We start from the raw sequence: 72,089 nt of genomic DNA on the forward strand, positions 1-72,089 counted from the left end.
GGGCGAACAAGATAAGATACTAGGTGGCTAAGCAGCAAACACTGGGTCTTTGTAGCAGCCACCATAGGGCCCGCCTACAGCCAGACCCAGTCACTGCCTGTCACATGCTCCTGTGGGAGTATAACTTCGTGATGGCCCCCTTACTCATTCTGCAAAGTGATAGTCACTAAGAAACATCTGCTCTGCCCCTTCTTCTTTCCAAACCTGCATAGTTTTCATAACCCTGGATATACTATCTGCTCACTGCAGAATATCAAGTGCTCTCTGAAAAATGTAATTACAAAAGATTGAAAACAGTTAAATAATATTTTCAGATATTTTAAATAAATAATTTAAAAATAAATTTTAGTATTTTCATAAATAAATTTTAATTAATAAGGAAATGTTGGTAATGTTAAAAAGTAAACAGGAAAATCAGGATCCAATGTGTATATGTTGGCTGTAGCCTTGATGTTTATTGAATCATAAAAGTTAAGTTTTAGTGGTCTGTGGTTATTTTTCTAGAAAGGGGGTGCTCCATGAGGTGTCACATCTGCATGTCTATTGCTGTTGTCCTTGTTCCCCTCTTGTCTGGGTAGCCATATTGTTAATGTGTCCTCAGTGTAGAGTCCATGTCATTTCTAGAAACAGTTTTATAGCAAACTTCCTGGACCTTTGGCTCTTTCTTCTGGGATTTTCCCTGAGCCTCCGGTGAAGGAGTTGCACTGTATATATAAGTTAGGGCTGGATCCCCATGAGCTCTTGATCTTTGATTAAAACCAATGTGGTTTTCTGTAATGTTTTCCATTTGCTTCAAAGAGAAGCCTCTTTGATATGGGATGAGAGCTACATGTATCTGTGACTATGATGAGAGGGAGAATTAGTCTCTTCCAGGAATGGACCCTCTACTTAGTTACCAAATACAAAGTGATAAGCCTTGAAATCACAGACACATAACCAAGGAAAGTGGGCTCATTGGATGGCATGCACAATAATAATCAAAAGGAAGAGGCCATCAAGAGAAAGACTGGAGGGAAGAAGAGCACAGAGGAAGGGTTAGAAAGACAAAGAGGAAGGGGGGAGTGATCAAATTATATATTCCTTAAAATAAAAACTTACTGCAAAAATAAAAAAAATCCAGTTTTAACACATGAACTATGTTTTGAGCATCACCATGAGGCAACATTATTTTCTAAAACAAAACGAATGAATGCACATTAGGTTAGGAAAACAGGATTTAAAGGACTTAAACAATGCTGTCTTAGTCCGAGCAACTCAGTGGTAGAGACCAGAATCTGTGAGACCAGAATGTGTGAGATGCCTTTATTTGCCTGTTAAATTATCCTAACAATTTTAGTCTTTTTCATTTATGTACATGGGTTTTTTTGTCTGTAAGTGTGTCTGTGTATCACATGTGTGCCTGTTGTCCTTGGAGGATGAAAGAAGGCATCAGACCCCCTAGAACTTGAATTACCAATAGTTACGAGCTGCTTTGTGTATCCTGGGGACTGAGCCTAGGTCCCTTGGAGGAGCAGACATTGCTCTGCACCACAAAACCATTGCTTCTGCCTCTCTGGTAGTTTTAATTATACCATTATAGTTACTATATAATTTTATAAACAAACAATATTAATCTCTTGTACCAAAGGCAACAAGTATGGGTATTTTGTTGCATTTTGAGTTTCCTTTCTTTATAAATTTAGATAAAATTTTTGTATATTGTTTTAAATTATTTTCCTTGACAAGTCTTGACTACTCTACCACATTATTAAAAACTTCTTAAAATATTAATTTTGTTTACTTAATGTTTTACCATTTGAGTTTTCCAGAATTTATATAATAGATTATTTCTGGGATTATTTTTTCAGTAGAAGAAAATGCTTCCTTGGGTGTTCTCAGAAAGTCTGATTTGTTTGCACAGCTGTTTCAATTAGATCACACTTCACACTCCCAGAATATTGAGATTTGTGATCTACGCTGCTACATGCCTTCCTCGAGAGGTGCACCAATCTTTGTGAACCCATCTCTTGTGCCAAGAACACATATGAGATTGTCTCCCAGAGGACAGGGTACGATGAGGACAGAGCTGATTTCAGTGATGACACATGACTGAGGATTAACCTGCACTAGGGTCATGAGTCAGTCCTATCTAGTGGAGTGGTGTTGATGCTAGTATTTCTTGATAGCTTGGTCGAGGGTCCAACATCTGTGCTTTGAGCTTTCCCTGACCTTGGCAGAACCCATGTTTGGCAGCAATGTTAACCGGCCTTTGTTATTTCCAATTTATTTGAAAACTATCCCAAGCATTCCCAAGTTCGTCTTAAGTGTGGCTTGTCACTTAAAACAATTTTAATCATCTCCTGAGGCTATTCATCCTTATTTCAAGTCTTTATGAAGTAAAACGTATTTGTCTACTTACTGAAATTTTGCACTTTACAGTAGAACTTTTATTCCCTTCATTTACTTTTCCACTGAGATTTTTCTTTGGGGGTGGTAAGTGGGTGCAATAAATTTTATTCATTGTGGTCAAGAAAGTAGGGCTTTTTAACTCCCTCCCCTTTGGGAGGGTTGGGATGGAAATTGTAAAGGAAGGTACTCAGGGTGGGGGACAGAATTGGGATGCAGACTGAGTTAGGACAAGGAACTAGCAGCACCCGAGGACCTCTCTCTTTCTCTTGTGTTCTTGCCAGAGTGGGTAGTCCTGGGTTTCTTTCTCCTTGAAGGCTGTGAAGCTCATGAAGCCCTTCATCCTGTTGCTGTAGCTATATTCACTGTCAAAACATGAAATGAGCTTTACAAAGTTACTATAGAGAGCAATTCCACCCCAGCTATGAAGATGGAAGAGTGAGTGTCACTATGAAAGCCTCAGAAGGCAATCTGGTCCTCAGTGTAGACCAGACCATGTTAGTAGATCCTATACTACCTGTTTCATCATCTTCTTGATGCCATTGTACTTAGCAGCTTTCCTCTGCAGCATGTCAAATCCACAATGGCCACATTGTGGGTAGGAACTTAGTAGGTCATGCCAGTATCCTAGCTTTCTATTCAGATCTTGGATGACCAGGCCTATAACCTTGTGACAGCCCCAGTGGATGCAGTGATCATGTTCTAGATAGCTATATGTTGCCATAACACCACACTTTTCCAGAGGGCCCATCCACAGTCTTCTGGATAGCAATGCTGGCATAGACTGCGGTCATGGGTCTTTCCACAATGCTGAAGTTGTCTGCCAGAAGGACAAAGCTATTGGTGGTATAGGAAGCATTGATGACAAGGTTGAGTGAGTTGTCATTTCTCACGGTAAGCAATCCTTAGAAAAATAGGAACATTAGCAGGAGGGACAGAAATAACCTTTGCAAAGTTCCACTCTTCAAGTGGGCCTCAGCCTTCTCCATAGCAGGTAAGACACTAATAGCCTCTGCAGTACTCTGAGCTCCAGCATCAACTCGATTGATCTTGGCTGGATTTCCCTCCTGAAAGATGGAAATGGCCTTCCCATTGATGACCCACTTCCCCTTTTCAACCATGATTGTGCTGTGGAAGTAACAGTGTTGTAAAGTCATGCTGGAACATGTATACCATATACTGGTCAGTGAAGGAGTCATTGATGGCAGCAATCTCCACCTTGCAGAGTAGCAGGCAGCCCTGGTAAGCAGACACCCAATAAGTCCTGTTCTTTCCAACCTTCACCATCATGTCTCAGGGATGACGCTGACTCTGCTCAAAAAGATGTGGCCGTATCTGGAACAGGGAGGAATTGAGAAATGATATTATTCTTATTAATTTGTAAGTGCTAATCACATATAATAGACATATACTTTTGCTTTTTGTAAATACTATAATATTTCTGCCTCGTGCATTGGCCTATTAATGATAAAATCAATGGTTTGCAGTAAATGGAAATTTGAAATTTTGCAAAGCATTTATATTAAAAGTACACTACATTTTTCTGCTTTTCTAACCAAAAAATGATATCTCTGAGGCTTGGTTTATATTTAATTTCCTCAAATTTTACTTGATATATGTATGACTATATATGTATATACATATATATATATACATATCTCCCCCAAATAATCTAGGTATTTATTAAAATATATTTACTTGTTCATTTGTTTTTGTGTGTATGTTTTTGTTTTGTGTATATATGTGTGTGTAAGAGAGAATGCATGTGTTTATGTGTGTGAATGTGTGTGTGTCTTTGCATATGTGTGTGCCCACAAGTGCTTGAGGAGGCCAGAAGGGGACATCAGTTCATTTATAACTGAAATTAGAGACCATTATAAGCTACCATTTGACCCTTGTGAGTTGGGAAGCAAAGCTTGGTCTTCTGAGAGAGTAGAAAGCACTGTAAACTGAGGAGTTCTCTTTCCAGTCCTTAACTCCATAATTCTAGCCCTCTTCCCTCCATTCATTGCTTTTGAAGAGAGATCACAACTTGGAAAAGCTTGCTGACAAAGAAGTCTTCAGAAGAACGACTTCTTCTAGTCCACATGTGTTAAAGAAATGCGATGTCCACCTTGCTTTTGTCATGCAGAGAGGTAGTAACACACCACCAAGTATCTTTAGATGAACACTTTTCAGGCTGCCCGGAGTTCTCATTAATTCTAGATCATGAGTGGTAGTAGTACCTATGCCCCTTATGGTGCTGAATATTATTTTTCTGGTATAGGATGTGATTTGTTTTAATTCTGACAATCACTCATGATACCCTTATCAAAGGAGGGAGATGGAATTGATACCTTGCTTCCCCTCTGCCCTGGAATAGAAGCCACACTTTCATGATAAATTGCACAGAGAAAAAGGCAGCAGGAGTTGCTTGTACCAAAATGAGAGTGGCTTTTGGCTTTGCTTCAGTGAATTTGTTCTGAACTCTCAGAGAATAGTGTTAATGAGAGCTTATCTATCTCTAGACTTGTGCCATCCACTCTATTTTTCTTAGAATATTTTAAATCCCACAGAGCGTCAATTTCAGCCATTCCACACTGCACTTTCATGATAATTCCTCCCTAGGGTGGAAATAATCAGAGGGTGAAATTCCGAGGTTTGTTATATTTTTTAGCCACGATCTGGTGTCATTTCATTATTTTGAACAGGCTTGGGAGGGGGTAAAAAAAAGTCTCTGTGGGTAGGAGATGAAGGATGGAAACAGTTCTTCTCTTCACTGGGCCTCAGAGCTAGCCTCATACTAAATACTCAGTATCTTTGTGATTCCACAACTCTGCCCCTCCCACTTTTCTGGATTCCCTTTCTTTTTAGTGTAGAGGTCTGACACAGGTATTGTAGAACATGGCAGGCATCAGCAGACCACATGTGTGTGCGATCTCCAGGTACGGAGCTCAGAAAAAGAAGGACTTCCTTCATTTGAAATCTTTTTAGAATGCATATAAGGCACCGTGGCCAGGAATGTTGTAAAGCTCATCATTGGTTCTTCAAGAGTGTTCATGAAACACCGAATCAATTTCCTCCAAAAGTCTTGTAGAAACTACACTTTTATTATATTGTTATATGAGACTTTGGTTCTAGCTAATAGCATACTTACATATTTATCAAACCAAAGCAACCAGGCCTGTTCTTGTAAATATTCATGCAAAGTTCCCTCCTTTCTACTATTTCCCTTGCTAATCCACCTAATACAATTATAGAAGTAAATAGGGCTTCTTGCATGGTTTCTGGTCAGCAGCAGAGATGATTTCTACCCATCCTATTTCTGTTCTATTCCATCACAGACACCAGGTCTTAGGGCCTTGCTGATGTCTCAAAGGTCCTTCACTTAGTTCCAAGTTCTCCTGTGGCCGGTCGCAGTGAAGCCTACTCCTTGGGGGATTGTTCTTTGTTGAGGTCATTTAGCACCATCACACAATATTTAGGACTGTCACTATGCATAACAGCCAAGTGTGAAGATGCTGCAGTATAAGTGGAATTCTCCAAGCTCTCAGGCTTAAAGCATCCTGTATTTTGCCAATGCTGCTGTACTCCCTCAAGGAGCCCTGGGGGATACAAGGAGGGTGTCCATGGATCTCAATTTAAACAATTACTCTGGGCATTTCTGATAGCATCCTTTCACATCTACACACATTTATTATGACATTATGGCCTGAGATTGTAAGAATAGCTAAGGAGGGATAGATCTAATGCACATCTATTCACCTCAACGTCCTTTGTAATGGGATCCGGTGTGTTATTTGAGAGACAAGAAGGATTTATTGGAGATATTCGCTTTCTAAATGGCATCTTCAATGGATAAAGATGTCCTCTTTAACACTTCACTTTTGCTTAACAGAGGCATATACCTTCAGGAGTGTGCTTCCCATGCATCAGGCTGCATTTATGAGCAACAATGGGAATTTATAGAGAACTCACTCCATACCAGCCTCTCTTCCAATCACATCTGAGATAGAATTTACTTATATTTATTCATGAATACTTAAGTGGGCTAAGACTTGCTTTAAAAATGCAACATTAGTTTCTTCATGCTTTGCAGAACCCTTCTTGATTGATATGACTATTACCAACATGATTTTTCTTGGAAGGAATTTGAGGTATAAAAAACTGAAGAACCCTGTCAAGAGTCATACAACTAGATACTAACAAAGTTGAAATTCAACACGTTGGTCCCAGAGTAAAATTCTTTGTCTCTATATAATGGCACAATACAATATTTTCAGTCACTGTGAGTCTCTCTCTCTCTCTCTCTCTCTCTCTCTCTCTCTCTCTCTCTCTCTCTCTGTGTGTGTGTGTATGTGTCTGTGTTATAAATCTCCATTTTATAGACAACAATAGGAGAGCCCAGCTTGTTTAGTTATTTGTTTGAAACCAACTTGCTTCTCAATGGAAAAAATAAGTTCAAATCTATTTATTAGGAATCTAGAGAATATCTGAATACCTGATACTTCAGAAGGCAAATTTGCCACACCATGGATAAGAGGTAAAAATCAAGAACCCCCCCCCACATCTACTGTCCAAGTCTATCTTTATAACTTGGTGAATATAACATTTATTGGAATTTACTTAAACATTTTGAAAACTTGCTTTAAATATTATATTTTGAAGTGGTTTGAATGAAAATGGCCCCCTTAGACTCATAGAAAGAGGCACTATAGGAGCTGTATCCTTGTTCGAGTAGGTGTGGCCTTGTTGGAGGAAGTATGTCATTTTGAGGTTCAAAATGCTCAAGCCAGGCCCAGTGTCTTATTTTCTTTCTGCTGCCTGCCAATCCAGATGCAGAATTCTAGGGCACGTTCCTAGCACCATGCCATACAATGTTTCCTGCCATGATGATAATGGACTAAACATTTGAACCTGTAAGCTGACCCCAGTAAAACATTTTCCTTTATGAGAGTTGCAATGGTCATGGTTGTCTCCTCACAGCAATAGAAGATGAGCAAATGTACCTTTTGTATAGATAATAAATTAACATTAAGGATAGCTAACACTATGTTCCAATCATTCCTGTCACTAGTATTGGTATATGTTTATAAGTTTCACCCTACCCCCCACACACACATGAAATTACTAATGTGTAGAAGATTGTGTACAGATGGATAGCTATGGTTGGCATCCTAGTAAGCAGTTTTCTAGTCAACTTTCTCCTTACATTGCAAGGTCATATCTCATGCACAATCATATACATTTAGATAAGTAGAATCCAATTCCATAAACTAGGTGTAACCTGCTTTTATCTATGCATTCCTTCACTCAAAATATCCACTGAGTGTAGCCTTCTTTAATCTGTTCATTTCTTCACTCAAAATATCCACTGAAAGATTAACATTTCCAAAATGGTAAGACTGAAAGAATATATAGTGTGCACGCTTCCTTACATTGATTAGCAGAAAATTCAATCTTTCATGGGCAACTCATTATGTTAGGATAGATGAACTTGATATCAACCCCTAGGACTCAGTGACTTATTTAGTCAAGGTCATTTCTTGCTTACATGGTTGGAGGTAGGACCAGGGCCCACTTATTTACCTGCTGGCTCTGTTCTCAGGAGACCCTGGTCTCTATAGCAGGCAAAGAGTTCTGAAGCATTACATTGAGGTTTTCTCTTTCCTCACTAGATAAAACAAACACTTGGTTCCTGTTAGCTATGGTTTAGACCTGAGTCATACTTCACATATTCAGGTGCTGAAAGCTTTGTTTCTAAGGCAGCAGTAATCTTGTGGGTGACTGGATCATGAGGGCTCTAACCTCCCTTGGAAATCAAATTGTTGATGGATGCCTAAGTTAATCAGCTTTTATCTCCTGGGGTGGAAAATTGCCAACCTAGGACCTAGATGGAGAACTTGGAGGCAGCTTTTGAAGGACACATTTTGTATTTGCTCCCTCCTCTCTTGTTCAGTTTCATTGGCACTGTGATCTGAGAACTTTTGTGCCATCATAAGCTCCCTGCCATGACGTTCTGCCTCACTACAGGCAAAGATATAACAAAACCATGTAATGAGGGTTGAAAACTCTAAATGAATCAGTTCTCCTTTCAAAATGGTTCTCTTCACTATTTTGGCACAGCAAGAGAAAACTGACACACCGATTCTTTGAGAGATGGTTTCACCTAACTTCAAGAAATGTGGGGCATATCACTTTCTGTAGTCCAACTGGGAAATACAAGCAGAGTCAGAGTATGGAAGAGCTTCATTAATGAGTCTCAGATAAGAGCTTACCTGTACGAATTCATCATTGACTATAAAACTGGTCTGCTCTTGGTGGCTATCCAGATAGTTGATACTGTTTTCTGCTATAAGAAACATAGGGGTGAGCATTTTCGGCCATATGCATCAATAATTTATTGTTTTAAATTCTAGCCAGCTATACATCAAAAATACATTGGAAACATAGGCACTGCGGTGTTTACTCAATATCCCTAAGATCTTTCACATGACATAGGGGCTTCGGGTGCAGAAAGAACATATCTCGGATACTTTGGAAGTTCTATTGAGAATATGCTGCTAAGAGCATTTGATACGGAAGATGAGAAGCTATTGCTCTCGGGAAACATCAGATAGCTTGCACACGGTTGAGCTTAGCTGTGGTCCTTAGCTCATAGATAGCATCATGAACATGAAACATTTCTGCTCTGCAAGTACTAAGCTCTAGATCTCCCCCAAAGCATCACTTGTTTAAGATGCTACAGAGAGCTGAATTATCACTGGTGACCAGAAGATTACATTTTTTTTCTTTAGAAAATTGCTTTGGAAGAGGGTTTCTGGTCCACATGGCCCTCGTCTCCAGCTGAGGTTTCAGGCTTAGCATGATTTTCCAGAATTGTTGCTGGGTAGCCTGTATCCTGACAGAATCTTCAATGATACAGTCTCCACTGCTGAATTGTTTTTCAGGAATCATATCCCAGTGAAACAGCAACAGCCCAAGGGTGCCATGCCCTCACAGTGTGGACCAAGAACTTCCAAATGCTCTCTAATTTCAACAAACAGACAAAGTCAATGGTGGCTTGTATTTATGATTCTTTAGTTCAAGATATTTAGCTGAATTTTTATGTTATTACTTGCTATTTACTGAAAAGAATTTCCTGATTCTTATGAATTTTACATTCACATTGTTGTTATGTGTTGTTATGCATCCTCTTTTGACTAACAAAGTTTCCTAAAGATTCTAATTTATTTTAATAGCCAAGTAGTACTCCATTATGTAGATGTGCCATATTTTCTGTATCCATTCCTCCATTGGAGGGCATCTGGGCTCTTACCAGCTTCTGGCTATTATACATAAGGCTGCTATGAAGATAGTGGAGCATTTGACCTTGTTGGAGCATCTTTTGGGTATATGTCCAGGAGTGGTATAGCTGGGTCCTCAGGTAGTACTCTATCCGATTTTCTGAGGAACCTCCAGACTGATTTCCAGAGTGGTTGTACCAGCTTGCAATCCCACCAACAATGGAAGAGTGTTCCTCTTTCTCCATATCCTCACCAGCATCTGTTGTCACCTGTTTTGATCTTACCCATTCTGATGGGTGTGAAGTAGAACCTTAGGGTTGTTTTGATTTGCACTTCCCTGGTGAGTAAGGAAGTTGAATATTTCTTTAGGTACTTCTCAGTCATTTGATATTCCTCAACTGAGAATTCTTTGTTTAGCTCTATCCTCATTTTTTTCCATTCTCCTTTATTTTATTATATTTTCCCCATCTTTAATAACTTGGGTATTTCTTATTTACATTTTGATTGTTATTCCCTTTCCCGGTCTCCGTTCCAACATCCCCCGAACCCCTTCCCCTCCCTTTCTATATAGGCGATCCCCTCCCCATCCTCCCCCCATTACCGCCCTCCCACCAACAATCAGATTCACTGGGGGTTTAGTCTTGGCAGGACCAAGGTCTTCCCCTTCCACTGGTGCTCTTACTAGGCTATTCATTGCTACTTATGCGGTTGGAGCCCAGAGTCAGTCCATGTATAGTCTTTGGGTAGTGGCTTAGTCCCTGGAAGCTCTGGGTGCTTGGCATTGTTGTTCATATGGGGTCTCGAGCCCCTTCAAGCTCTTCCAGTTCTTTCTCTGATTCCTTCAATGGGGGTCCCGTTCTCAGATCAGTGGTTTGCTGCTGGCATTCGCCTATGTATTTGCCTTATTCTGGTTGTGTCTCTGAGGAGAGATCCACATCCAGTCCCTGTTAGCCTGCATTTCTTTGCTTCATCCATCTTATCTAGTTTGGTGGCTGTATATGTATGGGTCACATGTGGGGCAGGCTCTGAATGGGTGTTCCTTCAGCCTCTGTTCTAAATTTTGCCTCCTTATTCCCTGCCAAGGGTATTCTTGTTCCTCTTTTAAAGAAGGAGTAAAGCATCCGCATTTTGGTCATCCTTGAGTTTCATGTGTTCTGTGCATCTAGGGTAATCCGAGCATTTGGGCTAATATCCACTTATCAGTGAGTGCATACCATGTGTGTTTTTCTGTGATTGCGTTAGCTCACGCAGGACGATATTTTCCAGTTCCATCCATTTGACTATGAATTTTATAAAGTCATTGTTTTTGATAGCTGAGTAATATTCCATTGTGTAGATGTACCACATTTTCTGTATCCATTCCTCTGTTGAAGGGCATCTGGGTTCTTTCCAGCTTCTGGCTATTATAATTAAGGCTGCTATGAATATAGTGGAGCATGTACCTTTGTTATATGTTTGAACATCTTTTTGGTATATGCCCTAGAGAGATATAGTTGGGTCCTCAGGTAGTTCAATGTCCAATTTTCTGAGGAACCTCCAGACTGATTTCCATAATGGTTGTACCAGTCTGCAATCCCACCAACAATGGAGGAGTGTTCCTCTTTCTCCACATCCTCGCCAGCATTTGCTGTCACCTGAGTTTTTGATCTTAGCCATTCTGACTGGTGTGAGGTGGAATTTCAGGGTTGTTTTGATTTGCATTTCCCTTATGACTAAAGATGTTGAACATTTTTTTTAGGTGCTTCTCAGTCATTCGGCATTCCTCAGCTGTGAATTCTTTGTTTAGTTCTGAACCCCATTTTTAATAGGGTTATTTGTCTCCCTGCGGTCTAACTTCTTGAGTTCTTTGTATATATTGGATATAAGGCCTCTATCTGTTGTAGGATTGATAAAGATCTTTTCCCAATCAGTTGGTTGCCATTTTGTCCTAACAACAGTGTCCTTTGCCTTACAGAAGCTTTGCAGCTTCATGAGATCCCATTTGATGATTCTTGATCTTAGAGCATAAGCCATTGGTGTTTTGTTCAGGAAATTTTGTCTAGAGCCCATGTGTTTGAGATTCTTCCCCACTTTTTCTTCTATTAGTTTGAGTGTGTCTGGTTTGGTGTGGAGGTCCTTGATCCACTTGGACTTAAGCTTTGTACAGGGTGATAAGCATGGATCGATCTGCATTCTTCTACATGCTGACCTCCAGTTGAACCAGCACCATTTGCTGAAAATGCTATCTTTTTCCATTGGATGGTTTTGACTCCTTTGTCAACAATCAAGTGACCATAGGTGTGTGGGTTCATTTCTGGGTCTTCAATTCTATTGCATTGGTCTATCTGTCTGTCTCTGTACCAATACCATGCAGTTTTTATCACTATTGCTCTGTAATACTGCTTGAGTTCAGGGATAGTGAGTCCCCCTGAAGTCCTTTTATTGTTGAGGACAGTTTAGCTATCCTGGGTTTTTTGTTATTCCAGGTGAATTTGCAAATTGCTGTATCTAACTCTATGAAGAATTGGATTGGTACTTTGATGAGGATTGCATTGAATCTGTAGATTGATTTTGGTAAAATGGCCATTTTTACTATATTATTTTGTCAATCCATGAGCATGGGAGATCTTTCCATCTTCTGAGATATTCTTCAATTTCATCCTTCAGAGGCTTGAAGTTCTTAACATACGGATCTTTCACTTGCTTGGTTAAAGTCACACGGAGATATTTTATATTATTTGGGAGTATTAAGAAGGATATCATTTCCATAATTTCTTTCTCAGCTTGTTTCTCTTTTGTGTAGGGAAAGGCTGCTGATTTATTTGACTTAAGTTTATACCCAGCCACTTAGCTGATGGTGTTTATCAGGTTTAGTATTTCTCTGGTGAATCTTTTGGGATCACTTAAGTATATTATCATATCATCTGCAAATAGTGATATTTTGACTTCTTCCTTTCCAATCTGTATCCCTTTAATCTCCTTTTGTTGTCTGATTGCTCTGGGTAGGACTTGGAGAACTATATTAAATAAGTAGGGAGAGAGTGGGCAGCCTTGTCTAGTCCCTGATTTTAGTGGGATTGCTTCAGGTTTCTCACCATTTAGTTTAATATTAGCTACTGGTTTGGTCGTATATGACTTTTACTATGTTTAGGTATGGGCCTTGAATTCCTATTCTTTCCAGGACTTTTATCATGAAGGGGTGTTGAATTTTGTCAAATACTTTCTCAGCATCTAATGAAATGAACATGTGGTTTTTATCTTTCAGCTTGTTTATATAGTGGATTATGTTGATGGATTTCCATATATTAAACCATCCCTGCATCCCTGGAATAAAGCCTACTTGATCATGATGGATGATTGCTTTGATGTGCTCTTGGAATCGGTTTGCAAGAATTTTATTGAGTATCTTGGCATCGATATTCATAAGGGAAATTGGTCTGAAGTTCTCTTTCTTTGTTGGGTCTTTGTGTGGTTTAGGTACAAGAGTAATTGTGGCTTCATAGAAGGAATTCGGTAGGGCTCCATCTGTTTCAATTTTGTGGAATAGTTTGGATAGTATTGGTATGAGGTCTTCTATGAAGGTCTGATAGAATTCTGCACTGAACCCATCTGGACCTGGGCTATTTTTGGTTGGGACACTTTTAATGACTGCTTTCATTTCTTTAGGAGTTATGGGGTTGTTGAAATTGTTTATCTGTTCCTGATTTAACTTTGGTACCTGTAGGATGATGTCACAGGTGAGGCAGGTACAGGATAGAAGGAGGCCTGTCATTGGAGGAGAAGGAAGGATGGGCGGGAGAGAAGTTTGAAGGAAGAGGAGGAGACTAGGAGAGAGAGGAGGAGACAGGGCAGAGGAGAGGGGCTGAGAAGCCGTGGAAGGACAAGATGACAGGTGATGTTAAGATTCTGCTCTGTGTATTTACAGGTTGTTATCAATGTTCCTAAGGGATGGATGGTACCAGGCTTTGTATGTTTAAGTGGGCAATTATATCTTACTAATTGGATCTAAGATTATTGTGTTGTGTGTTCCTCTATGTGAGGGTTTGAGAGTAAGAAAGTGTGCAGCTGGGCTGTGTTTCTGCCAGGATATCTAGCAGATATCTTGGGGCACCACAGTACAGAGCTAGTGGGGTAAAAGACATCGTTACTCATTATTATTTTTATATTTTTACAACAACAGGTACCTGGTATCTGTCTAGGAAATTGTCCATTGACTCCAGATTTTCAAGTTTTGTTGAATATAGGCTTTTATAGTAAGATCTGATGAATTTTTGAATTTCCTCTTTCTCTGTTGTTATGTCTCCCTTTTCATTTCTGATTTTGTTAATTTGGACACACTCTCTGTGTCCTCTGATTAGTCTGGCTACGGGTTTATCTATCTTGTTGATTTTCTCAAAGAACCAGCTTTTGGTTCTGTTTATTCTTTGTATAGTCCTTTTTGTTTCTACTTGGGTGATTTCAGCTCTGAGTTTGATTAATTCCTGCCTTCTACTCCTCCTGGTTGTGTTTGCTTCCTTTTGTTCTAGAGCTTTTAGGTGTTCTGTCAAGCCGCTGATATATGCTCTTTCCTGTTTCTTTCTGCAGGCACTCAGAGCTATGAGATATCCTCTTAACACAGCTTTCATTGTTTCCGTAAGTTTGGGTATGTTGTACCTTCATTTTCATTAAATTCTAAGAAGTCTTTAATTTCTTTCTTTATTTCTTCCTTGACCAGATTCTCATTGAGTAGAGCATTGTTCAACTTCAACTTCCATGTATATGTGGGCATTCTTTCCTATTGTTATTGATGACCAGCTTAGCCCGTGATGGTCTGATAGGATGCATGGGATTATTTCTATATTTCTATATCTGTTGAGGCCTGTTTTATGACCGATTGTATGGTCAATTTTGGAGAAAGTACCATGAGGTGGTGAGAAGAAGGTATATCCTTTTGTTTTAGGATAGAATGTTCTATAAATATCTGTTAAATCCATTTGGTTCATGACTTCTCTTAGTCTGTCTACGTCTCTGTTTAATTTCTGTTTCCATGATCTGTCCATTGATGAGAGTGGAATGTTGAAATTTCCTACTATTATTGTGTGAGGTGCATTGTGTGCTTTGAACTTTAGTAAGGTTTCCTTTATGTATGTAGGTGCCCCTTTATTTGCAGCATGGATATTCAGGATTGAGAGTTCATCTTGGTGGATTTTCCTTTGATGAATATGAAGTGTCCGTATGTTTTTTGGGGACTTTTAGTTGAAAAATCAATTTTATTTGATGTTAGAATGGCTATTCCAGCTTGCTTCTTCAGACCATTTGCTTGGAAAGTTGTTTTCCAGCCTTTTACTCTAAGGTAGTATCTGTCTTATCTCTGAGGTGTTTTTCCTGTAAGCAGCAAAATGCTGGGTCTTCATTGTGTATCCAGTTTGTTGATCTGTGTCTTTTTATTTGGGAATTGAGTCCATTGATGTTCAGAGCTATTAAGATATGGTGATTGTTACTTCCTGTTATCTTTGTATTTGGAGGTGAGATTATGTTTTATGTGCTTCTCTTCTCTTTGTTTTGTTGCAAAAAGGTTTGTTTCTTGCTTTTTCTAGGGTGTAGTTTGCCTCCTTGTATTGGTCTTTATCATTTTTTAATCCTTTGTAGGGTTGGATTTGTAGAAAGTTATTGTGTAAATTTGGGTTTGTCTTGGAATATCTTTTTTCTCCATCTATGCTAATTGAGAGTTTTGCTGGATACAGTAACCTGGGTTAGCGTTTATGTTCTCTTAGGGTCTGTATGACATCTGTCCAGGATCTTTTGGCTTTCATAGTTTCTGGTGAGAAATCTCGTGTAATTCTGATAGGTCTCCCTTTATATGTTATGTGACCTTTTTCCCTTACTGCTTTTAATATTCTTTCTTTCTTTTGTGCATTTGGTGTTTTGACTATTATGTGACGGGAGGATTTTCTTTTCTGGTCTAATCTATTTGGAGTTCTATAGGCTTTTTGTATGTTTATGGTCATCTCTTTCTTTAGGTTAGGAAAGATTTCTTCTATGATTATGTTCAAGATACTTACTGGTCTTTTGAGTTGGGAGTCTTCACTCTCTTCTATACCTATTATCCTTAGGTTTGATCTTCTCATTGTGTCCTGGATTTCCTGTATGTTTTGGACCAGTAGCTTTTTCCATTTTACATTATCTTTGACAGTTGTGTCGATGATTTCTATGGAATCTTCTGCTCCTGAGATTCTCTCTTCTATCGCTTGTATTCTATTGGTGATGCTTGTATCTATGGCTCCTTATCTTTTCCGTTGGTTTTCTATATCCAGGGTTGTCTCCTTTTGTGCTTTCTTTATTGTTTCTATTTCCATTTTTAATTCCTTCACCTGTTTGATTGTGTTTTCCTCTAATTCTTTCAAAGATTTTTGTGTTTCCTCTCTAAGGGCTTGTACTTGTTTACTTGTGTTTTCCTGCATTTCTGTAAGGAAGTTCTTTATGTCTTTCTTAAAGTCCTCCATCATCATGATCAAATGTGATTTTAAATTTAGATCTTGCTTTCTGGTGTGTTTGGTTATTCAGTGTTTGCTTTGGTGGGAGAATTGGGCTCGATGTTGCCATGTAGTCTTGGTTTCTATTGGTTGGGTTCCTGAGCTTGCCTCTCACCATCATGTTGTCTCTGGTGTTAGCTTGATTTGCTATTTTTTACAGTGGCTTAACATTCCTATAGGCCTGTGTCAAGAGTGCTGTAGACCTGTTTTCCTGTTTTCTTTCATCCAGTTATGGGAACAGAGTGTTCTGCTCTCAGGGGTGTAGTCGTTCCTGTCTACTGGCTTACAGCTGTCCCTGTGGGCGGGAACCAGAAGGACCTGCCCCTACTTCTCCTAGGTCCCTGCATGCAGGGGGCCCCAGATGGTACTAGGTTTTTTCCTCTAGAGTCAGAAATGTGGGTAGAGAGTAGTCTCTGGTTTCCCAGGCATGTATGCCCCTCTGAAAGTCTAGGTTTCCCTCCCACAGGATTTGGGTGCAGGGTGCTCTTTGATTGGGTCCTCTCAGATCTGGGCCACTCTGGACCACAGGGCTCCTGCAGCTTGACTGCTCTTAATTTCCCATGCCCAGAGGCACTGTACAGTTTCCTCTTGGGCCAAGGATGTGGACAAAGGTGGGCAGAAGTGGCAGTTTCTCCTACCCTGCAATCTCAGGATTGCCCACACTTCTGGGTGATCATCTCTCTCTCCTACGTGGTTTGATAGCAGGGAGCTGTGGGACAGGATCAGTGAGGTTCAGATGCCAGCTAGAAAATGGAAGTGTCCGGTCACAGAGGAATTTTGTGTTTGTGTGTTCTGAGTCCACCAGTCAGGTCACTTGGGGCAGAAAAGTTGGTTTTATCTCTGGTCTCAGGCCTGAAGTCGTTCCTGAGTGCTGTCTTTCAGCTCTCCATAAGGGCAGCAATCAAAAGAGCCTGCCCCTACTTCTCCTAGATCTCTGTGCCCAGTGGGCTCAGATGGCACTAGGTGTTTTCTTCTAGAGTCAGAAATATGGGCAGAGAGTAGTTTCCTCTGATTTCCCAGGTGTGTCTGCACCTCTGAAGGTCCAGCTCTCCCTCCCATGGGATTTGGGTGCAGGGAGCTGTCTGACTGGATCCACTCAGATCCCGGCACAATAATACCTTTATTTGATATAGTTTTGCCTAATTTAAACATCAAAGGCTGCTCACTAGTTACAGTATCCTAGATTTGGGCAAAAGATTATATAATTGTATGAAAGTAACTGTATTACTAAACGAGAGATTGCCTAAGATATTCATTAGGGGGATGATTGATAGAGCAAAATTTTAGGACTCTTTCACTTGAAATAAAAGTATGTTCAAATGTGAAGAGCTTGATAAAATGGGATCATTTGAACAAAAATAGTGTTATGGTTTTCTGGTAATGCTTGTTCATTGTTTTACCTTCGTTATTCATTCCTTTCACCAACTGTCCTCTTTTGGACTAGGTCTGTGTTAAATCAGACTCTTGCAATAAATGAAAGAAATTTCCTGTGGAATGGATAGGTTCATGCAATATTGTTTCTGAGAAATGGAGAGAAATATTGTCAATAGAAAAGGCTATCATTTCCGTTTGAACCCAAGAAATGAAAAATGGCAACAAAAGTGGTCTTTTAGTAAAAGAATTGAAGAAAAATACAGGATGGCTGTGAAGATACAATCTTAACTTGATGAGAATTAAGACGGGAAGGGAAGATAAATACTGTGACATTGTTTTAGACACAGGGATAGAAAGGAATGTTTACAAATAACATTTGTTGGTTACTGGGTTGTGCTCCAACAATTTCTAAGACAGCCAACATGTAACAAAAAAAATAGTCTAATAGTCAAGAAAAAAGGTGTCCAAAGTGAAGATGGTGAGAGATGCCAAACAGAAGCCACATCTGCATCCTTTTCTAGTTTAGCATGTTGCTTCCTGATATATTAATGACAGATTGGTTTTCCTGAGATGAAACTGACAAAAGTCAAACACAGTATGCTATATAATGCCTTATGGGAAAGACAACTTTCTAATGCAGGTTCTCACCAGCTCCTAACATTTGCTTGATTGATGAGAAGTTCTTGAAATGAAACATAACTGATGTAACATTCCTGATTTGGAACATGGGATTGTTTTCAATTATGTAGCGACTGTGGGCTGGAATTTTAGAAGTTTGTACACACAGATCAGTCTTTAACAGTGAGGCTTGATTATTGCCAGAGATCAGTGAGCAGGGAACATCATGGGACATAAATCACTCTGTGGTCATATGCTAGTTCTTGGGACAGCATTATTAACCCTTTTGTGTTATTACTCTCCTGTTATTTTTCCTTATTTTAAATATTGAACATTTATTTAAAATATTATTTTAAAAATGTTTTTAATTTCATTTTTGAGATTATAATATAGCATTTCTCTCATGGCCTCTTTTTTTCATGAATTCATATATATATATATATATATATATATATATTGCAAAAATATAGCCTGCTTTCATATTAATGTGTATTTCTTACATATAATACGATATTTATATATAAATATAATATAAACTATTCAGTCTCTTTGTTACTTGTATGTATGCTTTTAGAGATTACTATTTGGCACTGGACAAAAGATTGGTATGCTTTTCCTTTGGAAGATACCTGTTCTGCCTACAGTTTTCTTCAGTTGCCTATAACACTTTGTGTAGGGATGAGACCTCTTGGGTTTTCTCCCATTCAATTTGGCATGTTCACTGATGTAGTCCTTTTTAAACTAATACATGAATTCTTTTATTCATTTCATATATATTTTCAATTCTCAGGAAAAGCAAGGAAATTTTGGATTAGGATATCCATGGGGCCATATGGAATAGTTTGTACATAATGATGGGCTGACATCCATTGAGGAACAAGAATGAAACAAATAGAAACCTAATATAAGAAGTAATGTAGAAAGTTGGTCGTTTAAATCCTACACAGATAGCAAAACCTATTGAAGTCTAATTGAGATTGGAAAAATCTGGACATACTTTCCAATGAAATGTAAAAGAAGGAAAGAAGGATATATAAGAAAATGCACAATGGTCTCAAGTTGGGATGAGAACAAGTAGAGCAAGAAGAAATGGGGTGTGTTATATACTTCCTTGCCAGGGAGGAGGGTTTCTTGCTGGAAGGGAGTAGGAGAGTTGGAAGGGTTTCTCTGGTGCCTTCTGGCTATTTTTAGATGTGTTCTGAGATAAGCTTACAGCCCCATGGAGCTTCTAAATGTTTCTGGTGCCCTAAGGCCCAATGTGGATGTCTCATTCTGAGTGAAATATATCCCTGATATTTTTCCTTATGGCAGTTAATACTCCAGAATTTCCTCAGATATGTATTGTTAAAGCTGCTCTGAAGTACAGGAAATCTGTTTCATAAAATAAATGTAAGGCATATTTTTTCTTTTAACATTTATTGCATATTGACTTGAGGGAGAACAGTAATATGTATATTTGTGTATTCCATACAGAGTGTATATAAAGAATATTACAAAGTTACAGAAGAAACCAACTAATGCACAAATGCATGGCATCCAATTAACTTTAGGGTTTGCATTGACCAAATTGAGAATCATATTGATATATGTTGCCTGTCAGATTGTTTCTGGACCATTATATATTTTGTCGTAGAATGCAAATACATATTTGTGAGAGTTAGTATTTATTGAATATCAAATATTTATATCGTACAAATTTGTTCTTATGCATCTGTAGTAACTAGATGGTCCTTTTTGCACAAAAATCAGAATAAAGCTATTTTCAAACTGTTTTAAATTACAACAGCCCTGAATCAGAATACTCAAGGTAAGGATAGCAATTGGTATTTTCAATTTCTTTTAAGAAGAGGAGCTAAAATTTTCTGATGCTAGTTAACTGTTTTTTATGCAATTCTATTCAAAAATAGCACACTATTTTATCCTTCCTCTTAAATATACTTATGAGTAGAACAAAAGTTTCTTACTATTTGTCAATTAGAGTAAGTTATAGATATAGGTTTGATGCTACTCCTGATATAAAACACCTTACCAGACAGTTTCAGTTTTCCTTTAAAAATATTTTATTTTTATTCATGTGCTTTTGGTTATGCATGTGTGTGTGCATGTCACACATGTGTGTGTACACATACTGAAAGACCCCCCCCCCATGACTCTTAACTCAGAGCTGCAACAGGCTTGAACGAGCCCAGGCACACCCAGATACCTAGGGCCGAGTCACCGTTAAAACTAACAGACCATTAAAGGAAAGGAATGCAGAACAGACCAGGAGTACCTGATCTGACTCACAGGTCACCTGGCAGGAAGAGATAAGCCCCCAGCCCCCGACATTCAGAATGCCCCAGCCTGCACGTACTCTCTTACCACGTTGCAACCTCATTTGAATATGATTCAAACCTACCAATGTGTGTAGCTATACCTTATTACCTCATCATGTGAAATAGCCAATCATATGTGAACATGTCTATGTGCCTCGTTTGAATCCACCAATCCCCGTAACTATGCATCTGCTTCTGTATGCCCGCTTCTGCTTCCCCAAACCCTATAAATGCCCCATGCTGGAGCTGCTGGGCGCGCAAGTCCTCCGAAGAGACTGTGTACCTGCAGGTACCTGTGTTTTCCAATAAACTCTCTTGCTGATTGCATCCAGTGGTCTCGGCTCAGTCATTGGGCTCTTGGGTCTCCTCCGGAGGGAAAGGTCCTCTCCGGAGGTCTTTCAATGCACATGTGTGCATGCATATGCCTTGAGGGGATAATAGAGAGTCCATAGTCAACTGTGAGTCATTTACGGTGAATGCTGGGAAGCAAATTCTTGTTCTCTAGAAAAACAGATTGCTCGCTTGACTGCTGGGAAATGTTTTTCTGGTCCCTGATACTTTTCTAAATATTAAGAAACTTAAGAAATTGAAGTTACCTGAATTAGATTGAATGATATCCAGACATATATCCACAGAATGTATGAAAATGGCCTTTTTCTGAAGAATGAGTATCTGAAGATGTAGTTTAGCTAAGAAGAGAAGCATGCAGGAGACAGAGGCAGAAAGCCAGGAGAATGAATGGAAATCTGCGGGTGCAGTGGTTTGGGGTATGTCAGGGGGAATTTCTAGGATATCCCAGAGACCTGGGATGGGAAAGGCCCCAAGGAGTCAATACTGGTGACCTTAGCCAAGATGCCTAACAGTGATGAGGTCATCACCTGTAGCTACACAGGAACCTTAGTGGAGGGATAAGAACACCAACCTACCACATAACTTCCCAGCCCAAATTTGCCCTGTCTAAAAGAAATGCAGAGACAAAGAAAGAGCAGAGACTGAAGGAATAGCTAGCCAATAAGCAGCCCAACTTGAGACTCACCCCTTGGGCAAGCACCAATCCCTGAAACTATCATTGATACTCTGTTATTTTGCAGACAGGAGCCCAGCATAACTGTCAAAAAGGGGCTCCAGAAACTGAAGGAAATACATGCAGATACCCACAGTCAAACATTGGAAGGTTGGGGACTTTTATGGAAAAGTTGGGGGATGAATTAAAGGCCCTGCAGGAAATAGGAACTCAACAGGAAGACCTACAGAGTCAGTTGGACCAGTGTGCACATCAGTCTTCGTGTGGGTCTCCCAACAACTAGAGTAGAGGCTGTCCTTAAAGCTGTAGCCTGACTGTGTTTCCCCAAAAGCTCTGTATTGTCTTGTCTCAGTGGGAGAGGATGCACCTAATCCTTCAGAGACTTGATGTGCTGAGGTGGAAGGAGAATGGGGGGCATACCTTCTCAGAGGAGAAGGGAATGAGGTAGAGGGCAGGGAACCTGTGAACAGGAACCAGCAGGGGCAGCATTTGGGATGTAAATAAATACATTAATTAATCATTTAAAAAGGAGAAGAAGCACACAGTAACATTTTTTTTGTATCCACAAGCCAAACCAGTCCATGTGTTTGTTTTTATTGATTGGTCTGTAATGCTCCTAATCCATACAAACATCTGTGTATAGAGAGTAAGAGCAAACTCTCATACATTAGTTATAATAATTAACCTACACTCTATGTAGTATTATATAGTAAATATCACTGAGTAGATTGTGTTTATCATATACATGTGAGTAGCAACAATTAAAGAGGGCATATTGAAAGAACAAGGAGAAATACTTGGAGGGATTAGAGAAGAAAGGGAAAATTATATGATTATATTATAATCTCAAAAATAAGAAAATTACTAAAAGTAAAAATGAAACAAAGACAAAGCCTAGAACTCTTGAGTACAGGGGTCATAGAAGTGACCCCCTCATGCTGTTCTTTCTTTTCCAAGCTGTGATGGCCTTGAATTTGAGCCTGGACCTAGCACTAATGCATATCAAACCAAGGAAACTGAAATAGGCAGAGCTACCTTCAACCCTAGAGACAGAATGTTAAGTTATCAAAGCCATACATTTCTACTCAGTTCTTTGTGATCCTAGATGTCAGAGTACTTTTCTGAAATTATGGCTATAGCAAATGGTGAACATTTCCCAAACTATTTTCAGAAGCAAAGGTGTTAGAGTCACTGGTGTCTGAGAAATCTTTCTGCCTTAAATGGGAAGGATTTGTTTAGTTTCTGTGGAAGAACCATTGGATATATGTGTACCCAACTCTGAAATTGGGATAGTGTAAATCAAGAACTGAATTCTAAAGTGTAGTTTCGATTTATATTCAAGTTCAACTAATTTGTGATTAGAGGTTACCGTAAGGACTGAGGCAGTAAGTATGTTCCAAAAACAAAATAGTTTGCTTCCGCCTAAATTTAGTAGGATGGGCAATTTTCACTTTTGCAAATCTAGACACATTTTCATAAAGGAAATTTGTCAACCCTCACGACTCCTGGATAGCTCTGTTAGTGTGAACTATCTTCATTTTGATCTTGACTAGGCTGAGGAAATTGAATGGTGAGCATGTAAGTCTACATGTGAATGCAATTTTCAGGGTTTTGCCGAAGCCCAGAAGATCATAAATTGCAAATTTGGGATACCGATCTAAGAGAATTTTATTTACACTGCAGTGTGTTCGATTTCCTCTGATTTGACTCTGTGCCCTGATTCTTTCATCTTGGAGTAAGATAGTGTGTGACCTCTTTCTGGTTTTATCGGAGCTCACAGGTAGGAGACTCAGTATTTAAACAGATCTTCAACTTTTAAGTGTTGAAAAATTTTAAGACTGTAGAATTTTAAATATTGGACTGTGTTCTGTATTATGGTCTTAGGATAAGATATTAAGAACAAACAAGTAATGAAAAAGATGTGGCTTAAGGTGATGTGTTTGTGTATCAGAACTGACATATGTGAAATGTCAGTTTTCTTCAACTTGACACAAACCTAGACTTACCATAGAAGAGGGAATATTTATCGAGATGCTCCTTCTATGCAGTTGGCCTTGAGCAAGTGTGTGAGGTGTTTTCCTAATCGATTATTGATGTGAGAGATCCCTGCCCATTCTGAGTGGTACCATCACTTGGTAGATGGACCTTAGCTCTATGAGATAACCTAGCAAACTGTGGAAAGTAAGCCAGTGGGTAGTTTCCCTCTATTACCTCTGCTTCAGTTCCTTCCTCCATGTTTCTATCCTGAGATCCTGTCCTGACTTTTCTCAGTTTTGGTCAGTGCTGCGAAACTGTAATCGAAATCAATCCTTTCCTTTCTCAAGTTGCTTTGGGTCATGATATTATAGCAAAGGTAAGCAAACTAGGACAGATACAAAGACAACTGGCTCTTAGAAATGCCCCCTAGTAAGTCTGAAGTTCAGGCCTGTCATCCCAGCTACGCAGGAGGCTGAGGCTGAAAAATTACAAGTTCACAGCTTCTATGGATAACCAAGCAAGGTCAAGGTCATCCTGAGAGTGGGGTCGGAGCTGTAGCTCAGTGGAAGAATGTTTGCCAAACATGTATGAAGCCCTAGTTTCAATCCGTAACACAGAAAGGAAGAAGAAAAGAAGACATATCCTAAACTGAAATTTTCATACATCTGAGGTTTTTAATCAATATGCCATGAACTTTATCTGATTTTGGAATCATTTCAGATAATGATTACATACTATGATTTACAACTAAGAGTTTCTCTACGGAGAATAAGCCACAACCTTTTCAAGGTGTTTTAGTTAAGTTTCTGATGGCTCTGAGGAAACACTGTGATCAAAAAGCAAGTTGCAGAGGAAAGGGTTTATTCAGCTTACACTTTCACATTGGTAACCAAAGGAAGTCAAAACAGAAACTCAAACAGGGCAGGATCCTGAAAGCAGGAGATTGGGCAGAGACCATAAGAGGGTGTTGCTTAGTGGCTTGCTTACCCTGGCTTGCTCAGCTGCTTTTTTATAGAACCAAGGACCAAGAGCCCAGGAATGGCATCACCCACAATGGGCTGGGCCTTCCGTCATTGTTCACTAATTGAGAAAATGTCTTACAGATGGATCTCATAGAGGCTGCCTCCTCTTTGATGCCTAGCTATGTCAAGTTGACACAATAACCAGTCAGTACACAAGGTTATAGTTTTCAAATCATCATCATCATCACCATCACCATCATCATCATCATCATTACTAATAAAACTACTGCTCTGTGAAAAAAAACTGGAATTCTGTCTTAGATATCAGGCAACTATCTTATGTATTTCTGGTTTCTTCTCTGTTGGTTGAAATGTACTTCCAGGCTGGTTGGAGGAATGCATATGACCACTGTGGCCAATGAGTTAGAAAACCCTGTTTCAGCTGCCTTAGACTATGTTTAGGTAAACCATTTAAATGCTGGGATAAGACACCGAGAGAGTTCTTTTGCTCTCAGCACAGTAATACAAACAGTCCATCATGGAGCCCACTCTGTCACCTGAGAATTTCGATGACTAAAATCACCTGAGACCTTGTAATCAAACGTAATGGAAAGACAACAGAAAACAAGCCTTTATTTAATCTTTTTGGTCAGCAAACTGATCTGGATCTAAGTGAAGCTCTAAAGATATGTGTTGTAGATAGAAGAGAGGGAGTGGCAAAGAGTATTGAAACCTAGAGAAAAGCTGAGGTCAACTTGGGACAACATGCTCCACTGGATGGAGAGATCCAGAAACCCTCAAAGCTTCATGGATCTGTAGATGTGTAGAAACTGGGTGTAGTCTGTTCTAAACATCAGATGAGATTTTATCTGTGTAATGGAAAGTGTGCTGAGTGTCAATGACAGGGCCTGACCACTTCAGAACAATTTTTTCCTCTGTTGAAGGGCCAGGCATAGTGGCCAAAATCAGTTGATGACAAGCTGCTGTTTGAGGTGCAATATCTAATTTTTTTCCCCAGTGGTGTTGTGGTTTTGTGTTCATTTGTTTTCTGGTGGGCAAGGGAGGAGCAACATCTAGTGTGGCTTAGGCCAGCCTTGAGCTCACTGTGTGGCTCGAGCTGACCTTGAAGCACTGATCCTCCTTGCTTCACTTTCTGGCTTTTTGAAGAGGAATCTTCATAATAGAAAAAAAGATAAACGGATATAAGTAAGATACTCACTGAGCTACACATTTAATGTTATGTAATTCTGGCTTTTTCATCTTGATACTAAGGTTTGGAATTTGTGTGAATGGCCCTCCTATGATAGACCCAGAAGACTGAGACGAATAAGATATCAGTCTCTCCTACACAATGGAATATTACTCAGCTATCAAAAACAACGAGTTTATGAAATTCGTAGGCAAATGGTTGGAACTGGAAAATATCATCCTGAGTGAGCTAACCCATTCACAGAAAGACATACATGGTATGCACTCATTGATAAGTGGCTATTAGCCCAAATGCTTGAATTACCCTAGATCCCTAGAACAAACGAAACTCAAGACGGATGATCAAAATGTGAATGCTTCACTCCTTCTTTAAATGAGGAAAAAGAATACCCTTGGCAGGGAAGGGAGAGGCAAAGATTAAAACAGAGACTGAAGGAACACCCATTCAGAGCCTGCCCCACATATGACCCATACATATACAGCCACCCAATTAGAGAAGATGGACAAAGCAAAGAAGTGCAGGCCTACAGGAACCAGATGTAGATCGCTCCTGAGAGACACAGCCAGAATACAGCAAATACAGAGGCGAATGCCAGCAGCAAACCACTGAACTGAGAATAGGCCCCCGTTGAAGGAATCAGAGAAAGAACTGGAAGAGCTTGAAGGGGCTCGAGACCCCAAAAGTACAACAATGTCAAGCAACCAGAGCTTCCAGGGACTAAGCCACTACCTAAAGACTATACATGGACTGACCCTGGACTCTGACCCCATAGGTAGCAATGAATATCCTAGTAAGAGCACCAGTGGAAGGGGAAGCCCTGGATCCTGCTAAGACTGAACCCCCTGTGAACTAGACTATGGGGGGAGGGCGGCAATGGGGGGAGGGTTGGGAGGGGAACACCCATAAGGAAAGGGAGGGGGGAGGGGGATGTTTGCCCGGAAACCGGGAAAGGGAATAACACTTGAAATGTATATAAGAAATACTCAAGTTAATAAATAAAAAAAAAAAAAAAAAAAAAAAAAAAAAAACAAGGACAGAATTCTATGAATGCTACTTTCAGATCCATCTGACTTTAGCCATTCAGTTTCAAGAAAAAAGGAGAGAAAATGCATGGGACATAGACTAGAAAACATGGACAGAGGGTGGGACTTATGTAGAACAGATAGATCTCTTTAATAAGATCAAGTAAAGAATTCGTCTGGGTTGGTGGTGTTGCTTTTGTGTCTCTTGGGTTCAACAGAGCTGTTCTCCAGGACAACTAAAGAACTATCAGAGCATGTTCACGTGTGGTCTTCATCACCATCAACAGCTGCTCTGCTGGTCATCTCCTTTGAAGATTACATTTCTTCACTTTATCCTTTCTTATTTTCCAGACTTCTCCACATGGCTGTATCTCAAGTATGTGGCAGAATAAAATAAAACATCAATTTCATTAAAAAAAAAAAGATATCAGTCTCTCTTTCTGTTTGGTACTACTTCATTATTGGTTTTAGATTGAATTAAGTTCTATAGGTATGATATAGTCTTGGCAATTAATAACTAAAAGTAATTCTAGAGATTAATGATAATCACTAATTTTTTTTTTACAAAACCATGCCCACTTGCCCCATTGTACCAAAGACACACTGATTTCTACCTTAATGAAAAAAATAATCTAATATTTGGGGGAATATACGGTGAGGACAGTGCTCAAAAATGGCATACCTCATATAAGGCAGCATAAATACCACAATTGACTATCTTCTTAATACTACCCAGTGTACTATTTTATTATTGGGTCAATAGAAATTACCAACTTTCACACAACTGATTTCTAGTTTCAAGTTAGCTCAACTTTTAGCATAAATTAAGATTTAAAAAATTCTGTATGTTACTGTGAGATGAATTCTCATATAGCTCATTAACCTGAAAAGTTGTAATCTTGACCTGTGTCTGACCAGGCAAAGGAGACCTTACTTGAACATATATGTTTCATAGACCTTTCTACATTTAGAGAAAATGGACCAGCAGATAGATCTCATGCTTTCTTTGCCTGACACTGGGAAATCAGGTGAACCCAGGCAAGCTTCCAGGTTCTCCCATCTCATATTTCTCACTTGTAAGGGTTGCAAAAGGCTGACTCTAATCATTTTCAGTGATGGTTTCTCTCCCATCTTTTCTCTTATTTCCTGACATCACAAAGCTCCTGTTTTACATATAGCAGAATTCATAAACAGCTCAGCCAAGAAGAGTACCAATTTTATTTGGTGAATTTGCATTAAGTTCATTTAGCTAAGCTGAGATCTCCATTCCCAGCATTCTCTTCTGTGAATCGCTAGGGGCTGTGGTGAGCCATAAACAAGCCTGTGCAAGACTGGCAGGTGGAAGTGAGGCAACCATATTACCCACATGGTGTTTATTCACGAGGTTGGTATTGCATAGAAAGTGTTTTTACATGAAATCCATGCATAGTTTCTAGCAATTGCTGGCTCACTTTGGGGACATGGGACAACTCTAGCTGGATTCTGAGTTTTCCTGATTTCCTTGCATTGGAGTGAGTTTAGCAGCATGACAAAGGAGAACTTAGAGAATTCATTTGTCTCCCACCATGCAAGTTGGAGCCTCTGACACAAGGAGTATATTATGAAGTTTTCATCCATCCTCATGGAGGCTCCTAGCTTTCACGAAGGACTCATTGTTACCTATATCCTCCACTACACATCCCTTCATATCCAATCACCAGACCATACTCACAGTTTTAGCTGAAAAGCCATAGCCTACAATTTTTTTAAAACTGCAGTCTCTTAAGATGAAATACCTATTAAGTAAGGATCTTGTAATATATAAATCTCTGAGATCTTATTTTGATTTAGCCTTGACTATTTTGGGTTATTGAATTAACCAAGGCTATTGAACAATTAGATGGGGAAAATATCTATCACAATTTCTGTCAAAAAATAATGAATGCCACTTGGAGGCTAATTGATACTCTGTTTAACAGAATATTTAACTTGAAAACAGGTGATGATTTGTACTTTCTTTTATGAAGAGAGATTTTTGTCCAGCTCATCTCAGGGTATTTGCTTTGCTCCTGAATGCATGGGCCAGAGAAGGAAGAGCTATAGGTGGTACCATGATGTCCTTTCCATCCGTATAGTTTAGAATCTCCAAACCCATGTTTAAACCTATTTTAGAAAGGCTGGTTTGAAGGACTGCCAAATCATTAGGTTGCCCGAGGCAACTTTATGCCTTGATGTGGCTCTCAGTGCCACATGCTATTTCTCCTTCACCAATACTCTAAGCTTCATGACAACTTTGCAAAGGATCACCACCCCTGCAGCCTCAACAAGGAGAATGTTCACTGATGCTAGAATATTGGAAGCAGCAGTCAGCCCTCCTGGACAGTAGATCAGTCTAAAGAAACTTCTATTCCTTTGCTGTCCTAGCCTCTTGATTCCAGTGCCTTTGGAGCCTCCCATCCAAGCAATTTTCAGCAGCTTCTTAGTTTGAGAAGAATGTTCAAATTCTTGGAAGATAAAGGAGGAAGAACGAGGCACCCAGCACCTCTAATGGCATGGTGCTGCCTAATTCAATTTGTTCTTTTGTTCTGTCGCAGATAAGAATATAAAGAAATCTCCAAAGGTTGTGGGGGAGAAAAATTCACGAATTTAACCTTTCTAGCTTACCTTAAATATAAACAAATGATGTGAGTCATGATAGAAATTTCGGTACCTGTCAGATGTAATGGGGCCGCTCAGCCTCGGGGATGAATAGAAATTAAAGATGCACAGGATATTCTGTCAACCGTTCACAAGTGATTCTTAAGTCCAGGAATTGTGTTTTTCTTGTTAGAATCCTACTTTCTCTTTCTTTACTTTTCTATAGTTCCCTTTGTTAGTGGGTATCTTAGGGTTTTCCTGGTGTGAACACCATGACCAAGGCAACTCTGATAAGGAAACCTTTAATTGGGGCTGACTTACAGGTTCAGAGGTTTGTTCTAGTATCACCAAGGCAGGGGCATGGCAGCAACCAGACAGGCATGGTGCAGGAGGAGCTGAGAGTTCTACATTTTCATCTGAAGGTCACTAGGAGAAGACAGGCTTCCAGGCAGGTAAGAGAAAGTTCTCTAAGCCCATTCACATCGTCAAACACTTCCTACAAGGCCACACCTCCTAATATTGCTACTCTTGGAGTCAAGCGTATTCATACCACCACCGTGGGTAAAGTAGCATTTCATAAACCACTTCAGTAGCTTATCCATCCTACATGAATGGCAATGTTTGATGAATTGGGAAGTGTCCTGGCATGACTCGGCTTGTCATTTAACTAGAGAATGCTATTTTATCTCTTGCAGTTGACATTTTTTTTTAAATCTTCTTTCAATGTTGTCTAACAGGATGCTGAAATTTTATGTGTCTACCTCGGTGGCCTACAGTCTCCTATTCTTTGCGCAAGTAGCCACCTAGATTAGGCCCTGTAACCTTTTTCTACTTGCAATCTCTTTGCACCCAGGATAATCTATGTTGTAGGCACACAACATGAACATTCCCCATAATACATTATTAGGAAGTTTAAAACAACTTTTTATAACAAATGGCTCTATTAAAGAAAGCAAATTCTGGGTTGGGGATTTAGCTCAGTGGTAGAGCGCTTGCCTACCAAGCTCAAGGCCCTGGGTTCAGTCCCCAGCTCCGAAAAAAAAAAAAAAAAGAAAAAAGAAAAAAAAGAAAAAGAAAGCAAATTCTCTTCTATACTAATGAGATGGATACAATTGTTTATTTTTACATAAAAATTAGATCTTGACAGAGTATTTGACACTGTAGGACATAGCAGTCTTTGTTGGTTTTCAGAGTTTATTTGACTTCTCAGCTATGAATGCTGAGCTCTGTAGTTCATGTAAAGCACAGTACAAATGGCTGGAGTACAGGGAGGTACCACAGATTGCTGGCAACTGTGTTCTAATTCCAAGTCATCATTTATTTAATGTATTTTTCCTTTATCATACTCCAAGAGCAACTGTAGAAACAAAGTTTCTAACATATGTGTGTGTATGTGTGTGTATGTGTATATGTGTGTGTATATGTGTATATGTATGTGTACATGTATATATAACAGAAACACAATAACCTGGTATTTGCAATTTGAGGCATGGTGGCAGGAAAATATATTTTTAATTTTTTTAACTAAACCAGTATGTTTCTGTAGGAGTAGAATACATTACATGCACAGGACAGGCACTGAACTTTATAATATAACAAGTCTCAAATCTGAATGAAGATTCGGGTGGTCATTGCTGCTGCGGATTTTCCTGGTGTTTACACGTTGTGTTTTGAACTGCACTGAAGCTGTGGGCTGCTAGAAACATCTCAGACTTGTGGCATATTGCTTTTGAGTTAATATTACATCATTGTGTGTTCATAAACCTTTTGTTATTGCCGAATTTAAAATCTCCACATTCAGTTATGCTGTCTCTTATGGGGGTTGCGAGCTACGGTTTAAGAAGTTGATACCTACATGCTGTCATGTGGGCATTTTTAAAGCTTCTGTGTTTCAAGATAAAAATATTTTGGATTGCACAAAATCCTGAATACACTTAAAACAGATCTACATGTTAAACTTGTTAGAGAGTAAATTTTTGTTATTCATCTTCTTTCACCACAATAGAAAAACATCAGTTAAGTATGTAACACTTAAGTCCGAAGACTGAAAAATAGTCAAATTACCTTCATAATGCGTATCGACTTGGATAAATACATTAAAAATCTCCAGAACAAAGACTCTGAGCCCTCTCTAAGGCAAACAGATTCTGCCTCCAGACTGCCTCTGGCCTCAGACTGCAAGTCAGTGTCACCAGAATTTCCAGGCTGCTATTCTGCCTTATAGATTTTAGATTTTCCGGATCCCACAATTTGTGAGTCAATTACTAAAAATAACTCTACCTGTGCCAATCCCTGCCTATGTCTGTGTGTTTCTATCTTCTGTCTCTCTCTGCCATCGATCCGTCACTTCTCTGTCTTGAATGGATCACTTTAAATTACTTAACATCAGAAGAAAAACAGGTAAGAACTTGACCTTTAGAGTCAAAGGACTCCGTGGGCTGGGTCTTAGTTTTGGAAAGAATTAACTTTATAACTTCAGGAATGTGTAGATGCTTCTCCAGTCCTCCCTTTTAGCAGCTATGTAGTGGGACTACCACAAGTAATATTTATTGGACTTTAAATGTTTCGTGTTTTGCAGGTGTTATTTCATATTCGTCGTACTGCTATTAGACAGCATAGTGACTGACAACCTTTGCATCTTTTAAAATTTCTCTGTCTTCAGTGAAGAACTGATAGGGTCACTGCATGAATATGTGCATGTACACAAAGAGCTACCTTGGGCTTGGCAGTGGGGAACCACACACTGGCCAGCATTCTTGAACCTCCAGCAGTTTGGTGTATGGGCATGTCTCCTGATTTATCCCACAGTCAGATTCTTAACATTCACTCCATTGTCCTAGTTTATCAATCAGATCTTACCAGTAACAGGTGCAAAAATAACAGGTAAACTTTGTTCACATTTCTTTGAAGCAGACTCAGACAGTAGAATGAGCTTCTGTGAGTCAAAGGATGGTCACACATTAGACCAGTTTTTCAAATGTTTTCCCCGACATCCATTTTTAATTGGCTGATTTCATATAAATCCTTTCTGAGGGTCTAATACTGCACATACCAAACATGCAGTTTTTGATACCCAAGTTCAGACTGTCATTGACTACCTAGTAACAAAGGTTGCTAAAGCCAAGCCTTTTAAAAAGAATTAGTATTGATAGGATTCTTTTTAAAACTAGTCTTTATTTTATCATTTAAAAAGATTTATATACAGTGAAGGTGCTGCATGTAGGTCTGTGTGAAGGTGTCAGAAACTCTGGAGCTGGAGTTACAGACAATTGTGAGCCAGGTCCTCTGGAAGAACAGGCTGTGCTGTTAATCATTGAGCCATCTCTCCAGACCTCTTTTTCTTTTATCCAAAAAATTTGGCTAAGAATAAATGTACCAAGAGTCTTAGTGTACAGGAAGATACACTTCTCCTGAAGTATCTATTATGTACCATGATGAAAATCTCTGTTGTCATAGTTTTGCCTTCTTATGGAAGGATGAAGGAGGAGGAGGAGGAGGAAGAGGAGGAGGAGGAGGAGGAGAATTTGAAAGGAGAAAAGTTCCAAGTTGATTACATATAGGTGTGCTACAAGACCAGTAAAATGGTGGTTTTGTAGGGGTTTTGCTCTTTGTTTGTTTGTTTGGTATTTGAAGGAAGAGGCTGATTTCAACAGAGTAGTGATGGAGATGCACCAAGATGAGGTGTTTTCTCTGAGACCTGAATGAAAAGAAAGAGCTTTGACAGCAGAAATCTGGTACCTGAGAGATAAAAAAAGATCTAAAGACTCCCAAGTGGGAGCAAAATTCAAGGGCTGTAAGAGCAGAAGTTTGAGAGTTTTGGTGGATAAGGTGAGTGACTGGAAGATACGGGAAGCAATAAAATACATACATACACATATACATACATACATACATACATACATACATACATACATACATACATACATACATAACATACATAAAGTCAGCTCATGGAAGGGGTTGTGTAAGCCATGCCTCAAGGTTTGGTCACTGCTAGAGACATATTTACAAAGATTATTGCAGTTATCATTCTAAAAAATTGGAAACCTGGAGGCAAGAATGGATTGAGGGACCGTTTAGCAGAACATTGCCACTGTTAACAAGAGATGATGACACACAGGACTAAAGAAGTTTCTGTAAACATGGACAGTACATAGATCTGTGGGGTTTTTGTGTTTGTTTGTTTTGTTTTTTGTGTTTTGAGACAGGTTGCCAGCACTTGGAAATGTTGGTGATTATGTCTCTAGGCTGTTTATTAAGGTGGAGCAAGTTGGGAATGGGAGAACTGATGATTACAGAAGTATAGAGTCATTTGGTTTGTAAATTTCACGTCATAAAATTTGAAGCGTTTGTGTAAGATCACAGATCTCGGTCCCCATGCCCTTTAATAAAGAAATCTTGGCTAATGAACGTCAGCGGGGCTCTGGGTTGGGTTAGTTGCTTCTAACACGAATAAGGCTCTTCCAAGAAGTGGACTATGTGCCTGCCAATTGTGAGGTTCCACAAACCCTACCGATACGAGTGAGAAATACGGGCATCGCGAAGGAGCAAGTGCTTAGCTCTGATTTCAAGAATATGTTTAATGCAAGAACGACACTTAATTCTCATTGAATATGGAGGTGTGCCTACTATAATGAAAAAAAGACTATCATCTTCTAAATTTCAATGCTCAATGTTTTGTCATTTGGGTTCTAAGAAGCACAATCTTTTCTCTTAAGGAGAAGGAATTTTTTTTAATAGTGATCGCTGCTGAGGGACATGGCAAGTGATTCAGTTCTTGATAGCGCGTGAACCCACAGAATCAGCACTACCTCTGGGCTTGATGATAGGTTCTGCTGAGGGAACTTGGTAGCTGATGAGAATAGGAGGTTAGGAGCTAACAACCCCATTGCTTCACTGGATTTAGAATTGGAAAGCTCACCACAAACCAGAATCAGTCCTACTGATTCTGAATCTCTTCCACAAAAAAGGCATGGGGATTTTGGTGTTGAATGTGGACAAAATTTATGACCAAACTGGGTCTTTATTTCTCCAGAAAAGGTTTATGTTTTGCAAAGGAGTGCTTCAGCCACGAAGTGCGTGGGAGCCCATTCTGTAATGCCAAGGCCCTGCCAGTAGATGGCAGTCACACTACACTGCGTTTTGGCAGTAGGCACTTAACACCAAGAGTTTGTCTTTGCCAGGAATGGTCTGAGGAGTCCTTGGCAGTCAGGCTGATTTATGAGGCGGAGATTAATTCCAGGAACCCTCTACAGAAGCCTAAGAATTTGGTCTTGAAGTTGAGGATATTCTTAGCTGGAAAAAGCAACGAAGCTCGGTTAAAACAAAACACCTCCTTAAATAAGTCTGTCAAAAAGAGCTATGCCGTGAACGTCTCAAGGTCTCGGGCCTATGCTGAGCTTTGATTCACCGGCATAAGGATCAATACAATCACAGTTAAGGAGTTGGCATGCATAAACGACCGTTGGAACAGCAAGGCTGGGAAGAACTGTTGTATTTTCAGGAGGATTAACTGAGGTTGGAAGTGGGGTCCTGGGAAACGGAAGAAATTCAAAAGTGAAGTTACCAGTCTTAGAAGAGCCAAGGTTTTACTGTCTTCTACACAGACTCTATGCAATAAGAGTGTGCACAGCACAGTCGAAGCTCCTGTATCACAGCTTTTTTTTTTACGTTGTTGTCATGTGTCCCCATACCGCAACCCTGAGCCCATACCACTCAAGTCTTGCTATCACAGCTCATTTGTTGGGTCATTGTCTTATCCAACTACTTAAATTTCTGACTTTCTTCCTCTTGAAAATAATGCCGGCTTTGGGATAAGTGTATGGTCTAGATCAGTGTTTCTTTGGAGGTGGTTTGACCCTTTCACAGGGATTGCCTATGACCATTGGAAAACACAGACATTTACATTATAATTCATAACAGTAGCAAAAATTACAGTTGTGGTTGAGTGTCACCATAACCTGAGGGACCTGTATTAAAAGGTGGCATTCAGGATGTTGAGAACCATTGGAATGGAATGGAAAGTCAGCACTATTTCTCAGTGTTTTATTTATTGTTTTTTGTTTTGTTTTATCTGGGCAGGAGGTAAATTTTATCTCTATCCATGTTTGGGTTAGTCTCTTGAGACCAGCGACTGTGTGGGAACAGGACTTGGTTTAGAGGAAATAGCCACCATCCCTTGTTAAAGAAAAGTCGTATGTGTCCTAAAAATGGGATTTATGAGAATGTTGTTTTTCTCAGGGAAATACTGACACTGCGACTGTTGTGTAATAACATGATGACAGAATTATGTGCAATGCTTTGATAAAACTATAGATTAAATCATAAACTCATAAATAATAGTGTTAGGAGCATCCTGGATCCTGTGCTGGTCCCGTGTCCTGTGGAAGGTCTACTTCCTGTCTCAGGAGCTGGGGTCGATGCTCATCCATCCATATGGAGAGGAGGAAGACTTGTCCTTGGTGACCCCGACAGGAGAGAGTAGGCAGTGAGAACACTTTACCAGAGATGCAATCGGGTGTCCACAGACACAGAAAAATTTAAAAAATCTAAAGAAAATGAATAAAACTTAATCAACCTTTGAATATTTATCATGCCCAGAAATTCATCTATTGTCAATGAAAAAAAACTCATAAAACAACAACAAAACCCAAAACCTACTTTTTCTGTTCTAATTTGTGGGCCTTTATGTAGGTGAGCTTCAAATTAGCACACTTGGTTACTCATTCTATGAAGAGAGGATTGTTTGTGGATGTTAATCAAGGAAACCCCCAGCTTCAGAGCTGACCTTTAACTGTTTTGGGTTCATCCATTGCACTCCTTTCATGAGGGGATGCTTTACAGTTCAGAATCCTTCAAGCTTCCTTCAGGTTCAATCCAGACTCCCAACTCCCATGATGCTACGAGTCCCTTCATTTAAGCTTTCAAAGAAAGCTCTATGTGGGTTTTGTTTTCTGAATTACATTTTTTCCCAGGTATACAGGCACAGGCATGGGCAAGTGGAAGGAAAATATTTGCAAACATTCCGTGGTATATCAGAACCCAGTGAAACTTGTTAGAATAAATAGTTAAAGACAGATGCATGATCAGAGCTGTGAAGCTTACTAATTGTGTAAGATGAACGCAATGGGCAGTTACAGAGAGAAGGAAAATACCAAGAGAAATGATCGAGATGCCAGGTCTACATTGTGAGAAGAGATGAGACCAGGGTGCCTGAAAGCTCTGGTTACTTTCTCCTCGATCTACACAATGATTCTCAAGAATAAGCTAAACTTCAGTTGGCTAAATGTAAAAGGAACTTACAATAAGATTTCTGATACAAGTATTTTCAGTTCTTGATAGCACGTGAACCCACAGAATCAGCACTACCTCTGGGCTTGATGATGGGTTCTGCTGAGGGAACTTAGTAGCTGATGAGAATAGGCGGTTAGGAGCTAACAACCCCATTCCAAATGCTCTGAAAGTATTTGGAAGTGACAGACTCAATACTAAATAAATGATTACATGAACACGATGTGATTTAAAAAAAACAGAGTGTATTGCAAAATGTAGTTATAATAAAACTTTACCAGCTTTGGTCTTAAGTTCATATTTTTCTCACATTTTGTATATAGACATATATTTATGATAAAAGAAATTTTGTGGCAGTCAAGTTGATAATATTTTTCTTCCAAAAAGTACCATAAAACAGATGGACAAAATAAAATTCTATGTTTTGTATTTAACATAAATATCTGAAGAAAATTAATTTTGAGAAAATGTTGAAATGGGTATAAAGTTGAAATAGAAATGGAAACTACAACTATTATCAATTGATTACAGTGATATGTGAGTATGGTTTTTCCCTCTAAGAACTGCAATAATATAATGAAACAACTAACTAATTTAAGTAATTATATTTAGGTTTATTTTATTTTTGAAATGAAACAAGACAGTGTTTATACGTATTACATAAAGGAGAGCCTGGGAGATGGTCAGTTGATAAGGGTCTTACTGTGCAACCATAAAGACCTAAGGTGAGTTACCATCAACCATGGAAAAGCCTGGAAAAGCACTGAGTGCCTGCAGTCCTAATGGTAGGGATATGGAGACAGGGGAGTCCCTGGGTTTGCTGACCACCTGTCAAAACCATAAAACAGCTCCGGTTTCCAGAAAATATGGTGCTCCCTAAAAAATAAGAGGTAGAAGAGGTAGAAAGATGCTAAGTGTGACTTCAGGAGAGTATACACCTGTACACACAGATATGCCACACACACACACACACACACACACACACACACACACACACACACACACCAAAATATACATAAAATTGAAAAATTAAACAAAAATTCTATTAATGTAAATGTATTGTTCTACAACTATTCTTTAATAATTACTAGTTTTTCTTTTCTTCTCATAAAAATAACCCAGATGACTTTCTCACCCTAAGAGAATACTGTTAGGTTGGTCCTTCTGTGACTAGAGACATGACTAAGAAGTTAAGAACAATGGCTACTCTTCCAGGAAACTTGCATTTGATTCCCAGCACTTACATGGTGGCTTCAGTGACAGGGCATCTATCTGATGCCCTCTTCTGGCCTACAAGAACCCCAGTCTTCCATGAAGTACACAGGCATACATCCAAGCAAAACACTCTTAAATATAAACTAAAATTAAATTAAATAAAAATTAACAATTTAACAAGTGTTTTTCCACAGGTCAATCAGGGTAGGTAGACAATGCTGTTACATTTATCACACTTGCTAACCATAGCAGGTTCCAACTGCACTAAAGGGCAGCCACCATGTCCTAACACAGTTAAAATAATTAGTGGTGCCATGCCAAGTATACGAATTCCTGATTAGAAGTCTGGTGCTCCAGCAATTAGAAGCTCAGACACTCCTTGTCTTGAGCCTGCACCGTGCCGTTAGTTCAAAGTTGCCCCAATCCAGCTGCAGATAGAAGATGGAAATTTGTGCATGAGAAAATGCATGACGATTGCATGGATAAGCTACATCACTTCAATGTGTGTCCAGTTGGTCAAATTTAACATATGCTAACTGCAAAGAACATTGGGAAATATGGTCTTGTACTTCACTGAAGGAGGGACAATTTGGTGACTCTGTCTTCAGCTGTGTCCTTGTCACCTCAGTTGTGTTCCAGCTGCTTTCGCTACATTCCCTACTATTGAGGTAGGTTTCAGGCCCTGTCTCTGTATCTCTTGCTGTTTCCAACTACACATCCCAGTTCTATTGAATAGTCATTGATAGAAAACGATCAACTGGCCCTACAGAGAGCAGCGTATTAAGGTTTCCTTCCCCCCCCCTTAATTTCTATTTATTTTTTATTCATTTGTCTTTTGTTTTTATTTATTCTTCGTGAATTTCACATCATACACCCCATACCCACTTATCTCCTGGTCCTTTTGCATTGCTCCTCCCCCATATACAATAAAACAAAACAAAAAGAAATCAACAAAAGAAAAACATTTCACAGTGGAAGCTATGGTGTTTCATGGTGTGTCACCCAGTATACACCTGTTTGCTCAGTTGTACTTGAAAATGGTCATTGCTATTATAAAACAAAATATTTTCTAACATTAAGATTTTCTAAATATACTGCTGCTGTGGAGGGAATAAGAATGGATGGTCAGAAACAATTAACTAGTTTTCTCATAAAGTTAACATTTCCTTTCTTCCTAGAAACCTTGAATATCTTTGTGTAATACCAAGGATCCAATTACCAGAAGCAAGAGGAGTTACAAAAGCAAAGTCGGAGCCCAAACGTGTTTGAACACAGAGTGTTGTTTAGAGAGATCAAAGGTTAAGCCTGGGCCTGCAAGTCTACCTGCTCAGCCTACTGCCTCTTCAAGTTCTTAGACATCTTCTGTGTTCATATAGACACATACTTTTCACATTCATCTTAACAGTGAACTTACTCCTTTAATATTCAGTGTTGGGAATTATGAAATCTAGGATATTCACAAAAAGGAAAGACTTCTTAACACTATAAAATTACAGGAAAGAAGTTCATTTAAAATGTAGAAAGGGATATGTTTTCTATATCTAAAGATACAAGTAGAATTTTATTTTGATTATCTTACTTCCCCCAAGATAGGCTAAAACCTACCAAAGACAACCAAGTCAGATATCTGCAAGTCTCCGAAACATCCACATCACATAACAAGCTTTTACATCCTTGCCAAGATTCATTCCGTGGGGTATGTCCAATGGAGTAGCAGCACACGAGCACACTTGTTGGGTTTGGTTTATTTTCAGTGTTTGAAAAAGGCCGATCTGGACTCTACATTATGCATAGAGGCTGGAAACCTGTGCTTTCTTACAGAGCAAAATGACCTTATTCCCTGTTACTTCTGTAGAAATCTCTCACTAGGGAAGAATCGCCTACCATGTGGTCTGTTTCATTTAATTCATCGTTCATCATGGGTCCATTTTCTCATAGGGTCACCAACATTAAGTTGTTCATAACCAAGTCACTAGCTTCAGGGCAGACCTGGGATTACAGTTTTAGAAGTGACTACTCCAGTTGGCCCCAAACTAAGTAGGCCTGTTTTAATATACTGCTGTGATTCCAAAACTGTAAACCTTATTTCCTAGGATATTGAGATATACCACAGTTATTTCAGAATTCACATTGGTGTTTACTTAATATTATGTTCAGTTGTAATGAGTCTGAAAGTGGTAATTCATTTATTATACATACCTTTTGTCCTTGCATGATGGTTACCAATTGTCCATATGTCTAAGAACAAAGATGAAACAAACATCTTTGTGTGAACATGATTTTTGTCCCATGTTTTTTCTTTCATATTCTTTTATTAGATTCTCTCTTTCTTTTATCCTATAACATGGTGCAGTGGTTTCAAATAAACATCTTTCATTGATAGAAAAATCCAACATTGAAATTCTGGTCATCATAGATAACATACCTCTATTGCTTTTATAAGTAACAGTGGCCATATTAAGTTTTGTAATATTCACTCTGCCTTGTCACAGAATTTATAAGTAAAATGAACTGGTGGTGTCTGCTTAATTCTCATCCTTCACTTTGCAAGATTAGTCTTACTAAACCTTTTGCTGTCATGCTCTGTGATGGCATCTAGATGACATCATTTTGTTTTGGACCTGAGATATTTTTAGCTTGATCTGGGAAAATTTTTAATCATGGCTTCAATATCTTTAATAAAAATAAAATTGCTTAGCTATAAATGTAATATTTGAAACATTAAAATTGTGTTTCAACTAATTCTAATTTAAATGCACATTATTTTATCTTACAACCATACAATGTATTCTTTAAGTTTTGTATGTCTGAGGGAATAACAATTGTTCTTCTATATCAAAATTTTAGTTATTTGTAACTTTTATCACTTATTTTCTTAAATAATTTCTACAACAGGTTTAGAAATTTAACCAACCTTTTCAAAGAACTAATTTAGGAGGTTTATTGTCTTTACAAGACAGTTTGCCATTCTGATATTATTTTTCCTTATTTTCACATTAAGAATTTAGTTTGTATTTATAACTTCTTGAAACATATGGATTGATACATCACTTCAATGTTTTCCTTTTTAAAATATATTTAAAAAACTATTCTAAGCATACTTCTCTCCAGTTGGTGGAAAGCAGTGGAACTCTGGAGAGGTGATTAATTCATCATAATAAATCTTATGATCAGGGTTCATGTCCTCTTAAGAGAGGCTTCAGAAAAGACCCAGCCCCTCCAGGGGGGGAGACAAAATATTACCTCTACTCTCCTGCTGCTATACACATGTCTATCTAATAAATAAATAATAAATAAATGGAGATTTACAAAAAGAGAAGCCCCAGAGAGAATCCTGCCCTTTCTTCCATATAAATAGGATACAGAAAAAAGGCATCATCAGTGAACATGAATCTTTGTCAGACTCTAAATCTTCTGCTTAATTTGAGCTTTACAACTTCCAGAACTGTGAGAAAGAAATTTGTGTTGTTACGAACCACCCAGATGACAGAATTTTGTCCTAGCATCCTGAATGGACTGGTAACAAACAGTTGTAGTAGCACGCAGTAAGGAAGGAAGTAAAGGAGAGCATGACCAATGATAGAATATTCTGGAGCAAACTGTGCAGTGGAAGGGCAGTCACTGTTACTAGGAAGACAAGTTAGAGCAGGAAGGATGTCGATTCACGTGGTGTTGGGCCCTCACAACCTAGAAGCTTGTTAGGTGAAAGAACCTTCTGAAAGTGTCACATTTCAAAGTTGTGTTTTTACTGAAGACATTTCTCTATATTTTGCATATCATAGTAACAACATATGATATAGCCTATAATAAATCCCTAATACCTGAAGCAGTAGCACTTGGAGTTCTCCAATGTTGTGGCTTGAATATAACATGTCCTCTACTGGCTCATGCTCCAAATGCTTGCTTATCTTCTGGTGCACTATTCTCAGAAGACTGGAAACTTTAGGAGGGGAAGAAGTTGGAGAGTGGACTCTTTTGTCTGCCTCTTTCTGCTTCCTTACCTGTCACATTTGACTACCACCACAATGTTTTACCCAAGTAATGGAGCCAGACAACCATGGACTTAAACCTTTATGGACTTAAACCTTTGAAACTAGGAGCCAAAATAAATCTTCCTCCGTTAAATTGTTAATGTCAAGTAGTTCATCATGATACAAAGTTCAGTTGGTGATCCTCAGGCCAAAGATCTTTGAACAGCTCTTAGCCTTGTAGCAATGGTGGCTTTGAATTTGGAGATTAACACATTAGTTTATAGTACATGGATTTAAACCACTCAAATTCCTGGTTAATCCTTTTGTATTTTTGTTGTTACTGTTTATCTGATTTAATGGGGGTAGATGGTATCCATGTTTCTTTTGTATTATTATGAATTTTGAAAATTGCTCAGAAAACTCCAGTTTTCATTTTGTTTGCAAATAATAAAGTATTGTCCCTGTTTTAGGAGAAGTAGTTGAATTTGATACCCAGCATATCAAATCCCAGATTGATGATTTCTCTTTGGTGAAAGAGAAAAAAATGGCCATCGATACAATTTTAGATTTTTTGTTTATGAATAAGTCATTCTAGGTTTACCTGAAGTAGAATATGCTTTTCATATAAAGTTAAAAATGCCTAGATCTATTGATTTAAAAATGTTCCACAAGAATCTATCAATGTTTGAGTCAAGAGAAATTGAACCTCTCGACTATGCAAGAATGAATTGAGATGTGCAAATGAACTATGTTCAAAGGGGCTCATGTCTACTTCCCTTCTGGCCCAATGAGAAGAGCACGTGTTTTATTTTCCTTATGCCATTGTCTCTCTAGACTTGCACTACATGTGAAAATGCAACTGGACCATATTCTGCTATACTCACAGTTTGGTTCCTAGCTCAATCATCAGCAGAACAGCTTTATCCTGCAACTGATAGGAACAGCTGTATAGATACAAAGCCAAATATTAGATTGGAGCTAGAGGAACCCCTCAGAAAAGGGAGAAGAAGGATTATATGAGCCAGAGGGATCTAGGACACCATTCACAGAACCAACTAAACAGGCCTCGAAGGAGCTCACAGAGACTGAAGCAACAGTCATGAACCCTCTGTGGGTCTGAACTAATTCCCCTGTATGTATGTTATGGTTGTGTAGCTTGATCTTCTTGTGTGACTCCTAGTTGTCTGAATGGAGGAAGGGTGTCTCTGATTCTTTTGCCTGCTCTTGGGACTATTTTCCTCTTACTGCATCACCTTGTTTATCCTTGATATGAGAGTTTGTATGTATTCCTATTGTAACTTGTTTGGCTATGTTCTGTTGAAATCCCTGGGAAACCTGCTAATGGAGGAGGGGTAGATCTGGAAGAGAGAGGGGAGATGAAGTGGGAGAACTGAGAAAAATGGAGGGAGGGGAAACTGCAATCTGGATATAATGTATGAGAGAAGAGTAAAGATTTAAAAACAAGGAATCGGTGACTTTGTCCTCAGTAGTTTCCATGGAGCAGTGTAGAGAGTAAGCCTGTTGAGCCACTGAGAAGAAAATGTGCCAGGTGGGTAGGAAGCTGTGCTGTATGTGTTAACCTCAAAGGTAGGGCCCTTCAACCACTTATCTTGCTCATCAAGATTAGGGTATGAAGTTTGTCTCTGTTTGCTCTCCACTAGGAACTCCAGACCCAGGTGTTTTTGTTAGCATTGTGTTCACAGTGGCTTGTATGTAGCTGTACCTGCTCAATTCTTAGAAGTATCTAAAGTAGTAGAAAAGAGAAAGTAAGTGATAAACCATTAGAAGAAAAGTCTGATAATAAGGATTAGAATAGAATGCCAGTGTTTTGCTAAATAATGAGAATGGCAGACTCAACTGTGGAGAAGCCTATCTTTGATAAATGCTTAGCAGTATTTCTCACCAGACTACCAAAAACAAAGGGTGGCCTCTCTCTCCATCTCCAAGGTGCCACCTCCAAAGTGTATGGGTGAGAACAAGTCATTCCATTGATAATTAGGGCCTTAGCTGAAACCTCCATGCTTAAAGTCAGTGGTTATGTGTCAAGTACAAATCACACCCACCTTGTGTTCCAGTTGGCTTGAATCTATTCCACAAAGTAGCTAGAGTACCACCTAATATCCTGGGCTTCCTTCTCCTTCTCTTAGACCTAAAGCTCTGATTTAGGAAATTAAAACCCATCTTTTAATCTATGCCTGATATAAATTTATTGCTATTGAGTACTATCCTTTACTGTTGTTACTTTAAAAAAATCAAGTAATTAATGAAGAATCCTTGAAAATGTAAGTTCAACTATAAACAGAACAATAGAAATGAAAGTAGGATGTGAAGGAACCGTATGTAAGTAGCTAAGTGATCACATGGTAATCCTGGAAAAGAGGCAGTAAGACTCCAGATTATAGCTGCAGTCTAGGTCTATTGTGGTGCAATCATTCATGAGGGAGTGGTTTAAACAAAGCACCAGAAGGCCAAATAGACTTTCAGAAAATAATGGAAAGGAGGAAACAGGACAGAACCGTGGAAGCTCATAGACCTTGAGTACATAATCTAGTTTACAGGATAGAAATTTATGGAAGAAAGAGAGAGAGTGTGTGTGACGAAACGGGAAAGGAGCTAATGATGGCATCGTTAATGTTTAGGAAATCACATCAGTGATATACTATGGACAGAAGATGGATGAGCAAGAAAGAAGATAAACGAGGAGGCATGGCCAAGATAAAGGGAAACTGGAGATCACACAAAGGAAATACATCTAATTTGAAGTTTCCCTGGCATTGACTTTACTTGTATTTTGTCTATGGATTAGCAAATGAATTACTTATGAAGTGATAACTTATGAGATAACATCTTGCATTTGTACAATCATCATTCATAGTCAAAATGTTTTAAGTTTCTAACAGGTTTAATGTGTCTGGTATGTGCCTAATTGATTCAAATTATATATTTGTGCTCCTCCCTCTGAGATAGTTCATTTTCTTTGCAAGATTGGAACATCTTGAGTGAAGTAAAAGAAATACTGTGCACCAAAAAGTCTGAATCGGATGGAAGGCACCCGATATCATGTCAAGTTCAAAAGAGCAAGAAGAGGGCAATAGGATGCTTCTGTGTGGTTGAAGTGCAGGGAGCAGCTTCCACAGTTTAGGCAAGTCACAAGTCTTTTAGTTTGGGTAATGTCATATCTAAGGATCAAAACACTATGACTTCTGTGTAATATAATGTTAGGCAAGGGACTCCTTTGATGTTGGTAAATGTGGTTAGTGATGGGAAAATAAACAGAAAACCAAGACACCAATCTCCCGAACATAGAAGATTGGTAATAGTAAAAACTTGACTGTTCAAATTTTACCTCTACTGTATATCAGTAGATGGCATTGTGAAAGTGTGTCTGTGCCTGTATTCTTAGAAATAAAACTGGAGAACATATCAAGTGTCACTGTGGTGCTCTGAAATGACATAATAGCTACTCAGAATCCTGCTCATCTAGAAGAGCTCTGAATGGTGCAGAAAATAAAGTGGAGTATATGTGTTTATGTAAAAGCCAGACTTCACTTTTGTTTTTTTTTTCTTTTTCGTTTTTAAAAAGGTTGGTTTGTTGCTCCCAGAATGTGAAGAAAGGAAAGATCTTTAAGGACCACAAACAATACAGCACAAGTAAATATGATAATAATTTACCAATTGTTAACAACATACCATTTTACAGCAGAAAGGAAGGAAGCATCAAGAGTTGCTCAGTAAGAGGAATATCATTATTTAGATCAGAGAGTAGGCAATGGCTTAAAATACTGTGGCATTCTCAAAGGAATTGAGTTTCCCTGTTCCAGAAGACTTGTGATTTTAAAAATATGCAAGTCTCCTTCCAAAATGGTTCGGACTTAGCACCCAGCTTCTGTTGTTATTTATTTGACATATTTCTTTACTTACAATTCAAATGTTATTCCCCTTCCTGGTTTCCTGTCCATAAGCCCCTAACCCCTCCTCTCCCCGTCCCCCATACAGGTATTCCCCTTATACATTCCCCTTATTGCCCCCCATATTTCCCTGCACTGGGGATCTAACCTTGGCAGGATCAAGATCTTCCCTTTCTACTGGTACCCCAAGAAGGCTATTCTCTGCTACAAATGCAGTTGGAGCCCTGGGTCAGTCCATGCATAGTCTTTCAGTAGGGATTTAGTCCCTGGAAGCTCTGGTTGGTTGGCATTGTTGTTTTTATGGGATATCAAGCTCCTTCAACTCTTTCAATACTTCCTCTAATCCCCCCAAGGGGGTCCTGTTCTCAATTCAGTGGTTTGCTGCTAGCATTGACCTCTGTACTGGACATGCTCTGGATGTGTCTCTCAGGAGAGATCTATATCCGGTCCCTTTCCACATGCATTTTTTATCTTCATCAATCTTATCTAGTTTTGGTGGCTGTATATACATACATACATATATATATATATATATATATATATATATATATATATATATATATGGGCCACATGTGGCGCAGGCTCTGAATGGCCATTCCTTCAGTCACTGCTCTAAACTTTGCTTCCATTTCCCCTCCTATGGATATTTTTTTTCCCTTTTAAGAAGGAGTAGGGGCATTTTGGTCACCCTTCTTCTCTATCTCCCTGGGGTCTGTGGATTGCATTTTGGGTAATTTGAGCTTTTTTACTAATATCCATTTATCAGTGAGTGCATACCAACTGTGTTTTTCTGTGACTGATTTACCTCACTCAGGATGATATTTTCTAGTTCATTCCATTTGCCTATGAAGTCATTGTTTTTGGTAGCTGAGTAGTATTCCATTGTGTAGATGTATCACTTTTTTGAATCCATTCCTCCGTTGAAGGGCATCTGGGTTCTTTCCAGCTTCTGGCTATTATAAATAAGGCTGCTATGAACATAGTGGAGCATGTGTCTTTGTTGTATTTTGGAGCATCTTTTGGGTATATGCCCAAGAGAGGTTTAGCTGGATCCTCAAGTAGTTCAATGTCCAATTTTCTGAGGAACCTCCAGACTGATTTCCAGAATGGTTGTAACAGTCTGCAATCCCACCAGCAATGGAGGAGTGTTCCTCTTTTCCACATCCTGGCCAGCATTTGCTGTCCCCTGAGTTTTTGATCTTAGCCATTCTCACTGGTGTGAGGTGAAATCTCAGTGTTGTTTTGATTCACATTTCCCTGATGACTAAGGATCTTGAACAGTTCTTTAGGTGCTTTTTGGCCATTCGATAATCCTCAGCTGAGAATGTTTTGTTTAGCTCTGTATCCCATTTTTTAATAGTTATTTGGCTCTATGGAGTCTAACTTCTTGAGTTCTCTGTATATTTTGGATATAAGCCCTCTATCTGTTGTAGGATTGGTAAAGATCTTTTCCCAATCTGCTGGTTGCCATTTTGTGCTAATGACAGTGTCTTTTGCCTTACAGAAGCTTTGCAGTTTTATGAGGTCCCAATTGTTGATTCTTGATCTTAGAGCATAAGTCATTGGTGTTTTGTTCAGGAAATTTTCCCCAGTGCCCATGTGTTGGAGATTCTTCCCCACCTTTTCTTCTATTAGTTTGAGTGTATCTGGTTTGATGCGGAGGTCCTTGATCCACTTGGACTTAAGCTTTGTACAGGGTGATGAGAATGGATCGATCTGCATTCTTCTACATGCTAACCTCCAGTTGAACCAACACCATTTGTTGAAAATGCTATCTTTCTTCCATTGGATGGTTTTAGCTCCTTTGTCAAGGATCAAGTGACCATAGGTGTGTGGGTTCATTTCTGGGTCTTCAATTCTCTTCCACTGATCTATCTGCCTGTCTCTGTACCAATACCATGCAGTTTTTATCACTATTGCTCTGTAATACTGCTTGATGTCAGGGATGGTGATTCCCCCAGAAGTTCTTTTATTGGTGAGTTACCAATAAAACCGTTTTTGCTATCCTTGGTTTTTTTCTTTTGTTATTCCAAATGAATTTGCAAATTGTTCTTTCTGTCTAATAAAGAATTGAATAGGAATTTTGATGGGGATTGCATTGAATCTGTAGATTGCTTTTGGCACAATGGCCATCTTTACTATATTAATCCTGCCAACCCAAGAGCATTAAAGATCTTTCCATCTTCTGAGATCTTCCTCAATTTCTTTCTTCAGAGACTTGAAGTTCTTGTCATACAGTTCTTTCACTTGCTTGGTTAAAGTCACACCAAGGTATTTGGATGGAGCTCTCTTGGTATTTTTAAATCAAATATTTTGAGTGATAAATTATGGAAACTCCATTGCCACCACTTTGTCCAGTTCTACTCATATTTGTAAATGATGACATCAGTATCTTCTTAGCTTTTTCATGGGCTAGGCTTAAGAGAATAAGAAATTCTACCATCTGCAAAATTTAACTTAATGAAAGAAAAATGAATGTCAAAAATAGTCAAGCATATACTGGAATACAACATTTGGAACATGGTAATATGTGACCCACCAGTATTTTGGTCAGAGTGGGACTATATTTATTCATTGACCTCTAAATGTTGAAATCAGGGCATGATCTCTGCCCACAGTGAACTCAGTACAGCAGGTAGGCATAACAATTTTTTTTATTTGGAAGGAAAGAATGACTTTATGGTGACGAATTGAGATAAATCCTGTGGTCCAGAGAGGTCACAAGCTGATAAGAAGGACACATGTGTAGGAGGAGAGATTATGTGCTTTGACAGTATAGGCTGGCATACAGGCACAGCATAGAGGAGGTGAGGACTTAGAAACATTCTGTGGGGAAGTAAAATTGTCTATATCCATGGAAAGAATTTAAGAGATTTTGGGTAGTTTCGGAAATTGTGTTGCAAAATTAGAGAAAACATTCTTTATCACGATGGAATCTGATCTTGTCTTTTTTCTATTTCGTCAAATAGTTTTTATTCCTACTGGTAGAGAAGGCAATGTGTTCTTGTTTTGTTTTGTTTCTTTCTGATTTTATCTAATTCTTTTTGGGAAAAATTAGCTAGTGGAAGTGAAATCCTGAAAGAATGTCACAAAAACATCCAAAAATCCACTGAGCTGAAAAAATACGTTACAGAGAATTCTACTGCAAATGGTAGTTTCCATGCAAATCAGGCTGCCACCAGTAAACGTTTGGACCAGGAGGCTTGATCTTCACCCTTGACCTCATGTGTGCTCATCCCACACAATGGGTCACTGCCTGAGAAAAGAGGTTCAGCCTCCGGCAGTGTTCTTGTGTGAGCCATAAGTCATGGGTACACAAAAAGGAGAAGGGAGGAGAGGAGAGGCCTGCTCTTTCAGTAAAATACTCATTTGATCTTCCCAACCACAGCAGAGGACAAGGCAGGTTTCCTGGAAGCAGCTCAGAGGAGGGGAAAGGAAAATTAGAAGGCGTCATCTGAAAAACTGGGGCTAGGCTTGAATTCCTAATTGTCAGACGTCTTTTCCAAGAAGCATGCCTGCCTGTGGTATACCAGCCTTTAGACTGGTGGCTCCTGGATCATGTCTCCTTTGTCAACCAAGCTGATGGCAGCAGAACCATCAGCTTCTCTTCAGGAATGCAGTGCCCATCCCTTTTGGCTTGCCATTGAGTTGCTCTGGCCCTGCCTAAGAGAGAAATAATTGCTATTGTTTACTTCTGTGCTGAATGGGAGGCTTTTGGCCTCCACCCTGCTCATCTGGGCCAGCCCTGTATTAAGTGATGAAGTGGTCTGTTCTTGTTCTTCTGTTCTTGTCCTTTTCTCTGTTTGCCACCTACAAGTCATCCTAGACTTCTCTTCTGGGCCCAAATAGAGACATCAAATATTTTTGTGATAATCAGATATATCAGCACAATCATTGGTTTGCAATTTGTGTTCAACTAACAGCCCTTTTTGTTGGGATTTGTTGAAAGGATTTAAAAGTTACCAGTTTTTGTTTCTTTCTCCCAGGGGCCTTCACTTTCGTGTTCGGTGTGGCTTCACTGATACACAGGACACGGTTCCTATACTTAATGGAGTATATATTTAAATGTGTATGGTAGGCCATGGTTCCTATACTTAATGGAGTATAAAGTTCAATGTGTACGGTAGGCAAAAACATCGAATGTCACTAAAAGGTACTGAGGCAAGAAATAATATATAACCCTAGGAATGAGTCTATGCGAAGTTTTGGATTTGTTGGAGGGCTGCATTGGGAGGCCCTGGGTGAGGATTTGGTGGGAATTTCCAAAGAAGGTATGCAAATGTAACAAGATGGAGTTTCAATTTAAGAAAGTCTGTAAATAGAGTTCTGGAATAAGAACCCCTAGCTCTTACCAGATATGCAAATGAGTGATTCAGCAGTCTAGATTGGAGTAGTGTCATATGGAGAGAGAGGAGGCAGATTTCAAAATGAGTTACTTACGAATGAAACATTGCATCTGTAAGAAATAGTTTCTGTCAATATATTAGGAAATGACAAGGGAGAAGAAATCTAGAAAGCCTTTGAAGATCATAATGAAAGAAATATATATTTGATAGTATTTACTTCAATTGCAATGGCTATGGACAAATTGCAACTGTAGGCAAAATTTTATTTATTTGTTATTACTCATTTATTATTTGCAAATTAGTATGTAATTGCTCCCATTACACAGAAATATGTGTTTTTCTAGCACACTGTAAATGAATGTCAATAATCTTGTAATCTTAGAGATGGTGGTTAAATAGGAAGAAGCAATGTGTTTTATCATGACTAGGAAGAAGGGTCCAGAAGGATGTGAAACTGCTTAGACAAAATGTTATAATTGACTTTCTGGTTTATATCTGACACTGCCCTCCCTACACTCTTAAATTTTGCTGAAACTCTTCCTATTCAGTACCTTCTCATCCCCTTTTAAACTTCCTACTCCAACACTACCACACTCTTTCTACCATGTTTCCTGGGTATAGCACATGAGATCTCTACTTTGTGTTCCTGTAATCAAATGCAAAGCAAGAAACATTTCCCATCCCATCTCTATTGCTGCAATAGAAGACATTGGGAAAAGATCTTTATCAATTCTACATCCGATAGAGGGCTAATACCCAATATATATACTAAGAACTCAAGAAGTTAGACTCCAGAGGATCAAATAACCCTAATAAAATGGAGTACAGAGCTACACAGGGAATTCTCAACTGAGGAATATCAAATCGCCAAGAAGCACCTAATGAAATGTTCAACATCCTTAGTCATCAGGGAAACGAAAATCAAAACAACCCAGATAGAATGGCTAAGATCAAAAACTCAGGTGACAGCAGATGCTGGAAAGAGGAACACTCCTCCATTGTTGGTGGGATTTCAAGCTGGTACAACCAATCTGAAAATCACTGAAGGTTCCTCAGAAAATTGGACATAGTACTACCTGAGGACCCAGCTATAACACTCCTGGGCATGTACCCAAAAGATGCTCCAATATACAACAAAGACACATGCTCCACTATGTTCATAGCAGCCTTATTTATAATAGCCAGAAGCTGGAAAGAATCCAGATGTCCTTCAACAGAAATGGATACAGAAAATGTGGTACATTTACACAATGGAGCACTACTCAACTAATAAAAACAATGACTTTGTGAAATTCATAGGCAAATGGATGGAACTGGAAAATATCATCCTGAGTGAGGTAACCCAATCACAAAACCCACATATGGTATGCACTCACTGATAAGTGGATATTAGCCCAGAAGCTCAAATTGCCCAAGATACAATTCACAGGCTACATGAAACTCAAGAAGAAGGACAACCAAGGTACAGATGTTTCAGTCCTTCTTAAAAGGGGAAACAAAAATATTCACAGGAGGAGATATGGAGACAAAGTTTGGAGCAGAGACTGAAGGAATGGCCATTCAGAGCCTACCCCATCTGGGGACCCAGCCCATATACATACAGCCACCCAACACAGACAATAATGCTGATGCCAAGAAGTGAACGCTGACAGGATCCTGATATAGCTGTTTCCTGAGAGACTTTGCTAGAGCATGACAAATACAGAGGCAGTCACTCACAACCAACCATAGAACTGAGAATGGGGTCCCTATTGAAGGAGTTAGAGAAAGGATTGAAGGAGCTGAAGGGATTTGCAGCCCCATAAGAGCAACAATGCCAACCAACCAATGCCCCCAAAGACTAAACCACTATCCAAAGAACACACATAGAAAGACCCATGGCTTCAGCTGCGTATGTAGCAGAGGATGGCCTTATTAGGTACCAATGGGAGGAGAAGCCCTTCATCCTGCTAAGGCTGGAATCTCCAGTGTAGGGGAATGTCAGGGTGGGGAGGGGGGAAGAGGTGGGTGGATGAGTGTGGAAACATCCTCATAAAAGAAGGGGAGGGGATGAGATAGGGGGTTTACAGATGGGAACGGGAAAGGGGATAACATTTGAAATGTAAATAAAAAACTATCTAATAAAAAACAGGGTGATTACTGAACAACATAACAATTCACAGATCCCTGCAATTTCCTAAGCAGCTTAGCCAATAATATTAACAGCTTATGGGAGCAAGATACTTGGGAAATGAAAAAGGTTTAATGATGTCAAATCCCTCAACCAAATAGAAAACAGACTCCATTCTCACTCTCAGTACAACCTACAAGTAGTCTCTCTCTCTCTCTCTCTCTCTCTCTCTCTCTCTCTCTCTCTCTCTCTCTCTCTCTCTCTCTTTCTCTTGTCCTTCTCTTTTTAAGATTTATTTATTTATTATATATAAGTACACTCTCTCTCTCTTCAGACACATCAAAGAGAGCATTAGATCTCATTACAGATGTTTGTGAGCCACCATGTGGTTGGTGGGATTTGAACTCAGGACCTCTGGAAAAGCAATCAATGCTTTTTACCACTGAGCCATCTCTCCAGCCCCATCCTTCTTCTGCCTTGATCTATGGGTATATAGAGAAAACTTTAAATTTTCAAGTTGCTTACACCAGCAAGAAAGAATTATTTTGTTGTAATTCTTGTGAAGAATGATAGGAATACTTCTGCCAGGAGAAAGAGCAGTAATGAAAGAAAATAGAATACATTTCTGATGAGCAATGTGAACCATGGGTAGGGAAGGGGCTCATTGGTCTCTATTTGTCCCAGCTCAATTATTTGTACTGATTTATTACAGGGAGAGACAGCTATTGTTTGGGTAATGTACCCACTGGGGAATTCAACATGTTCTAGTAGAACTTTCCAAACTTATGGTCACAAGATGACCCTAGATGAAATCAGCAGGTTAGAAAACAAAACAAAAAGGCAGGATTGTGGGAAAGAACAAGAAGGACAAAGCAGGATGAGGATGTGGGGGAAGATAAGAGAAAATGTCAATGAGACTTATAAAAATGCATCACACCCAAGTAAAAAGTCATCAAGGGATAGATTTCAGCACTAAGGAAAGAATATGACTTGTGAAAATTGTAGTATTGTAACTTAAAATTTCTGAAGAAACAAGTCACTTCATCATAAAGGTATCAGGCAGCTTGTTAGGCAGTTGCCTGGTTTCCGTCATCATGTGGGAGAAGAAACATGCCCACTTGTCATCCAAAGGCCTAGGAAGTGGTTTTAGATTGGTTTTGGCAATCATGCAATGGTTTTGGATAAGATTCTGTTATGAAAGCTAAATATAAATTGTGATTGCATGCTATAAGAATGCACTGTGTTCACAGGCTGTTCAATCCCCAAACCCACACTGAGATCCTGCAGAGAAATTAATGTCACAGGGAATTTAAAAAAAAGAAGAGTAAAGGTTGACTCCTGAAAATATGTAAATGGCCTTGGGTTTTTCATTCTGCAGATTAGCAGCACCATGAGTTTGGTAGGAGACAGTGTTCAGTTCAACTTGGTTGAGGTATAGGCCTTGGATGGTTTAATCTAAGCAGTGTACCAAAGGATGTCAACAAAGTAAATGTTATAATAGAGGATAAGCATGTTCTGGAGTGGTCATAAAACATGATTTAAAGGTTGAAGAGACATGCCATGCTTGTGAATTCCACTTCTTATTTTAGAGTTTTCATTTGTGACTTCATCAACACTTAGAGGAAAAAATTAAATAAAATCCAATAGCTAATAATAGCAACTGAGTGAAAGATAAAATACCAGATTTACGCAAAAAGTTCCATAGAAATCCTTTGTTCTTAATTTCAAACAAATTGCCATCATAATAAAATAACAAGCTAGGTTACTTTTAATCATTTTATTTGTTTACATTTCAAATTATATCCCTCTTCCCGGTTAGCACTACACAAACCCTCACCCCATACCCCTCTCCTCCTTCCCCTTTGCCTCCTTGAGGGTGCTCCTCCACCTATTCACCCACTCCCACCTCACCCCTCTAGCATTCCCCTACCCCAGGACATACCTCCACTCCAATTGATGTCAGATAAGACCATCCTCTGCTACATATATATCTGGAATCCTGGCTACCTCCTTCTATACTCTTCGGTTCTTTTTAAAAAAGCAATGGCCATACATTATTATCTTGTATCCTGATCAAAAATAGTTTCTAGTATATAATCAATAATCAATTAATGTCTATATGCTGAATAAAGATGTTATTGAATGACCAACACAAAATCCATATGTCACAGAGTATTTACATAATTCTATTTTACTTTAGTATAAGTTGCCTACTATATATATGTGTATATGTGTATATACATATATATAGGATATGTATCAAAATGAGTATATTTTATAGTTGGTTAAATAATAGAAAAGTAATTTTCATAACTGTTTATTATTGGAATTCAAAATGTAATAACTGTGGATTAGTTTTATAATAGAACGAGAAGAATGGAATTATTTAGTTCACTCAATTCGAGTTCAAAAGTATTTTCATTTTAAAAATTCGTTGCAAATATTATCTCTAATACTAATCTATGAAGAAGTTTCAGTTATTCCACTTAGGTTCATCTGTTTCTCCACAGCATATAAGGTTGTTATTATTTTTTCCACCATTTAAAAATACAGACGTTAGGCCTTATAAAGATAGGTGACACACCAAATTTAGTGTGTTGGTTAACATCAACTAGTGGCTTGTCTACATTTACTGGATTTCAGAAAATAGTCCAATTTATTTGTTTAATTTTATATTTATCTATTGGTCTATTAGAAACCTTTCATGGAGAAAATTATTCATTCGCAGCATAGCACATTCCAGAAAAGCACCAGCATTTGAATATGAGACCTTTTCCTTTGTTTTAAAATAATAATTTAATGTGAGAATTGGTCTCAGAAGAAAATAAAGAAGGAAGAAGCAGAAAAAAGAACACAAATCTTAGTATCCTCTTGGTTAACTTGATGGCCTCTCCATTACACTGAGTTTGACTTTGCCAGACCAGACTAGAGGACAAGGGCTGCATAAGAGTTTCCTCCCTTTTGAGATAAAAATACAATGACATGGTCAGAATCCCAAAAAACTGCCAAGTACACTCGATGCCCACATTGGAAGCTATGTTTTGATGTCTTTGGTCGGAAATGCTTGAGCTGCTTCTGTGCAGTGTAAGCCTTGCTCCACACTGGGTTTCCGGGTTCCTCCTCCTTCCTCCCTCAGAAACTGTGAGGCTCTGAACTCTGTGCCATGGGCTCTGTTACCCTTACTTCCTTGTTCCCATGTCTCTACTTCTGTGTGTTACTGTCTTATCCTCAGTTTTTGTGCCTTTATCACCTGACTTCACCTATTTTCTTGTTGTCACTGCCTAGGATGGTGGCTCACCACAGAGAATCTGGAATCACTTTGTCTTACCTTCTTGCTGCTGTGATTAAATACTCTGAGAAAAAAGCAATAGGAGAGAAAGCTTTCAAGTTGGCTCAGTTTCCAAGGAGAAGGCACATCATGGAGGGGAATACAAGGTGTTTTAGTTAGGGGTTTAATTGCTGTGAAAAGACACCATGACTATAGCAACTCTTATAAAGAAAAAATTAATAATTATATAATATATAATATTTTATAATATATTAATATTCATATATAATAATTTATAATATATAAATATATAATTTAGAATATATAAATCTATAATTTTAATTAATATAAATAATAGCTATATAATAATTTAATTGGGACTAGTGTACACTTTCAGAGGCTTAGATTATTGTCATCATGGCAGAAAATATGGCCACATGTTAGCAGCCATGGTGCTAGAGAAGGAGCTGAGAGTTCTACATCTTGATGGTAGGCAGCCGAAGGAGATTGTGAGCCACACTGGGTTTAGTTTGAGCATATGAGACTGTAAAGACCACCTCTTAATGACATACTTCTTGCAATAAGACTACATCTACTCCAACAAGGTCACACCTCCTAATAGTGCCGCTCCCTGTGGACCAAGCATTCAAGTATGTGAGTCTTCCATATTCAGATGACCACGCCTGGAAACAGGAAGGTAAGAGAGGATGGCAGGTACATGAGGATGCCAATTCCTATGATACCCATACACAAGAATCAGAGTGTATTAGAAAGAGAGACTTGTTTCTGAAATCTTAAGGCCTGTCCCCAGCGATTCACTTCCTCCAGCAAGGTTCTACTGCTGAGGATTCCACCATCTTTCCAAATAGCACCACCAATGTGGACCAAGTGTTTAAACACATGAACCTATGGCAGACATGTTATGTTTAAAATGAAATACATTTCACCTTGGTACCTTTGATAGTCACTGCCTGTATTCTGTTTCTTATCTTTGAAATAAGATAGTTTTCCTTGAAAGGAAATTGGAAGGAGTAAATGAAAATAAAACATTAAATAAGTCTTTAGACTAGTGACTGTTATTGAGTATTCAATAAATACAGGGCCTTCACCAACGTTTCAATATAAAGTGATAATGTACAATAGCAGCACAAAGAACTAACTGCTAACACAGAGTATTTACTAAGTTGAATGTGCAAGTAGACTTTAGGTTGCAGGACAGCTGCGTAGATTGGATGATATTATTAGCCACCTCTGTCAGATAAATGAGAGAGTGGGGGAAGAAAGAGAGAGCGAGAGAGAAAGAGAAAGAGAGACAGAGACAAAGAGAAACACAGAGACAGAGACAGAAGGAGAGACACAGAGAGACTGTAAATGTAAAGTACCTGATTACAACCACCAGAAAGTAAACAGATGACCCAGCAGACAGCTCACACTGTATCTTGGCCTTCAATGCCTCAACAGCTTTAGCCCCGCCCACCTTTCATACCACCCCACGTTTAGCCACCGCGTCAATGTGTCAACATTGGTAGTCACAGAGCCTTCAGAGTTTAAATTTGAGGCTTTGCCCTTTGGTCATTTTCTTCTGCTTTACTTGTGTTAGATTCCCAGAATCCACCTTCTCTCACTTCATTCATACTTCAACCCCATGACTTGACTGGATTTCATTATGTATCACCTAGACTACATTCGCTTCTTCCTCTCTTTCCATTCGACCTAAATTATTCATGACCTAGTCCTCTAACCCTCCCAGAACAATGCTTTTAAACCCTTCTTTCCATTCTCTTCCCATTACACTAACTTATTCTAAACTCAGACGAACTCTCTCTTATCCACTCACTCTTTGTGAACACTGCAGCAGCAAAAATGTTGAAAATCTGGATTCCACTACTTCCCCTTATAATCCATTTCTGGAAAATGCACATCCGTTCTTCAGAGATGAATATATTTCCATTTGCCTACCTTTCACCCATCTCCACTGTATCAACAGACACCCTGATTATAGCAATGAAGCTTTCTGGATAGAAAACAGACACAATTGGATGTGCTCGACTTAGCTGTCTTGTTACCAACTCTATTAATCTTTTAGCACATGTAGTTGACTGATGACTTACTCATCTGATTAACAGGGCAGACCTACTTTCAGTCACTAAGAATAAACCCTTTTACCAGGATTTAATATACTAATTATCTTATTTTCTCAAGGACTTGGTTCCTATATTTGACAATTTTTCCACAGCCATTTCTCCCCCATTTTAGGACTTTGGCAAAACTTAATGTTGGCAAAATGACATAATTTAGCATAAAAATCAAAATGGAAACTATCCTCAAAGTATATTGACCTAATAATCTTTACTTGATATATATATATATTCATATTCTATCCTTAACAATATCAAAACTCTTTAAAATATCGTTTATGTTCACTGTCACTGTTTCTTGCCTATCTTTCTCAGCTTTGACAAGTGTTGCCTGTAAATACTATGGTAGTAGATACTGGTGATTGCTTGTACAAAGTCATTGCTATTTCCTTCATATTTCCTCCTCTTTTCCTCTTCCATCTGCTTTTTCTCCTCCTCCTTTGTGTCTGTCTTTGTCTTATACTTCTTCTAGGTGAGGTTCTTGTTATCAGGACTTTTTCTGAACAAAGAGTGTCCAGCCCTCTTCCAAGTACTTAAGAATGTAAAGTGCAAACAAGTTTGTTCTATTTTTAAACCAATGATTTCAGTGGAGTTTGTATTACATCTAATGCAGGTAAGTGGGTTCTTACTAGACAACCTCAGAACATTTCTGAGTACTCTGTAATAAAAAAAAATAAGACAAGGCAGGGCTCTTGGGTTATGTGGCCATGTCCTTTAAGCACCCCTGGGGAGAAGCTGGATGCAAACACTCTACAAAGCCCCCTGGGAAGCAGAACGTGTCTCTTAGAAAACTTCAGTAAAGTTCTAGTCATCATCAAGCAAGGAAGTCATCTATGTGTGGAATCTATAGGGAGGGGCAAAGGGGGGGTAGATGAACAAGACTGATGTGGTTTGAGAGTTTCTTTAAAAGTTCTTACTATTTTTTACTTTTCAATTAAAACTTTTGATTCTTGTCCTCAAAGCAGTACTTTTTGTTATTTGACAAGTATCTTTAATAGAAGTAGCAGGAGATAGAAGACAATGGAAATAATGCAAAATAGAATACAGATTAGGAACCAGCTGTTTCAGAATTAAAGAATGAAGGTGTGGGTCTGTAACTCTTCCCATAAGTAAAAGAAGAGCAAGTAGAGATAAAATACAAGATTTGACATAATGCCAGTAATCAATATTTTTTAAATAAGTGAACTAAATAAATGTTTTGGGTTTATAAAAAAAACTTGAGCAAAACCACAGAGTTTCTCTAGCCCAATACATGTATGAAATTTACCCATTACCTACTACCCAATGGTAGATTTGTTGAAATATAGCTTGGGCCATAGTTCACTGGTAGGCAATGTACCTAGAATTTATGAGTCTCCAGGTTCAATTCGCAATACTCTCATCCATCCTTGTCCAACATAACAGAGTGTATCCAAGTCTCCTTCATGTCATTTTATGGTTTTGTAGCCCCTTTCTTTTAAAGCAGTGCATGTATTCTCTTGTCTAGATAGATAGTTTATCGTAATAGTACAGCTTATCTTCCCATCTGCTGAATGGCAGATTGGTTCCTTCCAAATGTTGGAAATCATTAATCAAATGTCCAAAACATTGATGATATGGTTTGTGGATGACCATAAAGTTTCAGTTCATTTGCAAAGAATACAAAGTGCACACTAAAGAGGATGGTTGCACTATTGCATGGTTAGAGTATAGAGTTCTGTATAATCTTTTCAAATTCTTCCACTAGATAATTCTGCCACTTAAAATCCAGCTACTATTGCGCCATTTCTCCACCAGTATTTGAGGTTGTTGGATTGGGAGCTTTGGTCTTCATATGTGCAGTGATGTGTCTTTTCTACTCCAATGTACAATTCTTTAATGACATACAATAAGTGACTTTCCAGATAGCTAGTAATGATTTTGCATAATTTTTGACTTATTGATTTTCTTTATTATTAAAATTTTTGTTCGTATCACATCTTAGATAAGTGTGATATGTATTTTTTGAAATATTTTCCTCAGTCTCTGGTCATTGACTTCCTAAATCATGCTTTTGAAATACATAGGGGCAAAGATTTGTACATAAGAAGTAGCATCAACTCTTGCTATGGTGATATACCTCATACGTAAGGATGTCTCAACTGTATAAGGTATAAACTGCACCTTCACTCTATAACTCAAGTCTAATTCTATGGACAGTTTTCTAACAAGCTAATTAATGCATGTAAGCCAAACATTACCTACGCTATTGCTGGGTCTCTCATTTAACCTATTTGCTAAAATTAAGCTGAATTAATGTCATGAAATATAGTGTAGTTGTAAGTGATTTCAAATAAGACCAAGTTCTATCTTCTTAGCCTTTACAAACTTGGTACAAGCGTGGTTTGTGTTGACTTCATCTTGTCCTGCTGTGATAAAGGGAAATAAAAATATCTTTGATTATGCTGATAAACTTTTTTGCCTTGTCAAAGTGCAAACTTAGGAAGCAGTGTAGAGGCACTATCATCTTACTTTCATAAGGGACAACTCAGCAGGAAATTTCTGCAAAGCAAAACAAAACAAAAGAAAAAATTTCCAGTGTTTGGTAGAAGTTTAATCTTGAATATCCTCAGGCAACAAGCCAATTTACTCAGTCTTTCAAGAGAATCAGTCACAGTTGGACCGTGGTGCTTTTATTCTGCTACTTAGGCATGGATTTTGCTCTTAATTCATCCTAATAGTTTTTCAGGGTATATATCTTAAAATGAGGTGTATGGTCTTGTACGTTTTAATACTCCTGTAAGTAAAACCAGTATCTGGCTTTTCTGAGTGTCCCCCTCTCTCTCTCTTTGTCTCTATCTCTTTCTGTCTCTGTTTTTGTCTTTCTGCCTCTGTCTCTTCCTATCTCTGTGTGTGTCTCTCTCATACACAAATGCATGCATACACACACACACACACACACACACACACACACACACACACACACACGCACGCACAATGAGATAATGAGATAAAATAAAACTCATACAATCACACATCTCTATTTTATGTTTCCTGCTGCTCATGTAGGGTTTCAGATAAATACACATGATTTAGACAGATCAAAGCTCTGCTCTGAGAAAAATATTTACACCTTCCTCCGTCCTCCCTGCACTGTTAGAATTGACTTTTAATACATGACATATTTCCGTTTTTGCCTCAGCTGCCAGGAAACAACACCATTCACTGCTGATGCAAGGAACTGATTGTTTTGCTCGACCCTAATCCCTAGAGTAGTCTCTTTATTCTTTGGATGACTTTGCTTTTCCTGTGCTTTGTTCTATAGAATAATGATGTTTAGTTTAGTTTAATTTAGGAGGTACTAGCAAACATAGTCTAGAGTGAACATGAAAATGATTTTAAAAAATAAGGAAAAAAATAAGAAAAGAAATGAAAAGAAAAGAAAGGTGACCAGAATCCGGATGTATTCCCTTTTTTAGATTTTTATGGCAATTTAGACACATCCTTCATGCTTTGGTTCCACGTGTAGGTTCTAAGGATGGAGCACCCAGGCCATGCCCATTGCAATTGGAATAAAACTCAGATCCTGACCATGAACAGATGTTGTGTTAGATTGTCCCTGTTTCAACACCTAACTCTCCCTTACTCACCTCCTCAGTATGGTTTCTGCTCCTTCATTTATTGGTGCTGCAAGGAACTCATGTACCGATTGCTGTTGGTCACGTGCACAGGGGTCTGCTTCAATACCTTATCTCTTTCTCATCCTTTATTTTACCTTTCACATTTTTCCAAGGTTAGCTAGGTATATGCACCCTTCCAATTCCAGTATTTGAGAGGCAGAGGCAAGAATATATCTGTGTGCTTGAGAGAAGCCTGGCCTACATATTGACAGGACAGACAGAGCTTTACTGTGAGGCCCCTATCTCCAAGAATAAATAAGTAAAACCAAAACCAAACCTAAAACAGAATGGAATGTTTTCCTCTTCGGTTCACAGAAGCATTTAGCCCACCATTTCACTGAACATGTGGCATATGCATACCTACACATGTCCTTCATTGTAACCAAGTTCACAGTAAAGAGAGTATTATAAGATTGCACATTTAATCATTATGGCTTTAATACATGTTGCTTTAATAAAAATGTTAACTAATTATAATTTGTTTTCACTTTGCTGTAAACCTACAACATCATTCAAGCAACAGTCCACAGGGGCTTGTGGAAAGAACCATTTCTATTTTTTTAAAAAGCACATAAAAATGATTGCATACATATTCATTGCCTGAAATAGGGAACACGTTTCCTCAAAGTGTGGACACAATCGATTCCCATGAAGTAAAACAGACCTGTAAATTCCCTGAGGTTATCAGGAAGGAGCTGTTAGATCCAAGTGACAGGACTTTCTGTGCTGAGAAATGGATGCACTTGGTAGCAGGTAGAACCTGCTGCAGAGATCTTCTTGAGACTGAGATAAAGTTGACTGAATTCACCCAAGTCAGAAGGAAGACCCTTGATGGTTGAAGTGGGTGCATTGCCAGAAGGTTAGTAAGGGTGGTTTAGCGTGGCTTGCTATGATGAGTATTCCTTGTTGGCAACCACAGTGTGTTTTCAAAGCCTTTACCCCCCTTGGATTCCATGTTTTTTTGTCTTGCTTTTCAAAATTATTTGAAGTCTACCTCTGAAATGCTCAAAAATAAGATTGTTGTTGGACTGAACTTTCTCTGAAATCCCGAAAACAGTTTTCATGCTGGTCCCAGTTAGAGCCCACATCATGTATATTAATGCATTTTTCCGATTCAAAACTACTTTTTATTCATCAGCAAGGTTTCATCAGGATAGGTTTTTAGTAATATGCCTAAACCACTAAAAAACTCATGTGTAGGAAAGCAAGCTAATTAATTGTGTCTTATAATGAAAATCTCTAAATTTAATTTGTCCAATATACATTTGCACTGAGTGCCCCAAGTAGGAGTACAGTAAGTTGTAGAGGCTTCTTTGCCAAGAACTGAACTTGAAGGGCTCTACATGCTATGTAACTCAATTCTGCAAATACTACATCTCTAAAGATATCAAACTCTTCCTCCTTGTCCTTACATATCTACCTTATCCAGAATCATTTTGTAATGATTAAGATGGTTATCTTACTACTTTTCTACCCCACTCTATTTCTTGGATTTTACCCTTTATCCTTTTGTCCAGTCATATTTGTCCCACAAAGCCCCTGACCTTACCTTAAACTCATTGTCATCATTAAGCATTCATAATTACTCCTCATCATTTGGCCAAACTATCATGTAGCTCAAATGCAGCGAAACTAGAAGCCACACCAGCAAATATCTTACAATGTCAAAGGTTTGTTCATCACTGAGAATTAATTCATTAATTGCCTTCCTTGAAAAAAAATTTCTTTGTTTTTAAAAGATTTCCAAGTTTCTTAGATAATATTGGCTATTATTGACTTTGATTTAAAACTACAATTAAAAAACAAACAAATAAAACCAAAACCAAAACCAAAACCTCATTGGATTTGCATGCATGCCATGGTGTGTACATGGAGGTCAGAGGACAACCTCAAAAGTCAGTCCTCACCTTTTACTTTGTTTGAGACAGTGTCTCTCATTGTTTGTCACTAAGTATCCCAGGCTAGCTTACCTGTGAGCATCTGAGACTTCTCTGTCTTATATTACCTTAAGAGTGTCGAGACTGCAGACACACACTATGGGTTTTAGAGCTTCCAGCTGTTTGTGGGCTCTAGAAAACTCAGAGCCTCACTGTTTTATAGCCCTGAGTAACCTCTCCAGACCCTGCTTTTGCCTATTCTAAAACCACGCACCATATCCAGCTTGGGATTCTTTCTGGTACTGCCTGTGGGTGTCAATATATACTTGGCCAGAGAACGCAATCAGTTCTGAAACTCTTAATGGTCCTTTTGGCAAAAAGATGCCTTTGGCCTAGTAGACTTGTGATTGTCGGTTGTTATCTTTGAGTTCTTGAACTCTATTTGAGAGCAAATTCTCTTTGAAAGTGAAGCTGCCTCAAAAGACAGCTGGCGCATCGGAATATTGGTTCATAGTAAAAATGAGTACCAGAGTTCCTGGTTTACCCAAGCCAGAAGCTTTTAGGATTTCAGACACAATGTCAGTACATTTCTATTATTGCTACATATTTGTTTACTTTTGAACACACAAGTTCAGATTAAAATTCTGATACATTCAATGGAAAGAGTTCCAAATAAGTCTAATTATAATTCTAATTATACAGGAGAAGATAAAGCTGAGAGAGATTCAGACAATTGCAGTGCTAACAAAAACGGAACTAGAATTGGCAGTCGAGCTCACTATTTGTTCACAGGGTCTACTTTCTCTGCTGCACCTCACTGTGCTACATTTTACCATCCTCCAACTGCTCTGATTTGTTTACTTCAAAGCTTTGGATTTATTTCTATTTGGTGGATAAAGACTGTGATTCACAGCAATCGTTTTCAGCTAGTATTTTGAAGAAAGACAACAAAAGGGATAGAAAAAATGTGTTCTTGTCATTTGTAAATCCCCTTGATTCTTCTTTCATTCTTTCTTTTTTGAGAGACAATCTCACATAGCCCAGGTTAGCCTGGAATTTACTATGGAGCTGAGAATGAGCATGTACTACCATACCTGATCCCCTTATTTATTATTGAATTTGGAAGTGATTATTATTTACCTTGGGGATCTCTCTGTAGGCTCAGAGTAAATTGGCAGGATCCAGTCCTTCTGCTTCAGGGGGAGGTCGGATAGTCTTTGAGAGCGAATGACCTTAGTGTCCCCTGTTGGCAATGTTGTACTTCATTCATTTGGGTTATTTTTCAGAACCACAAACAAGGATTCTGTAACACCATCAGAATAGCTCTCACATGGAAATATTGGAGAAATAATGACTATGTCTTAGCTGGGTCGATCGCTAAGACAATTTGCAAGAAATGTCTAAATTTTATTCTTGAAATTGCCGTTGCATTTGGAGGTAGTATGATCAAAATTCTATTTCTAGATTTCACCAAACAGTAGGTAGTAGGGGTGGGAAAGAAATGACTTGACAACCCCACATGGATACATTCATTATTTTTATTTACTACTATATTCCAATTTTTCTTGAAATAACTTATCTCACAACATAGGTCACAGAGAAAGTCTTTTGAATTTTAAAACATAGTCCCTTTTGTTTATTCCTAGGAGAACAAAACCAAATAGGAAATCCCAAAGAGACAGACCAGGCTTGATTCACACACAAAGCCAGGTGAGGTGAGCTGTTCTACCCAGCCCCTGTCATCTGCTGCTACTTAATTAGGTAGTCCTTGTTGGTGACACTTTCCCGAAAGGAAGCTGGAATCTTTTGCCTGTAAATGTCTCCATTAGCTCAGTGTGTGTTTTCGTTGGCTTTTGGAAAAGGCTCAGTTCTATTATGGTTTGTTGATGGCTAACAGTGTTCTTGGCGCAGAGTGAGATATAGAAGAAGGTACAGGATCCACCCAAGGCATTTGCAACCTAAGTTAGTAAAACAAATAACTTGCTATTAGTCTTGACCTTGGGCTTAAATATCAGTGGTGCTACTCCCAGAATATTTCTATTTATGTCTGTTCGGGGTGGGCAGGCATGACCTTGGAGTACCAACTGCTCTGCTTAGCCTGCCTCCTTTCTTACGTTTTTAGCATGCCTGTCTTTGTTTCAGTCTCCAAGGCTCTTCCCATTGCTTCGCTAATTACATACATGGTCCATTTTAGCATTCATTGATTTTGAAGTAATATTGCCCTCACTGCAGCTCACATAGCTGAATTTCATTTATCTCCACCTACTTTGGTTGATGGGCAGAGAGAAGCAATGGCCTTGATGAAAATCCACTTACCAAAAGAGTTACCAAGACCAAATGATTGCTCCTATAAACGCCCATGTAAATATCTCTGGCATGTCAAGTGCAATGATGATTGCTGGGGTTTGAGGCACACCTGTAATCTCCACAGTCAGGACCCAGAGGCAGATCTCAAGTTTGAGGCCATCGAAGGTTTCACAGCGAAATCCTGTCTCACAAACAAAAACACATGAAATAGTATGTCCTTGGTGTGGAGATCCACCAGAGGTTATAATTATCCTGTATACCCTATTTATGCAGTTTTTCCTCATATTAGTTAGTAGGAGAGGGGAAATATATTATATCTCAAACTCTGGTGTTGCTTGTGTTGGAGAGACTGGGTCGCTGTAGAGATGTATAGGGTGGGGGGACATTCAGGTGTTTCCTGAGTAGAACCTGAAGGAAAGAATGCCCTGATCTCCACCTCAATTCTTTGCTCTCTTCCATTTTGGTCTTTTTTAATGCTTTTCTCATGTATCCCATCCTCACCTAGAACTCACTACTTACCTGAGATGACCTGATGTGTCTAAGTTTCCTGTCTCTCCCTTCTGAATGACAGGTTGGTAACCATGCCTCCCCACCTTTGTTTTTCCGTAGGGCTGAGAAACTAATGCAAGGGGATCCTCTTTGCTATGCAAGGATACTAATAACTGAGACATATTCCCCATTTCTGAATGTCCATTTTCATAGCTAAACTTAGGGGGTGTGGTCCAGTAGAAAAAAATTATAGGAAAGTATAAAAATTAAATAACCCCTTGATCTAGCTTCTCATAATTAATATATACATTCTAATTATAAGCTTTCAGAAGTGTGCTAGACTTGATGTATGAAGCTAATGATATCAGTTAATGAAGACTAAATTTTAGCCATGAAAACAGCTGAGCTCATACTGCTACAGGGGTGAAAGGTTAAAATGTTGAGCAGAAGTCATATACAAGGGATCAGACAGATTAATTCTACTTAAGTGAGTTTTAAAGCAGGGTGTTAAATGATGATAGAATTCTGGGTACTCTTATCCTTGGAGCAGTAGTGACTACAGAGGCATAATGTGATCATGGTGTGTATGTAACGCTCTAATTATTGGTAAGGGTTATGCTATATAGTTGTTTCATTTTGTAAAAATTAATCAAACCATGAGATTGTAATTTGTCTATTTTTCTATATATATTTTATGCATATGTTAATGGGCTCCTGAAATATTACAAATGTTTAGATGTGTATATGTTATTGGAGAGCCACTAAAAATGTCTGCCAAATAACTACTTTTTCTTACTTTGACAAATTAATAGCTATGAGATATTTGATTTCTGGGAAGTACTTGTTAAGTAAATAATTTGTGGTTGCGAAAAAAGGAGCTTAGTTTATCTTGGGCAGAGGCCTGACTGACACCTTGGTATTATGGTTTGTATTACTCTCATTATAACTGCAGGCAGTTTAGTGAAGAACACGGCGAATGTAGTGGGATGTATGCAAGTTGAAAAGGAGAGTGGTCAGGCTACATTATGGTAATTTTATAGTAGATTAAGAACATTTACTCTGATCCTGATATGTGTGACACCAGATCTTGTCACCCTCCTTAGCTTAAATGACCACAATCTAACTAGCATATCATGAAGGAGAAACTGCCTCCACCCATTCCCAGCATGACTTTCCCATATAGAGAGAAGTGGGAATTTGAAAGGCCACTGTGGTTGACCAGAAATAAAAGATTACAAGTGACGGTGAAAGGGTGGGAAGGAGAAATGGAGGGAGAGAGGGGACAAATGGAAGAAGAGGAGGAGGAAGAAGAGGAAGAAGAGGAGAAAGAAGAGGAGGAAGAGGAAGAAGAGGAAGAGGAGGGCAAGGAGGAGGAGGTGGAAGAGGACAAGAACAAGGAGGAGAAATATTCTTGAGTACTGAAAGGGGGAAGAAAAAGTAAACTAAAAATACTATTAAGATAGTCTGTGGACCACCTGTTTCAAAGAGAGATGACCAATTATGAAAACATGGAAAAATGATTAATATGTACTTAACTATATGTACTTAATTATCTACATGTTGCAATGCCTTATGTAATTATACTTAGCTTTCATTTAATAGATAAGCTTCAGAGATCATGTAGACTCCCCCTTTTATTACAATTATATCCTTTTTTTCCTGATTACAGTTTCCTCTCTCTCTCTCTCTATTCCATCCACTTCCTCCTCACCTACTCTCTCATCAAGATCCACTTCCTTTCTGTCTCTCATTAGAAAAGACCAGGCTTCTAAGAGATAAGAACCAAAAATGACAAATTAAAATATAATAAGATGAAGCAAAACCTTTCAACCCAACAGAAGGAAAAGAGCCCAGGATAAGGCAAAACTGGAGACTCACTCATTTATGTTATAGAAGTCCTATGAACATACTAAAGTGAAAAGTATAATGTATATGCAGAGGACTTGGTGAAGACCTATGTAGGCTTTTTGCATGCTGTTTCAGTCTATGCAAGTTCATATGAGCTTTGTTCAGTTCTTTAGAAGGATCTGTTCTTTTGCTACACTCGGTCTCCCCTGGCTCTTACATTTTTCCCACCTCCTCTTCCAAGGGGTTCCCAAGGTCCCCCTCTCCCTCTCCCTCTCCCTCTCCCTCTCCCTCTCCCTCTCCCTCTCCCTCTCCCCTCTCCCTCTCCCTCTCCCTCTCCCTCTCCCTCTCCCTCTCCCTCTCCCTCTCCCTCTCCCTCTCCCTCTCCCTCTCCCTCTCTCTCTCTCTCTCTCTCTCTCTCTCTCTCTCTCTCTCTCTCTCTCTCTCTCTCTCTCTCTCTCTCTCTCTCTCTCTCTGTGTGTTATGCCTTACTCTGAGTCTCTATACTTGTTGTCATCTTCTCTAGTGGAAGGCTTCCCCAATGATGCCTGAATAAGGCACTGATCTATGACTATAGCAGAATATCATTAGAGTCATTTTCTTGATCTTTTCCCTAGACCAGTAGTGTTTAATTTTACCCTAGATCCATGAGCTATCTAGTCTCTGTTTCATGGTCACCCAAGCAGTGTTAGTTATAGGTTTTATCTGCTGAAGTGGACCCTAAGTCAAATCAACATTGATTGGTTACTCCCACAACTTCTGTGCCACCATTGCCTTAACATAACAAGTTTGGTGGCTGGACTGCTGTTTATGTTTCTTTTTGGTGGCATGCAGAAAACCTTCCCATACCAAAGACACTAGAAGATAGGGGGAAGATTCTATATAAGTGCCAGCTCTACCTTTTCATGTTCAATGTGTGGCATGAGTGTTGTCCTCAGCAAAGGGACCTTGCAGTCTGTTTCTGGAGAGCAGACCTTAGAAACTGCTTGGGTTTTGAGGGGATTTCCATGGGTCTTATTTGGCCAACATTAGATGTAACCTAGACCCTGTACTGGAAGCTTTGTTTGGAGACAAGAGATGGTCAGTTGGGACTTCTTCTCTCTTGTTAGAGACTACATTAGAATAACCTCATATATTTCAGAAAGAGGTTTCCACACTGCCTCTCAAATGACCCTTTGTTCTAGCTGTCCATACATCCCCTCCCTCAAACTCATTTCCCTGCCCCATTCTCATCTTATCTTTTCATTCTTATTCTCCAGCATCAACCCGTAGTTCACCTATAAAATCTATACTATTTCCCCTTCTTAGGAATATCCATATGTTCCCTCTACTTCCTTCCTCTATACTTAACCTCTTTGAGACTATAAATTACGGCTTGGTTATATTTGTTTAATGGCTAGTAACTGTATATAAGCAAATACATACAATAATTTTTGTCTCTGGAGTACATCACTCGGGATAATATTTTTCTAGCTCCATCTGTTTGCCTGCAAATTTCATCATGTCATTGGTTTTAAGAGCTGCTTGATGGTCCATTGTAGACATACACTACATTTCCTTTATCCATTCTTTTGAGACCCATCCTAGTTGTCGCCAGTTTCCAGCTGTTATGAATAGCAGCAATAAACGTGGTTGAGTAAATGTTCTTAGGGAAAATGAAGTATCTTTGAGTATATGGCCAGGAATGGGATAGCTAGATACTGAGGCAGATCAATTCCCAACTTTCTCACGAGTGACTACAGTGATTTCCATAGGGGCTATATGAATTTGAGTCTTGGCATCAATGAAGGAGCGTTCTTATTTTATATTCTCAACCAGCATGATCGTCACTTTTTATTGATTTTAGCCATTTTGACAAGTGTAAGGTGGATCTTAGTTGTTTTGATCCACTGTTGTCTCAGTGTTTAACATTTCTTTAGCTGTTTCTCAGACATTTGCGTTTCCTCTATTATAATTCTCTGTTTCAATCTCTATCCCATTTTTAATTGAATTATTTAGGATGTTTTGATGTCTAGTTTCTTGAGTTCTTTTTATATTTTTGATATTAGTCCTTTATCAAATATGCTGTTGGCAAGAATATTTTCCCATTCTGCAGGCTGCCACTTTGTTTGATTGATGGTGCCCTTTGCATTATAGAAGTTTCTCAGTTTCGTGGGGTCCCATTTATTAATGATTGATCTTAGTGCCTACGCTAATGGTGTTCTGTTGGGAAAGTCTTTTCCTGTGCCAATGAGTTCAAGAGTATTTCTCACTTTCTCTTCTATTAGCTTCTTTGTATTTGGTTTTATGTTGAGGTCTTTGATCCATTTCGAGTTGAGCTTTGTGCAGGATGCTAAGTGTGGATCTATTTGCATTTTTCTACATGTGCATGTCTAGTTTGACCAGCATGATCAGATAACTTTTTAACACACTGAATCAAACTTTTATCTAAACTTTCTCATTCTGAGATTATTGTTCAAGTACAATGATAATAAATGTGTCAAGTGTCTACAGAATCCCAAGTACTTCTTATTTCATTTAGAGAAAATGTTTGTGTCTTATCTGTTTGTCACATGCATGTGAATGAATGAATTACGACTTTTTAATTTGGGGTATTATCCCAGGATGGCCTGGAAGATGGTTAGATCATTGGTCTGGACCCATTGCTTTTTATCACCTGTCCCATCAGGTTATGTGGAATGAAACCAGGGTAAAGGAGAGTAACAAAAGATGGTCATGGCCTTTAGCTGCTGACAGGTACTATATGGTACTTCAGGGCAGGGTTCTGTCTTCCTTTTACTTTAGATTTATTTTCAAGAAAGATTTGATTGTCTATACTTCTCTTACTAATGCACTGAAGTTTGCAAGCTTATCATGGAATCGAATCCAGTAAACACAAAATGGCTGGAAGAAGGTGAGGAGCTGGGTCACCCCACAGGAAGGCCAGCAGTCTCAAGGTCAGCTGACTTCACAGGAAATCAGCACTCTGACCCCTGAGACCTCCCAGACACTGATCCACCGACCAGGCAGCATACACCAGCTCATACAAGGCCCCCAACACAGACTGCCTGGTCTGGCCTCAGTGGGAGCTGTGCCTAAACTTGAGAAACTAGAAACCCTACGGAGTGGGGAGGCCTGGTTGGGGAGGGGGAGTCTCTTAGAGACAGTGAGAAGAGAAATGGGATGAAAACCTGTGTGGAAACGAGGAGATGGGCCATGGCTGGACTGTAAAAAGAAAAAGTTAAAGAAATCCAGTAAATCACTAGGTGATAGAAGTTAGTAGTGTTAATGTGTAAGTGACCAAATTGGCCTTCACTTTCTGCTCTTGTCTTGACACAAAAATGACTAAAAAGCTTTATATACACAAGTTAATTAGAAGTATTTGAGAATCCATAGCAGCTAAGTATTATACCATGCAATTTTAGGAATGTGGAAATGTGATATTAGCAGCTGGGGAGAGGAAAGAGCAGAACACGGGGTGCTAACATCCTACAAACTGAACCTATACTCGATAACGATGATTCAGAAACAAGGTATAGAAGTGTCCGGACTAAGACTGTGAGATGGGCAGGTAACTAACTGTTCATAGAAGCATGGCATCATATCTACTCATTTATAAGCCAGATACAATGATAATTAATGTTTTTGAAAAGCCGGACTACAGTGAACATTGTGTGTGCACGCGTGTGTGCGTGCGCACACACGGACATGCGCATGTGCACTTACACTAGCAGTTCTTTAACATACTTGCTTGTGTTGATATAATATGGAAGATTATATATATGTATGTGTGTACATATATATATTAAAACTATAGATTCATGTGTTTGAATGCAGCACTGGGAGGAGGTATGGCTTTGTTGGAGGAAGTGCATCACTGGGTGGGTGAGCTTTGAGGTCTTTCATGGTCAACTTATACTGAATGTGGCACACAGTTTCTCCTTGCTGTCTGTGGATTAAGATGTAGAGCTCTCAGCCCCAGAACCATACCTGCTTACACACTGTCATTTTTCCTGCCATGATATAATGGACTAGCCAGCCCCAATGAAGTGTTTTCCTTTAAAAGTGTTGTCCTGGTCATGGTGTCTTTTCACAGTAATAGAAACTCTAACTAGTATGAGTTATACATGCACACATGCATAGTGATCTTTTTAAAAGATTATCTTTTACTTTTTCTTGTAGGATTTGTTCCAAGTTTTTGTACATTTTATGTAAGCCCCTGAGCTATATCCCTAGCCATCAACTATTTTAATCCCATTTTTATTATGTATTCAAAAGTTTGCTGGTGGGGGTCAAAAAAACACCCTTAGCATTATACTTCACCTTCCACAATTTTTAAGACGGTAGCTTGTTTTCTGCTGCGTATGGAAACACTAGCTGGCCCACAAGCTTTGTAAATTGTATTGTCTTTGCTTCCTATTTCTCCATAGGACTGCTAGAATAACAGAC

Source organism: Rattus norvegicus, chromosome 7 (assembly GCF_021556685.1).
Source record: "Rattus norvegicus strain SHRSP/BbbUtx chromosome 7, alternate assembly SHRSP_T2T, whole genome shotgun sequence".
NCBI lineage: Eukaryota > Metazoa > Chordata > Mammalia > Rodentia > Muridae > Rattus > Rattus norvegicus.